Below are 72,089 nucleotides of genomic sequence, written 5' to 3' on the forward strand. Positions count from 1 at the left end.
TCTTCGATCAGAATCGATTTCGGCCCGAAAATCGTCTTCTAGCACAACACGCACACATATACGCGTTCTCGTCTATTGTTTTTACTCACACAAGCAAGCAAATTCTATTTTTAAATTTCTTACGCTCTCAGCGTGAGCGAGCGGAAAGAGAGCAATTTTGGCCGTCACTAAAAAAGACCCCACCTATAACCCACAACAATGAACCCCCGACCAATCTACAACTTTGTAATCCCTTAAGTTAATGACCACCCCCCCCCCCCACCCAAACATTTAATTATTGTCCACATGGACAGATTTTAAATTAATAAATAGATCGTTAAATCAAAAAACTAAAAAAGTGGCTGCATAGTGAAAAACCAATGTATGGCCGTTACGCATCTTGTTATTCTAGTGTCTTTTGTTTTCACAATGAGTGGTCGACTTCGAGAGCAGCACTCATCGTCGAATTTAAGCCACAAACCCCCCTGTATGAACTTTTGAGACGTTTGTATTGTACACCCTACAAAGGTAATTTACGAAAATGTTGTGAAAAATTAGAAGATAAGCCAACTATTATTATTAATAAGTTAGTCTTGGTAAAACACCAAAATAATTCATCAGTTTATACGCAAGCAATGGCAACTACAATAAAGAATACTACTCAACGCCCACATTTCTAAAAAATTGTTGGATAAATTTTCATAATTTTATAAGTCGTTTAAATTTATATCGATTTGCCAAAAAACATTTTGCGACGCCCACTCAAATGCCCTACAGCCGCCAATCAAGAACGTCCACACTTTAGAACAATTTTTTTTTACATTTTATTGCCGAATTATCGAAAAATTGTGAAATTTCGCGCTCGCATTCACACTAGCTAAGTAACGGGTATCTGATAGTCGGGAACTCGACTATAGCATTCTCTCTTGTTTTATTTCTTAGCGTTGTCCTTAGTCAACTGACGGGACATTAGTTGGACACAAACAATTTACTATATGTACATATGTATGTATTATAGTTAGTTACATAATCTACAACAAAACATAATATAACCAATAACATAAAATATAATATATTATATATATACATATGTATAATATAATATAACATATATATAATATAATATATATACATATACATATACATGTATATATGTATATATATATGAAAATGAAAATAAATTGTATTTTCTGCCTTTCAATGCAAAATTAAGGGCTTTTTGTTTACCTTATGGATTTTTTTTAATTTACATTTATTTGTTTATATGTTTATTATCAATATGTAAAAAAATAATAAAACTATTAACAATGAACGCGAAAAACAACTAAATCGTTTGTCATCACTGTAAAAAAATTGCTCCTATTCCGAGGAATTTCGATAATCAAACGGTACATAATCGTCATTTACGCTTTATGCGTTGTATGGGTGGCCGATTTTTATGCATTTGGTTGTGAAATTTGCATTCTTCCAGTTAGTTTTGTGAAATTTACAAATGCCTGGCAAAAGATTGAGTTTTGAAGTAGTTCAACTGATTTTTTATAATCACCATTTGGGAAAATCTGTTAAGGAATTGTCAGAAATAATTTCTGCTTCGCGGAGAACTATTTATAATGTTATTAATCGTGCAATAAACGAGGGCAGATTGGATTCAAAATGTGGAGCAGGACGTAAAAATAAAATTTCCAACCGTTCAGACCGACTTATTATGCGAAAAATTTATGAAAATCCGCAAATATCCTTAAGAACTGTTGCTAAGGAGCTTAAGAAGGAGTGCGATCTGGATGTGTCACACAAAACAGTGCGCCAAGTCATACTCCGACATAAGTACCACTCAAGGGTAGCAAGAAAGAAACCGATGCTGTCGGCAATTAACATCGATAAACAGAAGATTACTGGAAAAACGTAATTTTCTGCGACGAAACCAAGATGATGTTGTATTACAACGATGGGACCCAACAGAGTGTGAGTGTGAGTGTGATGCGCTAACCGCGCTGGAGAACCGCAACATCATACCGACAATCAAATTTGGCCAACTGTCGGTTATGATTTGGGGATTCATATCTTTCGAGTTCATCGATACGCCTCCTCAGAATCCAGATCTGAACCCTATAGAAAATTTGTGGGTTCATTTGAAAAAAAAGTGACAAAAAGGTCACCAAACAACCGAGAAGCACTGAAAGCTGCTATACTAGAAGAGTGGCTAAGATCCCACAACAATATGATCTTGAAAAGTTATTTCTTCAATGAAAAAAACGAATACAATATTTTATTAATGCTAAGGGTATGCATACAAAGAATTAGAATTACCTCAAGTTATTATAATTTGTTATAAACTATAAGTCTAAGATAGCTTAAGTACTATGTGCACACAATTTCTTGACAGTGTTAAATCTGTGCAAACTTGGATTTAGTTGTTTTTCTCGTTCATTGTTAATAGTTTTGTTATTATTTTTTACATATTGATAAAAACATATGAATAGACATTAATAAAAAATATTCATGAATTTTAATAAAAGGCCTTTTTATTTTTGCATTGAAAGTCAAAAATACAATTTATTTTTATATGTATATATAATATATTTATTATTTATTTATTTATTTACTCTTATACAATCAGAACATTTTATATTTTATTTTTGGACCCCAATATAAACAGTTTAAGAAAAGGTTCTTGCAGAAAGCTTGTGCAGAGAATTGTACAGTACAGACGTAGGTAAACTATTCTGTCGGATAAAAGCGAAAAGTGGTTGGTTAGAAGAGTCGCACACGAGACTTTTATTAAGCTCATTGAAAACTTTTCTGCTCTCTTAAAAGCTCCGTCATATCAGCATCTCTCCTTTACTCTTAACAAGAGATGCCGAGAGTGCTTGTCCTGATCCAACGCCACGACTTCGGCATGCCGTTAGTCAGTCCAGCATCTGACTGCCCAGCAACCGGAGTCAGGCTATGTGAACCGCACGAGTTTTGTGAAAGTGACTTTACTGTCAAGCATTGCCGTAATTGTAAAGAATAATAAAGGTGCTCTCCGATCGAAGTGAACCATTCAAAAGTTGAATCACGGATATCTTGACATCATCTGTATGATACTGAAGAATTATTGAAAATATCGATATGTGTAATCAATAAATAAGTAATTAAAAAGTGGCGGTGTATAATTACAGCTTAATTGAAACAACTATATGGAGCACATTTCCAAGCGTAACAAAAAATGAAAGGAAGTTTTGAAGCTACGTATTGTTTAAAGAAATGCGCTTATTAAAGATTCATATATACAAATGAAGAAAAAAGTTTTTTAATAAACGTAAACCAAAATATCTAAAGTGATTTGTTTAAAAATGATGAAATAAGAAACCATTCTTAAAATAAAATCTTAACTACGAAAACTCCAAAGCAAATAATATATTGTAATTCTATAAAATTAAGAATGTATTATAAATCTTTAATACTTAACAATTTAATAGCAGCTTTTAAAGGATAGCTGAGTCCACCTGTGAACGATTGGATAATCTTCTCAATAAAGGTTTTTATAAATATTTAAAAAATTTAAAAATATTATTTTTACAGAAAACGATATGTTTCCATATCCGTTTTGACGAACTAGGGAGTATAAATACGAAATTTGCTAAATGCGCTATCCTCCGACTCTCATGCAGAATATACTAGCGCCTTCGCATTCCGTCATTCCATCCGTATGAACGTGGAGATCTTAGAAACCATGAAGGTTAAGATTAAGCATTCAGACTCTAGATAACAGTTCTACATCGAACTTTCCTACACCCACTCTAACGCCCAAAAACAACAACGCCCTCATTTTTCTGTTTTTTTTTTTTTTAATTGGACTCAATTAAAAATAAGCAACGGTTTTGTAATTTCATAATTTTCTGCGATCTCGAGAGATAAATTTAAAAATGGTTCGAAATGGTTAGAGTGGGTGTGGCAAAAAGTGGCAAGTCGATAGAAATTTAAGAGACTTATAAAATTATGAAAAAATATCTAACAATTTTTCAAACATGTGGGCGTGGCAGTTTTGGGTGGTTTTTGCGAGTGGGCGTGGCAAAAAGGGCTTTGACAAATCAATGCAAATTTACAAGACTAATAAAATTATGAAAAAATATCCAACAATTTTTCAAAAATGTAGGCATTTCAGCTTTTGGTGGTTTTATGGCGTTAAAGTGGGCGTGGCACTATGTTGTTTAGCAAATCGATAGAAATTTACGAGACTAATGAAAATGTCAATACTTTTTTCAAAAGTGTGGGCGTTGCGGTGATGTGCGTCTTTGTCTCTAGATGCGGAATCTCTACCTTCTAGATTTTATAGTTCCTGGCATGGTTAGACTTTTTATAGTCGGATACGATTCCTTCTGCCTGTTATTCTAGTATACTAGAATATATATAAAAATTCTTAGAAATACCACGCCCCCTATAACGCAAAGCAAAGTGGTGAGCGTATAACACTAAAAAAATTTCTCAATTTCGCCGCATTTTATTTCCTTATGATCTTACTTATAAATTATTTTATACTCTTTCACTTATTACACAACATTTCAATCCTTTTTTATCGAATGTTGAAAAACTTTTAAAAACTTTTTTTTTAGGTGCCCGAGACTTTGCTAAGAGAAGGGGGGATGATTAAATTAAGCGAACATTTTTTGATCATACATTTTGAAGAAATGTTGATTCGGAAGAAAGAAACACATTAAAATTGCGTTTATATTGGTATTTGGCATAACCCAAGGAAGCGTGTCTGATCCTATAATATACATATCAATATCAATATACATATATCAGATAGCCGATCTGGCCATGTCCGTCCGTCTGACCTTTTGCCTGACCGTATGACCGCTTTGATCTCTATAAAAGCTTTGATTTTTAAGCTTTGGCATTAAGCTTTGTTTATTCCAACAACGCCTAAGCTGCCAATGTCTTGATTTGTTGAAATGTATGTATGTAAGAGATAGAAGGAAACGTTTCCGACACTATGCGCGCCATCGTCTTTTTTAACAAAATCGATTATTTATTATCATTATTGTTTTCATTCTTCAAAAGGTTTTTCGTATCAAAGTTCGTATCTTGTTCGAAAAAGATTATCTTAGCCTGTTAATTTGCAATAAATTAATGTACATTCAAAAATTTTAAAATTTTCTGTGGCAATCAGACGTCGCAGCTTAAATTTCTTCGTATTGCGTGGACAAATGTAAACTTTTGTATTGAAAATATATAAAATATAAACAAATAAAGTGTTTTCCAGCAACATTTTCAAAATTTAAATATCTCCTTGGACCATTCCTTGGATTTTTCAACAATGCAATGCTCCTATTCAAAATTTTCGAGTAGTAAAGTCTTTTATTTCGAGTCAAAACGTTAGTATCATAACCTGATCATCACATTTTCCAGATCTTAATGTAATTGAAAAACTTTTTTCGGGCTGGCTAACATGGAAGGTATACACAGGAGAAAAGCAATACGAAGATAAGGAAAGATTAGCAGAGCTATATAACATGCTTTGAGCGAAATTTCCTTGAGCTACATATATGTCTTGCACCAGGCTATAAAGGACCGAATTTATGTAGTTATTACTAACAGTACTCATTACTAAAATTACTTTTTTTATTCAAAATAAGTGAAATAGTAATAACAACTCATAATTAAGGTAAGGTCCAAATACTTTTCTTATAAAAATTAAAAAGTCAAAGTGCGTGACCAATAAAAAATCGCCTTATGTTGAGTATTTTGAGAAAATATTAAAAAAAAGGTTCACTTTTTTAAACTTGTATAATCATTTGAATATTATAAATATATCTTTTTGGACATATGATCCGTCCGTATCTTACCGTATGAACGTCAAAATCTTAGGAACTATAAAAGCAGCACAAGTTTGTTTACCCCGCCCATACTTTTGAACAATGTTGCAATTATTTATTATTATATTATTTATTATTCCTAATGTCCTTCGGCTTACTAAAAACATTTTGGCCATGGCCACAAGCCGTACAAAACTGCACGCCCTCACATTAAATTTTTTTTTGATTTTTAACAATTTTTTTATTTCTTTTGCCAGTTTTTTTTGATATGTCAAAAAATAATTTTAAATGTCACCCTTGCACTTCCACTAGGCACTATTTTATAGTCGATGAAATTTCTTTTTCGCAATCCCAATAATGGCTAGTGGGTGCTTACTTTTGGTAAAATCAGATCTTTCTCTTTTTTACATTTTTTCTAGGTGGTTGTATACTCCAAGACACTAAAATACTATTTTGCGACAAGTAAACAATCGAATTGAAAAACCATTTCAGTTACATTATGCGTTACATTTCTAGTTTAAAATCATATTTTAATGTATTTTTATTCCCCAACAGATTTCGTTTATGGACTTACGTATGATAGAAATGAAGCTGAACCTGAAAACAAATTAAGAGCATAAATTCGACAGAGATCGATTTAGACCAACAAAAAGTTCCTCATTAACATAATAAATTGTTAAGGTTAATATTTTGAAATGAATTCAGATATAAAAAATTGTCTCCTAAGCTCGCAGAAAATAAGGAAAACTTAAAACACGTTTTCTAAAAAAAAAGTGGCGTACAATATCAGACCAAGAAGAATAAGTGGTCGAAGATCACTAAACTTGCTGTCATCTGAAGAACCAGCTAGCTGCGCTAGAAGGCTGCGTCTTTGTAATGGAGTCGCGCCTGGCTTGGAAGAGATACACCTCATATCCACAACCCCTTCGTCATCGTGTGGTGCTTATTGGATGGGCTTTAATATGGACTATGTCCCTAAACTCTGTATTCTGTGGAGAAAAATTGGGTAAGACCCCCTAACCATTTTTATCTTAACCATTATTATTGGAGTTGCATTATGCGCACACCACACAGGTACATTTTTCGTATCATTTCTATTTTTCACACCCCTAAAAGTTTAGCTATGTTCAAAACCTTGTGCGCACGCGATAACGGTTTGGATATTTGCTAATGCTATAATTTTTCGACCGATGGATATTCGGAATTGCCGAATTACATAAAAAACTTCGGTGCATAGAACTGTTTTTATGTTGCTGTTATACAGGGCGTTAATGATAAAAATGTTAACATTGCGCTTTAAACTTTTGTTTAACTTTTCTTTAAAGCTCGCCATGTATAACAGCAACATAAAACCTTTATTATAACGTACCTAAAAGTACAAGTGTAAAGACGTAATAAGATATTATTATTAAGATAGTTCTGGATAGTTGTGAAAGTCAATATATAATAATCTACAAGATAAATATAAGTAATATAGATTTTATTAACTCCAATTTGTCAAAGTTTGAATCAGAAGATTGTGACGCGAACTTATACTGTGTACTCGTAGAGTAAAACCGTTGAAAAGTTGTAAGAGGTAGATGGATGGTCTCCCCATTTCAGTACATATATATCATATTGAACAGGTTCATAAGCGAGGATCTTACGGATCACCATCCGTAAGTACGTGAAAATCTCTGGGCTCAACCGAGAGCCCAAGTTTTTGTTTGCACGCTTTTGTAGAGTGAAAGTTACCGGTGCTTCAAGCTAATTGCCTTTCTTTCTGAGTATTCAAAATACTTTGTATTGTACATCAGTAACCTTTGTAATTGATTTCATATTTTTAGTTGTCATACAAATTTTAAGATCGTTGTCAAGAATACTAGCACGGGTTTGAATAAGCATGTCTTTACTCTTCGTAGTAGTTTTAATTGCATTTGGATATTGAGATCTTGTGAATTATAAGAGTTAGAATGTTGGAGCTATGAATGTCAATTTTAGTTAAGCCAACGCTATGGAAGTTTTTACCATATCGTAGAGAAAAAGTGTAAACTAGATTCGTATGGCCAAGTCCGTTTGTCCGTCCGTTTGAATGTCGAATTCTCAGAAACTTTAAAAACTAGAATGTTGAAACATATATTCTACAGAAGTAGACGCAGCCAAAATCCGCGATAAACTGTTAGGCCAATAAATGTTTTATTTATTCCTTTCGCAAGGTTTTTCTATATATATAAAAAATATATTTATATCAGGTGCACATGCTGCCCAACAATTCAATAGAATTTTTTAAGATAAAAATTAAAGCTGTCTAATATAAAATAGTAAAATAAGTAATAAATAGTAAAATGGCATCTTAACTAAAATTCGTTTCCTTACCTCAAAAACTTTTAGAACTATTACCCGAAGAACTATATATCTAATGTAAACAAAGTATATTACGAATTTTTAACAGAAATATAAGGATGAATAAAGATCCTGTTATATTTACGAAAATACCTGAACGAGAAAGCACCAAAAAGAATTTGGCAAAATGTTTGATACTTCATTATGAATTATTACCCATTTGGGGGGTATCATTCCATATTCTTTTTTGGTATTTTATTTTTTTTATTGCATTTAAATACAGCTTTTAAAATTCTTTTTATATTAGGAACAAATTTAACTTTCTAACTATTTAAATATTAATGAAAATAGTTTTTAACTAATTTTAGTTCATATTAACAAGCAATTAATACTGGAAAAACAGAGAAAATTGTCTGGACTTTTTTGTTAAACTTGTATTTGCTTTCCTAATAGTGTCTGAGTAATAAATAGAATGTAATAAGAAGCCAATAGTCCGATATGCAGCTCAATATGTATTTGGACACGCTTATACATATACATACAGCATTGAAAAAGTTCTGCTCTTCGCCCATACTAACTCTCTTTGGCCTGCATCTCAATCTCATTGAATAGAATAGGAGCAAAAGAATAAAATCTAAGAAACGGGATCCCAGTGCGGCGGCAGTCACACTGACCCACATTCACAGTTTCGAATGGTGAAAGGAGCAGCTCTCTTGCGGGAGTCATGCGCTGTCATCCTCACAAAGAGTCGATTTTCTGGACCTCTGTTCGTACTGAGAGAATTTCCTTGTCGCCAGCTTGACGTTGAAGCTGCGCAATGACGCTCGGCTCCAATGGCAACGTCCTGATTCCAACTCCTGACAGAAAATACAGCAGTTCACCGTAAATCTCCCATCGTCTCGGACGCGTGTTGTTAAAGATACTAGATCTGAAATCTACCCGATGGGTACCGCCTGGAAGGCGCTGAACTTTATAAAAACAGAAGCAAACGAATGAATATTTGCACGTGTTTGTTCATAACGAGCTACGAGTTAACGTTTAAGTGTGTATGTGCTTTCGAAACAGTCAATAAGCTAAATATAATAATAATAATATACAATAGGGATTCCAATGAGTGCTGCATTCGTCTCATCCTCCTTTTCCATCGCGAATGAAGGACCAAACTTTAAAATATGGTGTCTAATAGCCGGCAGCCAAAAATTAAGCGCCCCTCGTACCGGCCACACGCAGTTCCTTAAGGGTGTTAATTCCGATTAGTTCCAACGATATGAAACTCAAGTCGGGTTTTCTCGGAACGACAATTTTTAAGAGGCTGTGCATGCTCGAACAGTTATTGACAAATTCATCTAGAATAAGTTCTGAAGAATATAAATCAAGCTGTGATCAAAAAATATTTAGGTTACTGGTCAAATAAAGAAGTATAAATATTCATGTCAAATAAATAAGTAAAAATACTGGGGTTTTCGTCTTAATATACATTTTACAGTTAGTTGTGCCAGCAAACAAATCAGCCGCTCCAGGAGTTGTCAAGGCCACCTTTATATGTTCTTTTGCGAATTAAATAAGCCTTTCATTTACTTGTTTACCTTTGAATAAATTTGACCGCTGTAATTTCAAGAGAAAATTAGCATTTGCCTAATGGAAACTGAGATCAAGAGCAAAAAAATTACGTGTACCTTAAAAAAGCTAATCAATATTTTGCAATTTGGAAATCCCCCTGAAGGTTAATTTTCGGTGGATATTTGGATATTGATTTCAGCTTAGTCTAAAATAATATTTTGTCTCCTTCACCATCTATATTCTGGAATGATGGCTGAGTCGGAAATCTACATATATTACTGTTTAGTTTGACAAAGTTTACAAAATCTTAATTGGTCTTATAGTGGCACCTTGTATGTATTTCCTTGATGGGCTTATAATATGGATCAAATTTATGTTGACTTATAGGTAGCAGTAGAGCACGGATTATAAGTCATCGGCGGAAAGCGATGGAATCTCTCTTAGCCTCAACACCATTAAAAATAATTTGCATTTGAGTCGCAATAAAAAATCATCATCTTTAAAGTTAAGGCCCAAAATAATATATTTGCGCTTAATAATAAATTGAAATAAATAAATTTTTTGCGCTCAATAATAAAATGAAGTGATTGTCGAAACGTTACCGACTTTTACTTTCCTGCAGCTTCACATGGGCTGATACAACAAACCCATGAGTGGCAATTTTAGAAAGTCAACAGGAAGAGCTTGGATTCTAATGCGAGTGACAAACGAGGCCGTCAAAGGCTTTTTCTGCTTCACCGCAAGTCGATTTACTGATTATAAGTGTTTCGCATCTGCCAGAGTATGGATTACTGGAAGGCCAGGGTGTTGCTTCTGTCGTTCATGTGTATCATTAGCACCGCCACGGCAGATGGGGAAATCATTTTTCGCATTGATCCTCTCGGTAAGCAAGGTTAAGCAACTTAATCGATTTATAATTTATTTCTGGATTAACCCTAACCATTTACTTAGTTTTCTGTTTACCAAAATATTTACCGAAATGCAACGGTTTGAGTTATTATTTATTTAAATTCATTTACCCGTTACTATATATATATATATATATTCTTGATCAGGATCAATAGTCCATCTGACCCTGTCCGTCTGTCTGTCCGTCCGTATGAACGTCAAGATCTCTGGAACTATTAATATAATAGTAAATATAAAAGCTAGAAGGTTAAGATTCAGCATACAGATTCTAGAGATAATGACGCAGCCCAAGTTTGTTGACCCATGTTGCCACGGCCACTCTAACGCCCTAAAGCCGCCAAACCGCTCACCCCCACACTGCACACAATTTTTAAATTTGTTCACATTTTATTCCCCAATATCTATCGATATCCCAGAAAAATGATGAAATTTCGAGTTCGAATTGACACTAGCTGAGTAACAGTTATCTGATTGTCGGGGAACTCAACTACAGCATTCGCTCTTGTTTTATTATACCCTTTACTCGTAGAATAAAAAATGTATACTAGATTCGTTGAAAAGTATGTAACAGGCAAGAAGGAAGCGTTTCCGAAAGTATATGTATTCTTGATCAGGATCAAAAGCCGAGTCGATCTAGCCATGCCCGTCCGTATGAACGTCGAGATATCAGGATATTTAGATGCTAGAGAGTTGGGATTAGGCATACCGATTTTAGAGACATAGGCTCATCGCAAGTTTGTTAGCTCATGCTGCCATGACGACACTCACACTCACATTTTTACAAAATGTTTTGATATTTGTTTATATTATTATTACTTTTGTAAATTTCCATCGTTTTACCCACAAATTGTTAGACAAGCCCACAACCCGACCACACCTGCCACGCACATAAGATCATAAGATCCCTGTTTAGTTTTAACATTATATTATAAGGCCTTCTTAATCTCAAAACATGTAAAAATGTAATTGTGGGAATCAGTTAAAAAAAAATAAAGTTAATAACAATCGTAGGGTCCTCATAATATATTTTATTTACTATATTTCTGTTTCCTTCAGATAATTTTAGAATAAGTAAGTTAAAGTAATAAGTTAAGTAATAAGTTAAATAATTTTAAACACAAAGGAAACACAAATTTTCTACCAGAGATAGATAAGGTTGCACCTGGATTATTGCAGTTTGGATACTCTGTATCTAATGTATATGCCAAAGATTTTCGATGGTAAACGATTCGGAGTACACGAATTTGAGTTAGTCTGCACCATACGGCCAAGTCTTTCTCATTTTAGACCCTCTCATAATATAGATAAAATTCTTACTTCATGCATTATATATTTATATATTTATATATTTATATATTTATATATTTATATATTTATATATTTATATATTTATATATTTATATATTTATATATTTATATATTTATATATTTATATATTTATATATTTATATATTTATATATTTATATATTTATATATTTATATATTTATATATTTATATATTTATATATTTATATATTTATATATTTATATATTTATATATTTATATATTTATATATTTATATATTTATATATTTATATATTTATATATTTATATATTTATATATTTATATATTTATATATTTATATATTTATATATTTATATATTTATATATTTATATATTTATATATTTATATATTTATATATTTATATATTTATATATTTATATATTTATATATTTATATATTTATATATTTATATATTTATATATTTATATATTTATATATTTATATATTTATATATTTATATATTTATATATTTATATATTTATATATTTATATATTTATATATTTATATATTTATATATTTATATATTTATATATTTATATATTTATATATTTATATATTTATATATTTATATATTTATATTTATATATTTATATATTTGTTTTGTAGGCTTGTGGTATGTGGCTATTGAATATTTCATTAAATAGTTTTGTTATTCTGTTTTTTGTTGTGTGGGAGCTATTTTTGGACATTTGATAAGAGATTCTATTAAGTCCTGGAGCACATCCTTTTAATGTTTGTAGGGCTGAGCTTAGTTCGAGATAAGTTATGTTTTCTTCTATGGTTTGGTCTATTGAAGAGGGGGTATAGTGATATAGGTTATTTTTATATTTATTGTTTCGGAACTCCTCTGAAAAGTTCCAGTAGCCTGAGAGTTCAGAAAAGTGTTGTGCGAATATGTTAGCAATTTCGTTGCTAGCCAATGTAGTCTCATTGTTTTCTGGGTTTGTGATGGCATGAATTTGTTTTACTGGGTTAAGTCCGCAGAAACGTCTTATATTGGTTGGATGGTTGAGGTTGAGGTGAAAGAGCTGGAAGCTTCTTTTTTCCTCTTTTTTAATTCGAATCTAAATTTTGCGTTTTTGCGTCTATAGTCTATAATGTTGTCTAAAGTAATTGTGCGACTTAATTTTATCCAGGCAAGTTGTTCTTGTTTTTGTAGTTGGTCGAGGTGTTTATTCCACCATGAAACCAAAGACACTAGAATTCTAGAATATTCTAGTGTCTTTGATGAAACCCTGTATGGGTGTGTGTGTGTGTGAGGTTTGTGAGATGGATTAGAGCGGCTTCTTTGTTTACGTTGTGGGAGGTGGGGTATTTCTTGTTGGTTTGGTGGATTGGTTGTTGGGAATAGTGTTGTGATAATAGGGAAATGGTCGCTACCATGAAGATCGTTTAGTATTTTCCACTTGGCTTGGGGGGCTAGGATTGGAGAGCAGAGTGTAAGGTCTATGTGTGTGTATGTATTGTGTGTTGAAAAGTGTGTGGAAGATTTGTCGTTTACAGAATAAGGTGCTTGTGGTCAATGAATCTTCGAGTTATTTTTCCTCGTGCATTTGTTGTTGGGGAGCCCCAGGATGGGTGCCATCCATTAAAATCTCCCGTAATTAGTGAGGGTGTTTGTTGTATATTAAATGTGTTATGGAGTGTCTGGTTAGTAATGTTTTTGGTCGGAGAACTGTATGTGGAAAATATGTTTAATTTAAGTTTAGATTCTATATTTATGTCTATTGCTTCTATATCGATTATTGTGTTAAGGATAGTGTATTGTATTGACTTATGGACTAGTAGTGCTACGCCCCCAAATCTGTTGGTGGCAGTATTTGTTAATAGTTTGGGGTTGGGTTTATTGGGGTTGGAATGTTATTATTGTATTGTATAAATTAACAGACAACAATTTTAGTTATTGTGGTTTATTCTGCGACTATGCGCGTTCAGATGAGTTCTTAAAACTGAAGACAGAAAACTTAAGCTTAATATAAAGTAGCCCGTCTTCTGAAGCAGCTCTCGCGGCAGAACGCTGACATTGCGCTTCACACGCTCCGGGCAGTAGAATGTTGGAATGCAGGAGTCATATTTCGCGACTTAGTTGCAGTCGCGCTGACGTTACTGCGGCCGCGTCCGGTCTTATCGTGGAGTTAGCGATTTTGGCCCTGCGCGTGTTAACTTATATGTGTTTCTTGGAGGGAAATTATGTGAGGAGAGTATTTTTTGATTAGAATTAGGAGTTGGCTGTAGTTGTTTACATATCCTTTTAAATTCCATTGGATTATAGTTAGTGATATTTGTGAGAAAATTAAAGCTTATAACTTAACTTAAAGGTTAACGATTTAGGTTTTGTGTAGAGTTTAAGGTTCTATATTGATTCGCTGTCGCTGTTGTTAGTGTGCTTGTTTTTGTTTGGAGCTTTGGTCTTTAATTTCGATGCTTTAAGGTTTATGGATAGGTTATTGGACTTATCTTTCGGGAAGATTTTTATTTTTAGGTCTTCTGTGAGTTGTGATGAATATGGCGTAGATGGATTTCTGGTAGGTGTGTAGTCGGTATCCATGTCTTCTAGTTCGTCGTAGCTGTGGTGGTGATGGTGTTGGTGTGGTAGGTTGGATAGTAAGGTTGTTTTGGTTGGCCCAGTTGTTGGTGTCTTAGATGAAGTGTTTTGTGCTGCTGATGTGGGTGTGTGGTGCGGGTTTTGGTGTTGTGCTTGGGTTGTATTTGTGTGAATATTAGGTGATAGAGTGCTTGTTGTCCTCTGGGTTGTGCCGTTTGTAAGTGTTTTGGCATAGGTGTTTTTCGTTTGGAAGCCGTGACGTTCGAAATATATGTGTTGAGCAGTTTTATGGTCAACTTTTTGTGTAGTTTTAATGGCTGTTAATTCCTGGGTTTTTAGGAACGTAGGGCATTCGCGGTAAATTGGGCTGTGTTGATGGTCAAGTTCTGGGTTGTTTCGGCTATTTAAGCAGTTCTTTTCGTTTGTGCATTTTTCTCCGTCGTTTGTGTGTTTTGCTTCTGAGCAATTGCATATTGCATAATTTCTACACTTTTGCATATGGGTGTTGGATGACCGAAGCGGAGTCATTTTTTGCATCGAAGTGGGAGTGGGATGTAGTCTCGTACTCGGACTGTTTCGTAACCGATTCGTACTAATTCGGGGAGCTTATGCGATTCAAAGGTTATAATTATTAGTCCAGTTTCAACTAAGGTGATGTTGTTGGTGTCAGAGTTAGAGTTGGGGATTTGCCGTTTCATTATTTTTTTAACTTCAGTTACTTTTTGTTGTTTTAGTTCTTGTAGAATTGTGTTTTCGTCGATGTGTCTAAGGTCGTTACAGTAAATAACGCCCTTAGAGAAATTTAATGTTTTATGTTCACTTGCTGTAACATCCACATCTGCAATTTTTGTTCGTTTTAAGAGTTTTTTGGCTTGTAATTCGTTTTTGGTTTTTATTAGCAGGTTGCCGTCTCTTGTTCGTTTGCATGCCTCGACTTCTCCTCCACAGGCAAAGTCCACCGATTTCTTTATGATGAATGGTGAAATTCTTTCGATAGAGTTATTGTCTTTCCTTTTAATAATTATAAATTTAGGTTCACCTAAGTGTGATTGGTATGTTTTTGAAGTAATTTTGTAAATGTTTGGTGGGTCTGTCATGATTGTTGGTTAAGGGCTTGAGCCCGGGTTAGCAGTATTGTTGTTTTTGTTGTTGGATTTATTTTATTTTCTCTTTGTGGTTGATATTTGTTTATCAAGATTTTGCGTATAAGGGTTTTGGGCTTACGCGAAGCGGGGCTTTAAACTGGGTGGCACGACTTATCTCTTCGAAGGTTGAAGTGGTACTGTAAAGACGAATTTACTTTCTTTATGTGAGACTGGAACATAAACTTTTATTAGAATACCGCTTATTAAGTAAATCTAAAGCCACTAGATAGTTGGCCGACGATATATCCAGCGACTTAATGGCATCCAGTGCTGGTCTTTGCCCAAAGGTTCTCAAGTATTGCAGCTTTTCAATGTTGGATAACTCAGGGTCCATGTCTATAGTTGTATAAAACATCGACATGAGATCCGCATACTCTGTGTATCCTCCGGCAAACGAGGGCAACTTTAGCTCTGGAACACAGAAACGTTTAGACGTGATGTAAGCTGTAGAGTAATTGTGACGCCAGATAGGGCTAGTACCTTGTTCACGCGTTGACTGCGGATTTCATTCAAATCGAGAGCTTTTAGCGAATCTTATTGCCAATTAAATTGACTAAACCAATTTCATCCAAAGTAACATCACTCGCAATAACCCTAAGCCGGTCAAAATAAACCTTGGTTTTGCGTAACCAGAAACCGATTAAAAGGTAGCAATAGATATGTTATTATTGTAAAACTACGTTTCAGCTTTACACAAAATCAATTTCAAATTAATCGGACGCAAACTTCTTCGATAATCTGTATGTGTAAGCGATAAATGCGCTAACTAAACTCTTGTCTGTATGTTTGTCCGATGTTATGCGTGATCAAACGCGAAGAGAAGAGGCAAAGTGCTTACAAAATAACGGAATCACCTGCCTAAAAGTTGTCGGTTTGCAAACCTTTATTCTGTCGGCGATAAGCAAGTTGTTGTTTTTATTGTACTACAGAAAATAGAAAATTCCTTTATTTTTTATTTGATTTGGGAAACGTTATACATTTTATTTCTTGTGAATTGGCGCTTAGAATAGCGGCGCCAACAACAAAGTATCAAAAAACGACGAGTAAGAGAGCATAAAAACGACCGCCGCTGCGGACTGATATGCATATAAAAAACAGGCAATAACATTGTTTAGTATTAAGAACCTACGAAATTCGATTTTGCTGTTAAGAAATCATAACATGTTGGCTGCAGTCGACAACAAATTTAACTTATTTAGGCATTGATTTTAAAAAATTTTGGCAATGTTCCTTTGTGGCTCATTTCGAAGCATTACTTTCATTAGCCACCAAATATTTTCTATAGACTTAGATCTGGACTATTTGATGACCAATCTTACGCCTCAATTTTCAGCCAATTTTTGGTTTTTTAGGCTGTGTGCGATGGCGCTCTGTCCTGCTAAAAAGTGAATTCACCACAATCTGGCATCTTTGGTATTGAAGGCAGAAAACTTTTTTCAAAGTATTAATACACTTTTCAGCATTTCCCGGCCCTTCAATAAAATGCTGTTTTCCACATACTTTGCCACGTATACATCCCCATACCTTAGTGCTTGCAGGAATCTACAGTCCCTTTAAGGCAGTCTTTATAGTATGTTTCTGTCTTTGTAGGCATGACACTTTTTCTCGTATCATTGCCTTTTAGTCCAAGACATCCTTTTCCAAGCCCATTGCAAACGGGAGTCAGATAAGTTATTGGGTTATTAATACATAAATAATAAGAAAACATACTTTATAGAAATTGCATCTTAACTGCAGTCGCGACCATTCTGGCTTGACAGTTTTGCCAATTCGACGATCAGCCTTTACAATTTTAGCAAGTTGCCTTTTTGTCACAGGGTGTTATTGCTGATGTTCGGCCCCTATTTGCAATATTATTATATTATGTTCCCTGTTTTCTTGTAACACCCTATGCACCGACGATTTAAGCAAATTTAATTGTTTGCTTACATCATTAAATTTCTAATAAAAAGAAAGGTTTGAAATGAACCACAAAGGATTTCTGACCTCAAATTAAGTTGACACCACACCTCTTGTGTGGTTGTATTCGATTTCTCAAGAACAATACCTGTTAAAGTAAATGTTAATCTATAAATTATAATCCTAATTAATTTGTTATATTACGCATCTGTTGAAATAATAGTGGTAATTTTTTCTTATATCTTAAGTCTACCTTTTAAATATATAACTCATATTTCTGTTGTCCGTAAAAATAAAACAAAAATCGTAAATCGTAAACAGAATCAAATTTTCTTTTGGACAAAATACATTGGCATACCTGTAGTAGTATTGAAAATGTCGTGTGTTAAACACTGCACACTGCAAAAATCACACGCTGATCGAATTAATAGTGGTTGGGGCTCGTACGAGGAAAATTAAAGAGTTTTGAGTTTTATAATGCTGCAAAGCAGATGAGCAAAATATCTTACATTAAATAACTAGTGGGTTTTATAATTTTCAAATTTTATTTTATTTACTGAACTGAACAAGAGAGAATGCTATAGTCTCCGACAATCTTAAAAATATTTTTCATAAGTGTGGGCATGACTGGTTGGCCGGTTTGTGAGCGTTGGAGTAGCCATGGCAAAAACGTTTTTTGTGCAATACACTAATACAACTATCAAAGAATATCAAAACATTTAGTGTGGTAGTGGCAGTTTTGTCTGGTTTTTGGGAGAGGCAAAAAGTTTTTTGAAAAATCGATAAAAATTTATAAGACCAATACAAAAATCAAAAAACATCAAAAAAATTTTCCTATGTGTAGGCGTGGCAGCTTGGTGGGCTTGTAGGCGAGGGTTAGTGGGCGTGGCACCACGTGTCAACAAACTTGCGCTACGTCTATGTCACTAGAATCTATATGTCAAATCTCAACCTTATAGTTCCTGAGATCTCGACGTTTATACGGACTGACATGACCAGTTCGACTCGGCTATTGATCCTGATCAAGAACAGATAGTATACTTTATACGGTCGGAAACTCTTCATTCTACCTGTTACATACTTTTCAACGAATCTGTTATATCTTTTGGGCATTGGGTATGTCGAAAGCTATTGGCAAGAAAACTATTAAAATCATTAAATTTTTTAAAACTTTTGGACACCTTTTTTCGGTTTGTATGCGTCACAGTGGACGGACGGGCCCTCAATATTTTTGCACATCGAAAGAAACTAGCAAAACAAATAATAAAGACTTTTTCAATTTGTATACCGTTTTACTCTACTAGTAACGGATATAAAAGAGTGCAAATTATGAACCAGTTCTTATGAAAATAACTTAATATTTTGCAATCATAATACTATAGCTATTTCTTTCTCTATTTTTATTAAATTTTCATTCGAAATAGCTTTACTGTCGGCCACCTTGCGGACATATCAAAAAGCGGCATGTGACTCGGATCAAGTGCTTATAGCCTGTCCCCGTGGTACTAGTATTTCAATCGAGTTTGCCCAGTACAATAAGTTTGTTGCGAAAGGTAAGCATCCACTCACATTTATAAATATAAAATTAAATGATAGTATCTCTCACTTATACGCACCCGCTTTACAGACGGCTACAGTATTGAAGAATTATGTCCTGGGTCTGGGGAAATAAGATCGGAAATCCGGGGTAGAACAAAGCACCTTCTTCGCGGATCGATCTTTGGCTCACCACCACTAAAAACACCGTCTAGCAAATACATGACTGCTGGCCACTCCCTTGCAGTCCCAGTACAATCTGTTCCTGAATTCAACAGTAGCAGTGCCACTAGCTCCGAATCAATTTCAAGCGTGTCCCCTTCAGTTGATGATATTCAAAGTACTGATTACAATACTGACAACGCTTCCGAGAACTGCATGTGGCCAAATGCATTACAGGTATTTTCCATTGATATTTTGATATTTTTCTATACAAGTCAACTAGATACCAATTACACCTTTTGCATGTCCAAAATAACATTTGAAACAAGATAGAATGCTATAGTCGAGTTCCCCAACTATCAGATACCCGTTACTTAGCTAGTGGTGTGTGCGAAAGCGAAATTTTTACATTTTTTCTGGGATATCGATAGATATTGGGGACAAAAATGAGAATAAATTTAAAAATTATTCAAAAGTGTGGGCGTGACCTGTTTGTCTTTAGGGCGTTAGATTGGGCGTGGCAAAAAGTTTTTTGGCGAATCGATAGAAATTTACAAGATTAATAAAAATATGAAAAAATTTGTGGGCGTTAGAGTGGGCGTGGCAACATGGGTCATCAAACATGCGCTGCGTCTTTGTCTCTAGAATCTGTATGCTTAATCTCAAACTTTTAGCTCTTATAGTTCCTGAGATCCCGACGTTCATACGGACAGGCGGACATGTCTAGATCGAAAATATATGTTGATATTTTTGTTGAGTCCTAGTCCTTTGTTCTGCTTAAAATCATGTATTTCTTGTGTTACAATCATAAAATACAACAATAAGTTTGTGGTTGCTGAAAAGCACCGAGTAACTGTTAACTCCCTTTGCTGTCAACATGAGCGACAGAGACGACGACCTAACGGCTTTGAAATGGAAGAGAGTAAAATCAAAGCCAAAAAAGAGACCAAGCCAAGCCTCTCTCGATCTGGGAAAAATAAATTTCTTAGTTGTTCTATGAAAAAAGGAGCAATTTTTAAAAGTTCTTTTCATCGATACGTTCACGAACTTCCGACTAGGTAGTGACGCCTACACTACTCAATATTGTTTCAGAACGTTGCCACTCACACCTTAAGTATAGTATACATCAGCATGCATCTGTAACACAAATAATATTTTTTGCATTTTTGTTTATTTATTAATTTTATTATTTTTAAAAATGTGGCCACGGCCACTCTAACGCCCGCAAACTGTCAAATTTTTCAAGCGCTCTGTTTTAAAATATGGTTAAAATTTTTCTTAATGTCTTACCATTTTCTATCGACATACCAAACACACTTTTGAGAAATGTTTATTTGTCCTAAAGCCCAGAAGCACTTCTTCCAGCTGAGTAAGGGGTATCAGATAGTTGAAGAAATCGACTATTGTTTTCTGTATTGTTTTTAAGCAACGAGTAACGCTTATAAATACAAGGTAAAGGAAGAGAAATCATAACTATTAATTTTCGCTGCATGCGTTTTAGCTATTGAAAATAAGTCAAGAGACTAATTCTTGTGGTTGTTCTTCCCATTCTCAGTACTCCTTACTGCAAACTGTCGTCGAGGCCTGCCAAAAAAAGAAGCACTGCAAGTTCCACGGATCCCCAGAGTTCTACGGCCAGGGCTCCAGCGGTGTGGGCGACTCGTCTGGAACCAGCAGCTACCACAGCAGCACAGCCAGCTCCAATGCAATAAGCAACGATCCTTGTCCAAAACGCAAAAAAATTGTCGAAGTCGCTTACAAATGTCGCCCATGTAAGTTTGTCTTATATAATACACAAATTTAATTTGTATAAGCCACGTACAATAGTCAAAAATATTTTATTTACTGTGCATCAATGGGGAGTTAAATCATGTTTATAGTTTCGTATTTTTAAATATTATTAATCAGAATCACTACCCGGAGTCGATCTGGCCCTGCCCGTCCGTCTGTCCGTACTTTACGGTCATAAAAATTAAAAAATTAAAAGAGGAGTAAACGTAGTGAATATTTGTCTCAGAAGATTACCATGGCCACTTAACTGCAAGTCATGATATTCGCCTGCAGGGATAGGGATCGCTAAGTCGGGACTTTCGGGACATGATTTGAGAGTTATTCAACACTAAATACGGCTACGTTGGCTTTGGCCTAGGAATCCGATTGTGTTTTACCGGCGGACAGTATCTCAACGATATACGCTCGACCGTTTTTAAGTACTTGTATGTTGGTCGGTTGCACGAATAGTCAAGCATGATTTAAGCAGGCTTGTAATAGTTGCGACATGTGGCTACGCCCTCCATAAGGATCGACCAAACAAGCAAGGACGATGTTTCAGATCCCGAAAGATCGACCAATTACAAAAACGCGAAAATAAACTGAATACTGGGCAATTTTTCTCTAGAAAATTGTATATAAAAAACAATATCTTATTAAATCTTTTCATATTACATTTGTGTACTAATTTTGATCGAATCAACAAAAATGTGCTGACTGCCGACTATATACGCCTGGCAATTGTTGATTTTGGCTCTCTCTGTAATGTTTTGCTTCAAGTTATATGTAGTGTATATAATAGACGCCTTCGCACACTGTGGTGAACCACACTTATATCCGCATTGTCTAGCTTTGCCTGGCGATCCCTTATAGCAATCCTTGACCTTTTTAAGTTTTGTCAAGTAAAATTTAAAACAATTTAAAGCGACTATCACATACCCGTTACTCAGTTGGAAATGTGAATGAAGAACTTCAATATTTTTTGGAATATTGGTAAAAACTGACAAGATAAACAATCAAGCATGCTCCGCTAATCGAATTTGTAAGAATTTTACGATTAAAAGCTGTATTTTATAAAAACAAAATTTCTGACCCCACCTTAGATTTGACAAACAAAATTACGCCGTCGGCAACAAAAATGTTCGATTTGCTAAGGGGTCGATAAGTTGGTCGCCATAAGTTATTGGGAAGGTTGCTATACTGTTTGTGAAACGAAACAGGCAGATAAAAATACTTATAAAATATAAAATAAATAATTTATTAATTTAAGGGAGGTCCAAAAGTGTTGTCGTAAATAATGCTTTTTAATTAAAATTAATTTTAAAAATGAGAACTATGTGTCTGGAACCAATGTCTGGAAAACAGCTTACACAGCTTTTTATTATTGAATGCAAAGCTCAATTTCTGCCTTCTCCTGGCTTCAAAAGAAGCAATTGTAATAATACATAAATAAGTATAAATGTCATTTTTTCAGGTTGTTTTACTTTATTTATTTCTTGCTGTTTGAGCAGAAAGAAACGTAACACTCCGATAGCAATACGTTAGCAAAAATGTTGGGAAAACTAGAGCACCTAAAAACGAAACAAAAGATTTTAACCAAACCAAATCCGAAAAAATTACGATTACCGGATATGCCTGAATATAACAAAGAAATATCAAAACATTCTCCAATACTGTGTGCGTGTTAGTTTTTACGGATTGTGGGCGTGGAAAAAAGTTTTTTGCCACATCAATAGAAAATTTACAAGACTAATAAAAATATGAAAAATATTAAAAATAAAAATAATAAAAAAAAAATAAAAATATTTAAAAGACGGACGTGTCTTAATCGACTCGGCTATTGACCCTCATCAGGAATATATAATGAAATATTTAGGAATTTGGGGAATCTGGTTGGCAAGGGCTTCCAAAAGTATTTGCGTCGGCTGCAAGGTTGCATCGACTTCTACAATGGCAAATTTGCATTGCAGTTTCCGTGGCATATGAAGAGAGACAAGCTATTAAAAGAAAACAAGAGAGAACGCTGTAGTCAAGTTCCCCTACTACCAGATACCCGTTACCCAGCTAGTGGGACGGTGAACGAGAAAGAATAGAAAAAAATAAAAATAAAAAGAGTCAATAAAAATAAAACAGCGTTAAGCCAATCAGGTATTTGTCTGGAGCAACGCTAAACGCTGACCGGTATTTGAGGCTGATGCGATTATGTATATTAAAAAGGTATACCACATTCGCTGAAAAGTATGTATCAGGCAGAAGGAAGCGTTTTCGACTCCATAAAGTATACATATATGTATATTCTTGATCAGGATCAATACCCGAGTCGATCTGGTCATGTCCGTCTGACCATCAGTACGCATACAGATTCTAGAGATATAGACGCAGCGCAAGTTTGTTGGCCCATGTTGCCACGCCCACTATAACGCCCACAAACCGCAAAAATGTGTTGATATTTTTTCACATATTTATTAGTCTGTAAAATGATTAATTTGCAAAACAAAAAATTTTCCACGCCCACCCTAACGTCCCAAAATTGCCACGCCCACATTTAAAAAAAAATTATGGATATTTTTCATAATTTTATTAGTTTTGTAAATTTCTATCGATTTGCAACGCCCACTCTAACGCCCTTAAGTCACGCCCACTTTATGGAACCCAATTTAAATTTTTTCTCATATTATTCCCCAATACCTATCGATATCCCAGAAAAATCATGTTAATGCGTTCGCATTAACACTAGCTGAGTAATGGATCGGGGATCTCGACTATAGCATTCTCTCTTGTTTCACTTATTGTTTCGTGACTGCGATCTACATCTGCTGTTCTTGTTTTGCTGGTAGTGATATTAAATCAAACTTCTTTATTATTCAGCTAAACTATTAAAGATTTTTAATAAGTTGCTCATAATCGCTGAGTCCTTGTCTGCTTTAATTTTCTGTGCTTTTCCCATGTCATTAAATATTTTAGTTAGGGCTCTTGGCTTTTAACCAATCTCTACTATTTGTTTTTATAAGGGATGCAAATTTTGAGTAGACAATACAGGAGAAATATTGTTCATTGTCAATAGCATAAAAACAAATAAAGTAAAGTTGGATTTAAAAAATTAGTTTTGTTGGTCTATTTTTTGTTTTTGGAAGATTGCAGATTTCGCAATACTTAATGATATTTTGAACTTATTTTTTATTGTGAGTTTCTTTAAAGTCGTTTCAGGGCATAATATGTAGTAATAATAATAATTAATTAAATTCAGCGTAAGAGTTCATGCCCTTTACTTTAATTATACTTTTTAAAATTGCTACAATACAATTTGGGCTAATAGTTTCATGGTATACATTTTGAAGAATGGAAAAGTCACTGTCGTTATATTTGTAAATTACGCTAGTGTGGCTCAGAAAGTGGCTTAGTTTGATAAATAAGTCTTTTGCTCTATAGTGTATAGTGTATTTTATAGTCAGTATAGTTTTAATGAAATATTTTGATATGTCTGCTTGGTTTATGGAATCTTTAATAAATTCTATTTGTCTGTTAAAATGGATTATAGGTTTTTCAGTGATTTGAATATAGTTTTTGTTATTTTGTGACGCACACTCATTTTCCATATATTATTATGCTACATAATTTAGTTGCACTGACTAAGTTTTATTCGACAGCGCCGTAATTATACCCTTTACTCGAAGAGTAAAGAGTTATACTTGATTCGTTGAAAAGTATGTTACAGGTAAAAGAAAACGTTTCCGATTATAAAAACTAGATATTCTTGATCATGATCAATAGATACCTGATATACGGGGAATTCGACTATAGCATTCTTTCTTGTTTTATTTTTTTAAATAATTTTTTTATTGAATAAGAATTTTTTTATATTTTAACATATTCTAGATGAGTTCCGAAGTAAGGTGGCTTGTCACAATGATGTAGCACAACTAGAGTGCAATCCTTACTCCCGTATAGCCGTATATAGTGCCAGCTTTGGAAGAACCGAGTACGAGAGCATTCAGTGTCCCCAACCGCAAGGAGTTCGAGAAGAAAGTAAGTGACATTTCCTTTCCAAAAAAGATCAATATTTGAACTAACTGATTCACTTGCGGTATTTGTCTGACTGGCTGGAAATTTCTTGCCAATCGGACTTACAATCCGACATAGATAGCTTTCAACAACGTTACCATAATTCCAGAATCTAGTCGTCTGCTTATGCCTTTTGCCGTTTTATAGAAATACACTTGACATTCTAATTGGGTGCTCTCTAAACAGAAAAACTATTTTTGATAAAGTTCGTTAATATATCCTAATATTATTATTGGTCTTATCGCTTCCATGATGGCATTTTCCATTCCATTCTCGTAATTCCTTCTCTAACGCCCCAAAACGCACTAAGCTGCCAAGCCCTCACTTCGAAAAATATTTTTTATACCCGTTACTCGTAGAGTAAAAGAGGAAACTAGATTCGCATGTAACAGGCAGAAGGAAGTGTTTCTGACTACATAAAGTATATACATTCTTGATCAGGATCAATATCCGTATCGTTCTAGCCCTGTCCGTCTGTCCGTATGAACTTCTCAGATCTCAGGAAATATGAAAGCTGCAAGGTTAAGATTCAGCATACAGGTTCTAAAGACAAAGACGCAGAACAAGTTTGTTGATAAACCGGACAAAACTGCCACGCCCACACTTTTGAAAAATATATTTATATTTTTTCACATTTTTATAAGTCTTGTAAACAAGCCGCCCGAAACTGCCACATTTTGAACAATTTTTAATTTTTGTATTGTGGACTCCAAATAGGTGATCCATGCTCAATAGTCGGACGGACTAGCGAAATGAATTGGGTTTTGGTCATGTAAGGATCCTTTAACAAAGAAGCAGATCAAGGTGGCTCATCTGCCATTCAGATAATTTAAAGTCCAATTTATAAGATCAACAGGGAATTCTAATAAATCCTTATCCTTACTAGAAGAGAATTATTAACATAGTCAAATGCTTTACAATATGTCAAACAATTTTCCAAAAAGTGCTGACATATTTTCATTTTATTATTTGTTTTTTTTTTTCTAAGTTCTACCTATATGGTAAACCACGCAAAACTGTAACAGTTTTTAAAATTTTTTCTTCTTTCTTTTTCTATTTTATTATTTTTTTGTGTCAATTCCTATCGCTATGCCATTTTGAACTTTCTCGATCACCGTCCCACTAGCTGGGTAACGGGTATCTGGTAGTCGGGTAACTTGACTACAGCGTTCTCTCTTGTTTTCTTTTAATAGCTTGTCTCGCTTCATATGCCACGGAGACTGTAATGCAAATTTGCCATGGTAGACGTCGATGCAACCTTGCAGCCGACGCAAATACTTTTGGAAGCCCTTGCCAACCAAATTCCCGAATGTACTTGAAAGTTGTTTATACGTGCGGTAAGTTGCAAGCGAAAATTTTTAAATTAAAGCACATAGCTTTTAAGACATTGGCCAATTTTACATTAATCTGTAGTGCCAAAGCAAGTCCTAAAAGAAAACAAGGCGTTGGAAGTGGAGGCTGACGAATCTGAAGATTTTGGAGGTGATCTGAATGACCTCTACGACGATGAGCTTATCTATAAGGAGTCCGAGGCAATACCCAAACTGTATAGCAATACAACAACGACAGTACGCCAAAACGGTACCAGATCACTAGGGTTAGGATTCAGCGTTAATTCTGCGAACAATCAGAGCATCACAAACAGTTCGCTGGTCGTCGAAGGCGATAGGAGTGACGTCAATCCTGTCATGACGCACAGTGCCGACTTAAGTCTAGAGGGTAAGAAATCGATTTAACAAAATGCAATCGTAGAGCTATAATAAAAAATAAGTAAAATATGTAAAATCATCACAATTTTTCTTCCAATAGAGGACCAAGAACGTCTTTATTTTTATCTTCTTGCTCTGGTTTCACTCGGAGTGCTTATTTCCATTGTCATATTCGGCACTAGGATAGCGCTTCAAAAACACCATCTGGTAACAGAAACGCTCTCCAGCTCTTTTGCAAAAACGACGAGACGGGTTGAGGAAACAACTATTCCAAGCGGCTTAAATGACACAATTTCCGAAATAGACGCTGAAATCGACCTAAAAACAACACTTCCTTTACCCAACTTGTCCAATAAAGAGGTAAGTACCTCAGTCCAGTAAATACATTTATACCGTTATACATTCTGCCGTACAGAATTACTTGACCTACGCACCAACCAGCAGTCTGTACGCCGATCTCCCCCGTAATCAACTGGTCTCAGCTTGTAGCCAAGGATCTGCCGCCGGGCAAATAGGAAAGCCGCACATCGTTGGCACTCGTCAATCACCCGACCTTATTGGCATAACACAGGGACCTTTTGTGACTACAAGTATGGCGAGTTTAGGCGGTCAGGGTCCGATGGCTGCGATGGTGACGTCGGCTATTGTTATTGGAGATTCTACGCCCAATAGTAGTTCCTTAGGTATGTAACCCGACCGACCTATGTTTTAGTTATCCCAATTTCATTTTCCCTCTAAGGCGCTATGATACCTATCACCCAGTACACAACTGCTCCAACAATCAGAGGCGGGTACGTCATAAGTGCTGATAACATGGGTGTAATTCAGCGGGCGAATAACACGCCCACCCCGTTAAACTTGCTGTCCGGGAGCACGCCAGAACAACCCCCGCAAGCCGGACCGATAATCTCGGCGGCGGGCATGACTGTAACTCCACAGGCCCATGGGGGCGCATCAAATCTGCGGCGTGTAAAGCCACCATTCTTGCAGCCACAGCTTTCATATGATGGCACTGCACCACGGACTCTCTCCACCGGAGTAGCTGTTGGCTCGCAGTTTTATTATGGATGACACAGCACACTGGACTGTGACCCGTTTGTGTACACCACAGCGTTAGGTATGGCACCATCAACATCCAGTACTCAAGAAACAGAGGAGAAATTAGATCGAGCAAGCTTAAAAAATGGTCTTGACACGTCTTAGCCATCGGCATTCCCAAGTTGCCCTAGGTTGTAGCTAGGCAACAAGGCCAGTTCTTTCAAAACCGCCACAAGTGTTTTACAATCCCAGCTACATCCAGACTCTGGAAAGGAGTGAAAAGAATCCTATCAAGCAAGCGAGCACTGTTGTTTTCAACATAAAAGAAATATTGGCACCCGTGTGTATATAATAAACAAATGTTATGTACCCAAAAAAGAAATATTATTTTCAAAATGTCGATAATACTAAATACGGAAAATTAATTTGTTAAATTAATAGGTTGTCTTCCGACAGCCGAGAGGAACCATATACAAATACAAGTTTGTATTTGTATAGTCTTCCGTATTTCGATCAGACATTAATTGCAGAAAATATGAGAATACATTAAGACAATTTGGACAAAAAAGTAGTCTCCGGAGAATAATTTTGTAATGAAAGTTAAAAAATGCACGGAAGGAAAAGTGCACAAGCTTATTTAAATCAAATTGTAGGACTGCGGTTTTTGGATGCTACGGTGCCTCAATGTCCTGAATAAAAACAGTACTCCTTATCGCCCCGCATTAATAAAATTGGCGCCAAAGCATAATTAATTATCATTGTTAAAGCAGAAACTATGCAATTGACAGCAGAAAGGTGGTAAAGTTAGTCTTAGGCTCTGCACATTTGCAAAACCTGTATATTGGGGATAGTAATCCTTTAATAAAAAGTTAGGAACAACGTGAATACCAAAGTGTGCATCAGGATAGTTGCATTCAATCTTCGGTTAAAAAATTTATAAATAAGTTTCATTTAGACGTGGTTTGGGTTGAGGTTTACTTTTTAATGTCAAGTGCCTTCCTCATTACATTTAAATGTAAAGTAGCCGTAAAAATACCAAACCATTGGAACGTACGTTTGCTTACTTGTATAAAATAGTGCAGCAGTCAATATTGTTTGAATAAAAGCAAACCCGAAATTACAGGAACAGTTACCTACAGTTATATCGAAAAAAAAATATAAATGTTTGAAACAACAAATTTCCGGATGTCCAAATCTCAAAAGAACGCCATTAATTACTTGTATTGAGTGTATAATTCTAGCCAGAAAATATAAATATATAATTGGTATTCGTGTATGAAAATGGTGAAGCAAATAAAAAAAATTAACTCATAAGCAATGCGATGTTAATTAATTTAATTCCTTACGCTTAAGAATCATTCAATAATGCAATCTATAAAATAAATAATACATTAAAGAAATCAAAAAATTGTCGGTAGAATAAGTATACATAGTAAGAATATGGTTTCTGTTGTCTCTTTTCCCCCTACAAGTATGAATTCTACATTTTATACGATTCATTTCAAATAAAAAAACTATACATGATTATAAAAAGATTTATTTAATTGGTTTAATTTGCCGTTCCAAAACAAATAAATTATTTTAAAAGAATTTGGAAGCTAATTTTGTCAACAAAAAATTATTCATTTTCATAATATTTGGTGAGTTATACCCTTTTATACCTGTTACTCGTAGAGTAAACTATTTACTAGATTCGTTGAAAAGAAGGAAGCGTATCCGACCATATAAAGTACATATATATATTCTTGTATGAAGGTCGAGAAGGTCTCAGGAACTATAATAGCTAGAAGGTTGAGATTAAGCATAGTTGGTGGCGCAAATACGTCACTATATATATAATCAGGATCACTAAACCAGTCTATCCGGCCTCCCCAGTACTCAATAGTGATAAAATGTAAAATAATAAATATGACTTCATATAGGTATTTTTGTCGCCGCTTAAATTAGGCACCTGTAGGCCGTTGCGATACGTCGGAGAAGCTCTATGTATATTTTAAAATGCAACTTAAGTTGCTTACTTTATAAAAATAGGAAAACTTCATGTTATCCAAAAATATAAATAATGAACTTTGTATTATGTTATATTTACGACCTTAATTTACATATTGTTTGCGTGTTTTTTAATTATCGGTACGTAATTTATATCTGGTGCTCCAAATCTTTAGTGATGACTCTGTCCCAACCAAGGAAGACTCCAACGCCAAATTATGCCAGCAGCTCCAAAAACTAAGCAATTAAAATTTTCGCGCTGTAAGTATCGAACAATGTGTAGTCCCAGATATTATATTACTTAATGTTGGAATATACTATTCAACCTACAAAAATAACGTTAAACAACACTACTTTATATTTGATATGAATGGCCACACCTTTTATGCCATAAAACATATTGTAAGAGAATACCACTCTTTTTATTCTTTCTTTCCTTCTTGTACGTTTTTTGCTGTGAGTAGGTCGTGGTGCTGGTGTTGCAGTTGAAATAACTTAAAATATAAATCATAAAACTCAAACATAAACTTGACTATTTATTTATTTATTAAGAAAGGAAATATAAATTATAAATTACAACAGGTTATGGGCCCAGTCCATGCCTAATAAACAATTAAATTGTGAATTAAAGATTGTGAAAATAAATTGTGAAATAGCATTTTTTCACATTCTTGTGAAATAGCTTTTTTTTTTCACATTCTTGTGAAATTATTTCCTTCTCAGAATTTGAGTGAAAAATGGACAAGGCTAAACGTAATATTAAGCCGTTTGATGGCGAGAAGTACGCGATTTGGAAATTTAGAATTAGGGCTCTTTTAGCCGAGCAAGATGTGCTTAAAGTAGTTGATGGTTTAATGCCTAACGAGGTAGATGACTCCTGGAAAAAGGCAGAGCGTTGTGCAAAAAGTACAATAATAGAGTACCTAAGCGACTCGTTTTTAAATTTCGCAACAAGCGACATTACGGCGCGTCAGATTCTTGAGAATTTGGACGCCGTTTATGAACGAAAAAGTTTGGCGTCGCAACTGGCGCTGCGAAAACGTTTGCTTTCTCTGAAGCTATCGAGTGAGATGTCACTATTAAGCCATTTTCATATTTTTGACGAACTTATAAGTGAATTGTTGGCAGCTGGTGCAAAAATAGAAGAGATGGATAAAATTTCTCATCTACTGATCACATTGCCTTCGTGTTACGATGGAATTATTACAGCGATAGAGACATTATCTGAAGAAAATTTGACATTGGCGTTTGTGAAAAATAGATTGCTGGATCAAGAAATTAAAATTAAAAATGACCACAACGATACAAGCAAGAAAGTTATGAATGCGATCGTGCACAACAATAATAACACTTATAAAAATAATTTGTTTAAAAATCGGGTAACTAAACCAAAGAAAATATTCAAGGGAAATTCAAAGTATAAAGTCAAGTGTCACCACTGTGGCAGAGAAGGCCACATTAAAAAAGATTGTTTCCATTATAAAAGAATATTAAATAATAAAAATAAAGAAAATGAAAAACAAGTTCAAACTGCAACATCACACGGCATTGCGTTTATGGTAAAAGAAGTGAATAATACTTCAGTGATGGACAACTGCGGGTTTGTCCTTGATTCTGGTGCTAGTGACCATCTTATAAATGATGAGTCGCTGTATACCGACAGTGTGGAGGTTGTGCCTCCACTTAAGATTGCAGTGGCCAAGCAAGGCGAATTTATTTATGCCACTAAGCGTGGTATTGTCCGACTACGGAATGACCATGAGATTACACTGGAGGATGTACTCTTTTGTAAGGAAGCTGCTGGTAATTTGATGTCCGTAAAGCGTCTCCAAGAGGCAGGAATGTCGATCGAATTTGACAAAAGCGGTGTAACCATTTCGAAAAATGGGTTAATGGTTGTCAAAAATTCAGGTATGTTAAACAATGTACCTGTGATCAATTTTCAAGCATATTCTATAAATGCTAAGCATAAAAATAATTTTCGTTTATGGCATGAGAGGTTTGGCCATATAAGCGATGGCAAATTATTAGAAATAAAACGAAAGAATATGTTTAGTGATCAAAGTCTTCTAAACAACTTAGAGTTATCATGTGAAATTTGTGAACCCTGTTTAAATGGTAAACAGGCAAGACTTCCTTTTAAACAATTGAAAGATAAGACCCATATTAAAAGACCACTTTTTGTAGTACACTCAGATGTCTGTGGGCCTATTACTCCAGTTACTTTAGATGATAAAAATTATTTTGTGATCTTTGTTGATCAGTTTACACATTATTGTGTAACTTATTTAATTAAATATAAATCTGATGTGTTTAGCATGTTTCAAGATTTTGTAGCCAAGAGTGAAGCTCATTTTAATTTAAAGGTTGTGTACTTATACATTGACAATGGTAGAGAATACTTGTCAAATGAGATGAGACAATTTTGTGTAAGAAAGGAATTTCTTATCACTTAACAATGCCACATACACCTCAGTTAAATGGTGTTTCTGAGAGAATGATAAGAACCATTACGGAAAAAGCTCGAACCATGGTTAGTGGTGCAAAGCTAGATAAAAGCTTTTGGGGCGAAGCAGTATTAACTGCTACTTATTTAATCAACAGAATTCCTAGTAGAGCACTTGTTGATAGTTCAAAGACCCCATATGAGATGTGGCACAATAAGAAGCCATACTTAAAACATTTGAGAGTGTTTGGTGCAACTGTTTATGTGCATATTAAAAACAAACAAGGAAAGTTTGATGATAAATCATTTAAAAGTATTTTTGTGGGCTATGAACCCAATGGTTTTAAGTTGTGGGATGCTGTAAATGAAAAATTTATTGTCGCAAGAGATGTTGTTGTCGATGAAACCAATATGGTTAATTCTAGAGCTGTTAAATTTGAAACAGTGTTCCTGAAAGATAGTAAGGAAAGTGAAAATAAAAATTTTCCGAATGACAGTAGGAAAATAATACAAACAGAGTTCCCGAATGAGAGTAAGGAATGCGACAACATACAATTCCTGAAAGATAGTAAGGAAAGTGAAAATAAAAATTTTCCGAATGACAGTAGGAAAATAATACAAACAGAATTCCCGAATGAGAGTAAGGAATGCGACAACATACAATTCCTGAAAGATAGTAAGGAAAGTAATAAATATTTTCTGAATGAGAGTAAGAAAAGAAAGCGAGATGATCACCTGAATGAAAGTAAGGGATCAGGCAACCCGAATGAGAGTAGGGAAAGTGAAACAGCAGAGCACTTAAAAGAAATTGGAATTGATAATCCAACTAAAAATGATGGCATAGAAATTATTAATAGAAGAAGTGAGAGATTAAAGACTAAGCCTCAGATATCCTATAATGAAGAGGATAATAGTCTAAATAAAGTTGTTCTAAATGCTCACACTATATTTAACGATGTCCCAAATTCATTTGATGAAATTCAATATAGGGATGATAAATCTTCTTGGGAAGAAGCCATCAATACAGAGTTAAATGCTCATAAAATTAATAATACTTGGACAATTACAAAAAGGCCTGAAAACAAAAATATTGTAGATAGCAGATGGGTATTTTCTGTTAAATATAATGAACTTGGAAATCCAATTAGATACAAAGCTAGATTGGTTGCACGAGGATTCACTCAAAAATACCAAATAGACTATGAAGAGACATTTGCTCCTGTAGCTAGAATTTCAAGTTTCCGATTTATATTGTCATTAGTAATACAGTATAACTTGAAAGTCCATCAAATGGATGTAAAAACAGCTTTCTTAAATGGCACGTTAAAAGAGGAAATTTATATGAGACTTCCTCAAGGTATATCGTGTAATAGTGACAATGTGTGTAAATTGAATAAGGCAATTTACGGACTCAAGCAAGCGGCTAGATGCTGGTTTGAAGTATTTGAGCAAGCATTGAAAGAGTGTGAGTTTGTAAACTCTTCAGTTGATCGCTGTATATATATTTTAGACAAAGGTAACATCAATGAAAACATATATGTATTATTATATGTAGATGATGTGGTTATAGCTACAGGAGATATGACAAGAATGAATAACTTCAAAAGGTATTTAATGGAAAAGTTTAGGATGACTGACCTAAATGAAATAAAACATTTTATTGGAATTAGGATAGAGATGCAGGAAGATAAAATCTATTTAAGCCAATCTGCATATGTTAAAAAAATTTTAAGTAAATTTAACATGGAAAATTGTAATGCAGTTAGTACTCCTTTACCTAGTAAAATAAATTATGAATTACTTAATTCAGATGAAGACTGCAATACCCCATGCCGTAGCCTCATAGGATGTTTAATGTACATAATGCTTTGTACACGCCCAGATTTAACTACTGCAGTAAATATCTTGAGCAGATATAGTAGCAAAAATAACTCCGAATTATGGCAGAACTTAAAAAGAGTTCTTAGATATTTGAAGGGCACTATCGATATGAAATTGATTTTTAAAAAGAACTTGGCATTTGAAAATAAAATTATTGGTTATGTGGATTCTGATTGGGCTGGTAGTGAAATTGATAGAAAAAGTACAACAGGGTATTTATTCAAAATGTTTGATTTTAATCTCATTTGTTGGAATACAAAGAGACAGAACTCAGTAGCAGCCTCATCAACTGAAGCTGAGTATATGGCCCTATTTGAAGCCGTGAGAGAAGCTCTATGGCTTAAATTTTTATTAACTAGTATTAACATTAAACTAGAAAACCCCATTAAAATTTACGAAGACAATCAAGGCTGTATTAGCATAGCAAACAATCCCTCATGTCATAAACGAGCTAAACATATTGATATTAAATATCATTTTGCCAGAGAGCAAGTTCAGAATAATGTGATTTGTCTTGAGTATATTCCTACAGAGAATCAACTGGCTGACATATTTACAAAACCGTTGCCTGCTGCGAGATTTGTGGAGTTACGAGACAAATTGGGTTTGCTGCAAGACGACCAATCGAATGCTGAATGAAATTTTTTATATATATTTTTCAAATTTAAATTCCTGTAAACATATTTTGTTACAATGATCTGATCGGGTTTTTCTGGGTTTTCCCCGTATCCTCGCAGCAAATGCTGGATCAGTTAACACTTCCCAGAATGCACACCACCCACATTTGATAGTTACTAATGAATATTATTGTTATGTTTTTAATTATAGACGTTATTTTTGAGGGGGCGTGTTGGAATATACTATTCAACCTACAAAAATAACGTTAAACAACACTACTTTATATTTGATATGAATGGCCACACCTTTTATGCCATAAAACATATTGTAAGAGAATACCACTCTTTTTATTCTTTCTTTCCTTCTTGTACGTTTTTTGCTGTGAGTAGGTCGTGGTGCTGGTGTTGCAGTTGAAATAACTTAAAATATAAATCATAAAACTCAAACATAAACTTGACTATTTATTTATTTATTAAGAAAGGAAATATAAATTATAAATTACAACACTTAATATTATATATTATTATATTAAGTTTTCCGGCTGGTCAGTTGTGGGAGTAGTGTACTCTCTGGATCTCACTAATGCTGGTAAGTAAACAGACTATTTTTCCGGCTAAGGACGTCTTTTACAACATCGTAGGTGTTTTGGAGGTGCCGCGCACCCTTTCAATGGTCGCTAATACATTCTGTAGCTATTGGCTGATAATTTTTACTGAGTTTCTAGAGATTTTCTGTGACCCTCGTCTGTTGTATTTCCAACGATGTAAACGCTCTACTCTACTCCTGGGAAAATAAGTCAGTTTTGTGCGATTTTTATGCTTTAGATTGGACCCAAAAAGTTTTTAGCTTATCGAAAACAAAGCATATGATAATATGAAAAAATATGAACACTGGGATTTGTGGGAAACAATCCTTTGATGCGCCTATGTCTCTGGAATCTGCATGTTATCTCAACTTTATAGTTCTTATAGTTCGTGAGAGCGAGGCGTTCATACCGACATGGTCATATCGCCTCGGATATTGATCCTAATCAAGAATATATATATTTTATAGTGTCGGAAAAGCTTTCATTTACCTGTTACATACATTTCAACGAATATACCATTTTCCTCTACGACTAACGGGTATCGGATAGAAAATCAGTTTTTGTCGTAGAATAGGTAAAAAGTGTGTAATAGGTAGAATGAGTATACAAATAAGTTTAGCTTCACCGCCGCCGCTCATTTATTAATAATTTAATTTATTAAAAATTGAGCGTGCTGCGACAAAAGAATGAGTAATACATAATACAATGAGAATTAGGGTCGCGTTGTGCCATCCTATGATCAGCCGCCTTAGATCATTAACTGAGTTCATTCTAATTTTAATTTTTTTTTTTTTTTTTTTTATCTTAGAATAAAGAAAGACTGGAGCAATTTTTTTCTGTTATAGATATTCAGCAGTTAGAATACTACGATTAAAAAAGTAGAATTCAGATAATCAGAAAATTGTCTTTTTCTTCTTTTTTTGTTTGTACTTAATTCCTTAACTGGGACCCGCCACTTTATAGTTTAATACGATTTTTTTTCAAGCTATCGACTAGACTCCTGGGATTATCACTCTTATTAAATACTCAAAACCATAATCCTTTAATTCCAATCGGAGTAGCTTTATCGTTACGTTAGTCGATGCAAGCTTTCTTTAAGAGGCGCCGGAAAATTCTTTATCTAGTTTTAACAACAAACTGTAAATTTTTTGTTATCCACAACAAGAGATCACGCTAGCCACGCTCTGCACGAGAAGGTTTTTCAAAGGAATTTCCCTAGTAACTTTATTATTAGGCATAGCTTGCGAGCTCTGGACTTGACCTACGCAAATTTTAAAGAAGAAATATATACTTTAATTTAAGTAAGGACAACCACACTCCAGTGGCACAATGTCGAAGATACTGACAGTAATGCCTTAACGAACCATGCATTTGATACCGCGTAAGAGTATGTTCAGAATGAGGTGCCGTAATATACGTTGATTGAAAAAACTTGGTAAATAGATCGGCGGATTCGATGTTACCGTAGTATTCTCTCTAGTATTAGCGAGCAAGGGTGTTTATAACTAAAACCGCCAGTGTAGTACTAGCGTACTACACTGCATCCAGATCATCGTTAGGGTTCTCCCAATAGGCATTTTTTATTTTTTGATAGATATTTGGGTAAATAATGAGAAAAAACGGCGGCTTTAGGGCGTTAGAGTGGGCGTGGCAAAAAGATTTTGGCAAACCGATAGAAATTTACAAGACTAATAATATTATAACAAAATATCCAACAACATTTTCTTAAATGTGGGCGAGGCAGCTTTGGGTGGTTTTAGGGCGTTAGAGTGAGTGTGGCAAAAAATTCAAGAATATATAAACTTTATATGGTCGGAATATGCATCCATATGCTCCATTGCTCCTAGTGTAAACGAAATTACAAAACTGTTTCGGATCCTCTGCGAACTGGAACTTACAATGGCTTAAATAGTTCTTGTAACACTGCTCACTAAGCACGGTCACATTACACAGAGCACTAAAATATTAAATAGAATAGACTGAGAATCGATATTTTTAAATTTTGTATAAAGTCTGGACTTTACATTTCTTAGGTGTATCAACTCCTTATTAAACCAAGGAGGTCTGTTAGAGATTGTCGTATAGTACATCGGAACACAAGAGTTACACAAGATTTTATTGCGGTATAACAAATATTTATGGCATCCGACATTATGTTGCAGAAGTAACGATCGGGCCAATTAAAGCCAGCTATAAAATTATTTAGCCTCAGAAAGTTTGCCTTTCGACTTGACTTAATTTTTCTTTTATTACGGTACCTATGTCGATTGTCAAGTCTTCAGGTTGAGTAAGAGGTGCGGCTCTGGACAGAAACACACTTTCAGGACTTGTTACAAAACATAGATCGATTATAATTAACTTGCGACAACGATAAGCCGTCAAAAAAGTCATGTTGTACTGTGGGATATTCAATTTTCCTTCTGTATATATATATAGGATAGGATAATTTAGATATAATAACCTTATGTAAACAGTTCTATCCTAAAATGACAGCTTTACGTATATAAATAATATTCATTGCGGGACCTCTGAGGTTAGGTTAGAACTAACCGCAATTAAGTCTCCCCCTCCCCGTCTGAAAGGACGATCATGCCTGTATATTGCGTACATACCTGAGAAATCTTCAAAGTTAGGTATATCCGGCTTTAAACAAGTCTCTGTAAACACAATAAGATGGGATTGAAGGGAAAGGCTATCAGAATACAATTTAGTTAGTTCGCCTCTAGCATTTTGATAGGAAATAATAAGTTGGTTTTTTGAAGAAGAGAAAGAAGAAGAAGGATGGTGCAGTGGTCTGGCCATGTGAGGGGAGTTTGATTTCCACGGGCCCGTTTTTCCTATTTTAAATCTTAGCTTTGAACTCTTTTACCACCATACTATCCGGCCAAAAATCACCAGAACATACATATGTTCGAAAATATTTTATTTGGGACAGTTATCTTGAAAGATGAAATGTCTCTAGAGTAAGAATAGTTAAATTTTTGTCTTGTACAATACATCAGATGATAAGCTGTGGAGTCCTGCTGCTCCTTAGGCAGCCAACCACTAACAGCTTTCTTGAGCTTTGGAGATTCCTCTAATATTTTAGCGCGGAAAGAGGATCATCGGCTCGACGAAAACTATCACCTTGGTCGTTCCGATCCACCTTTAGGCACCCTAGGCAAGCATCATAACAGTATTTTAAATTTGCGTCCTTAGCTAGGACCAGGCGGGATTAAAGCAATTCAGCATACAGATTCTAGATTCATGTTGCCACGCCCGCTCGAACGCCCACAAAACGCACAAAACTGCCACGCCCACACTTTTGAAAGAAGAGTTGAAATAAGTTCACATTTTTGTAAATTTGTCTTGTAAATTCCCCAATATCTATCAATATCCCAGAAAAATTATGAAATTTCGCGTTTGCACATCCATTTTTTGACAGGGTATTTGACAGTCGGGGAACTCGACTATAGCATTCTACCAAAGACCCTAGAATAATTATTCTAGTGTCTTTGATTCTACCTTATTTGTATTCGGACCACTGTACAAAAACACAAAACCAAAACTTTCCAGCGAGCTGTTGAAAGTACCGCAAAAGTACCGCTTAGAACTTTAGATTTTTTATGGGAGAGCAAGAAAGTGGCGGCACAGTGCAGTTTATGTGCACAGTATGCACTGCAAACCAAAACAACACCAAAGATCACCGCGGACAACTCACGAAAGAGAGAGTAAACCAAACCATAGAAAGAAATGCAAAAGATTTAAGCTAGTGAACAAATCAAAAGATATTTACTCGCGAAGCGAATGGAAATTTAATAATTATGTTTACAATATAGAATTATACAAGAAATTATTAAAAACATCCGCTGGATTTACAACCCCATAAATAAATTTGGAGCGCATATTAAAAGGTGACCGTTCGTTTTGAATCTAGAAAGTCGATTGTATATACATATAGTGACGTATTCACGCCAACTCATCACGCTCAGTTAATTGAATATTCGCGCCACCCAAACTGGGCCGCTCTTGTAAACGGATTCCCAAGCTCTCCTCAACGTAAACATCCAAGAACATCACATGATTTTACCGTTTAAAGCTATTTTCTGCGTTATCTGCGTGTCGATCGTTATTACTTCACTTCACAACCTTGGGAGATATTCCGTTTTTTTTCCTATTCTTTATTTCTGTAACCCATAGAGGCCCCTCCTCAATTCTCACTCACATTGGTAATCAGTCTTAAGTTGAAAGTTAGACCGTAAAGTTCAATAAGTCTTAAACCGATATTTAATAAAAAACAAAACCGAATTTATTCAGTGTTTAATTTATTTCGGAGTTGATCCTAGTTTAAATACGGATCATTTGTTCGACTTGAAAAATAAAAACTATTTAACTTTCAGCGTTGATCTTAGTTTAAATACGGATCATTTGTTCGGCTCAATTAAAAACTATTTAACTGGCGCAGTCGGTAGGATAACTCAAAGATTGCTTGATGCGAAAATATAAAATTTTTAATTCCTGTAATCTGTGTTATCCGCCAAAGAACTTACGTAGTGTTACTGTGAAAGTGAAGTGTTGACCATTAATACGCCTACACTTAAAAGAACAGTGAGACACATCTGTTTAAACAACAGTGAACTTCCAACATTTACCGGAGCTATAAATCCAGAATTTTTTTTTGGTTACTCCGAACAAGTGAATTGATGGAAAATAAAAAATAAAAAAAAAAGAACCTAAAACTAAATATATTAAGGAATTACCAAATAAGTGAAAAAATTAAAATCTAAGTGAAAGAAAACATAAGGAAGTAAACCCAAATCAATCAGTTAAAAAAAAAATCTTTAATGCGAACTATTAAATAAGTGCATATAAAACAAAACTATATACACTTAAAGAAAATATATATCTAAATAAACTCTATCTAAGCTCAACGGAAAATAACAAAAGAAATAAATCTTAACGTGTTATCAAGAGAGGAGAGTTATAGACTTCAAACGTAACATAAGTGAAAAATCAATAGGAGTGAATAAAATTTAAATTAAGACAAACAAAAAACTGAAGATATAAAGTTTGAATAAATTAAAAATAAACTAAAACTATACAATACAAAAATAAAAATAACAATAATAAAATTATGAAATAACCGCTACTCACGAAACATCAGCAACTATAAACATTTAAAACAAAAAAAAAAGAAACCAACAATTTTGTACTCTAATAAAAAAAAAAAAAAAAAAATGGCAGTAGCAGCACCAAGCCCAATAATACTGTCCGACTCGAACATGATTCAAGTTGAACGACAAATAAATGGAGTCGAACAATTCAACGGGGACCCACAGACCCTGTATACGTTCATCAGCCGCATCGATTTCATCCTGGCACTATATCAAACGACCGACGAACGGCAGAAGCTCACCATCTTCGGACACATTGAGCGCAACATCGCGGGAGAGGTCATCCGCACACTAGGAGTTACGAACCTCACCACCTGGACGGAACTCAGGACTCATCTGATCCTAAACTACAAACCCCAGAGACCAAATCATCTACTATTGGAGGACTTCCGGAATACCCAATTCCGAGGTAACGTTCGTGAATTTTTAGAAGAAGCCGAACGTAGACGGCAGATATTAACAAATAAGTTAGACTTAGAAAGCGACACTGCAGAAACTACCCTGTATAACCAACTAATACGAACCAGTATAGAAACATTAATTCTAAGATTACCAACTCACATACAGTTAAGAATAGTTAAATGCGAAATTCCGAATTTAAGATCATTAATAAATATATTGCAAGAAAAGGGAATTTATGAAATAGCAACTACATACAAGAACAATACAAAGCCAGTCTCAAATCCCATTAAATCACCTAACAATGCAACTCACAGACAAACAACTAACTACTATAATCATACAACACCATTCCAACCATCATACAACGCCATGTATCAACCAATTCGCCAACCAATTTCATATATACCACCTCAATTACCCAGAACTAACCCTAATCCGTTTTCCCAATACCAATACCGTCAACTTCACCCTCAACCTAACGTATCTGTTATAGCTCAACCTAGACCATTGAATCGTCAACATACATTTGACCAGAACCGACCAGGACTTAGTTATTCAAACGCACTAAATACAAGAGAAAATATAACGACCGGTGGACCAGCACTAAAGAGACAACGACCGTCTGACAGTGGACAATCACGTATGAGTTTTGATGAGGCTCATTACCAAGAAGAATTAGACCAAACTCATCAACAGTTCAATCCTTACATGCATTACGGGAATCATCCCCAATATCCTTTCGATCTTTACATGCCTTACGGGCCGCCCCCCAACAACATCCCGATTTATTACATGCCTTACGACCCCCCACAACAACATCCGGTTGGCATACAAGAGATGGCAGAGGCACGAGAAGAGCCAACTGAACCTCCTATGGAATTAATAACAGAAGCTCAAACGGCTGAGAATTTTCGGCCCCAAGCCTCGGAACAAGCCAATTCATAATTATTAAACACAAAGGACTCAATTTAAAATGCTTAATAGACACAGGCTCAACAGTAAATATGGCCACTCAAAATTTTTTCAAATTACCAATCCAAGAGATAGCACAGAAAATAAACTCAAGTAATGGCCAGTTCATTGCACAAAAGAAAGTAACGTTACCCAAAAATAATCTTTTCCCTAAACCATACGATTTTTTGATATATCCTTTTTCAACTAAATACGACTTGATTTTAGGACGACAATTACTTGACGAGGGAACTACATCAGTAAATTACGGACCCCGTACAGTTACAATATACGGACACGTGCACGAAATGATCGATGCCTTCCTTCCTTCAGAAGAAATACATATTCAAGATACACAGAATAATTCCTTTAGGCTAGACCACTTAAATTCCGAAGAAAAAGCAAAATTGATAACCCTCCTAAAAGAATTCCAGGACCTTCAATATAAGAAGGGAGACCAGCTCACATTCACTAATAACGTAAAACACACTATTAGAACATCCCATAATGACCCAGTATACAGAAAGCCTTACGGATACGCACCCGGACTAGATACCGAAGTAGAAAACCAAATAAAAGAAATGTTAGATCAGGGAATAATCCGAGAAAGCAATTCCCCTTATTGTAGCCCCATTGTAGTAGTACCCAAGAAACCAGACATCTCCGGACAGAAGAAATACAGAATAGCCATAGACTACCGTTACCTCAATGAAATAACAATAGCAGACAAATACCCAATACCAAATATGGACGAAATCTTAAGCAAGTTAGGAGGCTGCAACTATTTTACTACAATTGACTTAATCAAAGGGTTTCACCAAATAGAAATGGACCCCGAGTCTATCCCCAAAACAGCCTTCACAACTAAGACAGGGCATTACGAGTATACGCGTATGCCATTTGGACTGAAAAACGCCCCAGCTACCTTCCAACGATGTATGAACGATGTACTTCGTCCACTATTAAATAAAATCTGTATGGTATACTTGGACGACATTATTGTATTTTCAGCTTCCTTAGAGGAACATCTTCAATCCCTTAGAGCAGTCTTTCAAGCATTATCTAATGCTAATCTAAAACTCCAATTAGATAAATGCGAGTTTTTAAAACACGACACATATTTCTTAGGACATATGGTTTCTCCAGAAGGTATAAGACCTAACCCGGAAAAACTACGAGCAATAGAAAATTACCCCCTTCCTACTAAGACGAAGGAAATAAAATCATTTTTAGGACTCACAGGTTTTTATAGAAAGTTCATACCCCATTTCGCACAGATTGCAAAACCCCTAACAACATGTCTTAAAAAGGACAAAAAAGTAGATAGTAAAAACCCGGAATATATTGAGGCATTCAAAAGGTTAAAACTCCTTATTTCAAACGATCCCATACTTCGATCACCAGACTTCAAGAAAAAATTTGTACTCACAACAGACGCTAGTAATGTAGCTCTAGGAGCAGTACTTTCTCAAGATGGTCACCCCATAAGTTATATTAGCAGAACACTTAACGACCATGAAACAAACTACAGTACGATTGAAAAAGAACTACTAGCTATTGTTTGGGCAACGAAAACGTTTAGACACTATTTGCTAGGTCGACATTTTGAAATAGCAAGTGATCACCAACCGTTGTGCTGGTTGCACAAGATGAAGGAGCCCAACGCTAAATTAACAAGGTGGAAATTCAGACTTGCAGAATACGACTTCGATATTAAATACGTCAAAGGCAAAGAAAATCATGTAGCAGATGCCCTATCCAGGATTACTATAGAGGAAGCGTTCTTTACGGAAGCTACACAGCACAGCGCCCAAGAAGACAACCAGAATTTAATTTCCCTAACAGAAAAAGCGGTAAATAATTACAATAGACAAGTCATTTTCACTAAGGGACCAGAAAAAGTAAAACAGGAGAATTATTATAAGAAAAAGATCATTCATATTTCGTACGAAACACTCACTCATAAAAAAGCCAAACAGTATTTGATAGATTACTTCGTAAACAACCACAGCGCTTTATACATAGACAGCGACGCTGATTTTGAAACAATACAGGCAGCCCATAAAGAAATTATCAACCCAAGCACCACAAAGGTAATTAGAAGCCTAACTTTACTAAAAAACATTAAATCATATGCAGAATTTAAGGAATTAATCCTTCAATCCCATGAAAAGTTATTGCACCCAGGAATCCAGAAAACTAAGAAATTATTTAGTGAAAACTACTTTTTTCCAAATAGCCAACTACAAATCCAAAACATTATAAACGAATGTCAAGTTTGTAATCTAGCAAAGTCAGAGCATAGAAATACCAAAGTCCCATTTAAACTCACGCCAAGTATAGAATTCTGTAGAGACAAATTCGTTATAGATATTTATTCAGCCGAAGGCAAACACTATTTGAGCTGCATACACTTATTCAAAATTCGCTACACTAGAGCAGATAAAAACCAAGGACTGGATAGAATGCAAGAACGCCCTGATGCGCATATTTAATCAATTGGGAAAACCGAAGCTATTAAAAGCAGACAGAGATGGTGCATTTTCAAGTCTAGCATTAAAAGAATGGTTAGAAACAGAAGGAGTAGAACTACAGCTAAATACCACAAAAACAGGAGTAGCAGATATAGAACGTTTTCATAAGACCATTAACGAAAAAATAAGAATAATCAATACTATGAAAAATACTGAAACAGACCTGAGTAAAATAGAAACTATACTTTATACTTACAATCACAAAACAAAACATGACACCACGGGACAAACGCCCGCTCACATATTCTTATACGCAGGACAACCTACCTTGAACACGCAGGAACTAAAGAGAACTAAAATAGACAAATTAAACAAAGGTAGAGAAGACCACGATATCGACACAAGATACAGAAAAGGACCATTACAAAAAGGCAAATTGGACAACCCATATAAACCAACCAAAAACGTAGAACAAACAGACCCTGACCATTACAAAATTACTAATAGAAACAGAGCTATGCATTACTACAAAACACAATTCAAAAAACGAAAGAAAATTAATCAAACCCATACCCCGACTCAAATGGCTACCAGTTAGACTACACAGATTCACAATTATATTTTGAAAAAAGAAAACAAAGTGTATAGTAATGAAAATAAAGAAATAAACAATGAATGTGTCACCAATATAATTAAGCACCTAAATCCAATCTGTAATTTTAAGCCAATACCCACAAATGAATTAATGAAATATATAGAATAATGATGTATACAAAACTAAAATTAAGAAAAAACTAAAAAAAAAAAAAAAAATCAGGACATACCACCACAAACTGGAATGGAAGAAGTTCCACTACCCTTACTATATCCATCAGTCCCAGCCCAAGTATAGGCTTATCTTTAAGGGAAGGGAAGTGACGTATTCACGCCAACTCATCACGCTCAGTTAATTGAATATTCGCGCCACCCAAACTGGGCCGCTCTTGTAAACGGATTCCCAAGCTCTCCTCAACGTAAACATCCAAGAACATCACATGATTTTACCGTTTAAAGCTATTTTCTGCGTTATCTGCGTGTCGATCGTTATTACTTCACTTCACAACCTTGGGAGATATTCCGTTTTTTTTCCTATTCTTTATTTCTGTAACCCATAGAGGCCCCTCCTCAATTCTCACTCACATTGGTAATCAGTCTTAAGTTGAAAGTTAGACCGTAAAGTTCAATAAGTCTTAAACCGATATTTAATAAAAAACAAAACCGAATTTATTCAGTGTTTAATTTATTTCGGAGTTGATCCTAGTTTAAATACGGATCATTTGTTCGACTTGAAAAATAAAAACTATTTAACTTTCAGCGTTGATCTTAGTTTAAATACGGATCATTTGTTCGGCTCAATTAAAAACTATTTAACTGGCGCAGTCGGTAGGATAACTCAAAGATTGCTTGATGCGAAAATATAAAATTTTTAATTCCTGTAATCTGTGTTATCCGCCAAAGAACTTACGTAGTGTTACTGTGAAAGTGAAGTGTTGACCATTAATACGCCTACACTTAAAAGAACAGTGAGACACATCTGTTTAAACAACAGTGAACTTCCAACATTTACCGGAGCTATAAATCCAGAATTTTTTTTTGGTTACTCCGAACAAGTGAATTGATGGAAAATAAAAAATAAAAAAAAAAGAACCTAAAACTAAATATATTAAGGAATTACCAAATAAGTGAAAAAATTAAAATCTAAGTGAAAGAAAACATAAGGAAGTAAACCCAAATCAATCAGTTAAAAAAAAAATCTTTAATGCGAACTATTAAATAAGTGCATATAAAACAAAACTATATACACTTAAAGAAAATATATATCTAAATAAACTCTATCTAAGCTCAACGGAAAATAACAAAAGAAATAAATCTTAACGTGTTATCAAGAGAGGAGAGTTATAGACTTCAAACGTAACATAAGTGAAAAATCAATAGGAGTGAATAAAATTTAAATTAAGACAAACAAAAAACTGAAGATATAAAGTTTGAATAAATTAAAAATAAACTAAAACTATACAATACAAAAATAAAAATAACAATAATAAAATTATGAAATAACCGCTACTCACGAAACATCAGCAACTATAAACATTTAAAACAAAAAAAAAAGAAACCAACAATTTTGTACTCTAATAAAAAAAAAAAAAAAAAAATGGCAGTAGCAGCACCAAGCCCAATAATACTGTCCGACTCGAACATGATTCAAGTTGAACGACAAATAAATGGAGTCGAACAATTCAACGGGGACCCACAGACCCTGTATACGTTCATCAGCCGCATCGATTTCATCCTGGCACTATATCAAACGACCGACGAACGGCAGAAGCTCACCATCTTCGGACACATTGAGCGCAACATCGCGGGAGAGGTCATCCGCACACTAGGAGTTACGAACCTCACCACCTGGACGGAACTCAGGACTCATCTGATCCTAAACTACAAACCCCAGAGACCAAATCATCTACTATTGGAGGACTTCCGGAATACCCAATTCCGAGGTAACGTTCGTGAATTTTTAGAAGAAGCCGAACGTAGACGGCAGATATTAACAAATAAGTTAGACTTAGAAAGCGACACTGCAGAAACTACCCTGTATAACCAACTAATACGAACCAGTATAGAAACATTAATTCTAAGATTACCAACTCACATACAGTTAAGAATAGTTAAATGCGAAATTCCGAATTTAAGATCATTAATAAATATATTGCAAGAAAAGGGAATTTATGAAATAGCAACTACATACAAGAACAATACAAAGCCAGTCTCAAATCCCATTAAATCACCTAACAATGCAACTCACAGACAAACAACTAACTACTATAATCATACAACACCATTCCAACCATCATACAACGCCATGTATCAACCAATTCGCCAACCAATTTCATATATACCACCTCAATTACCCAGAACTAACCCTAATCCGTTTTCCCAATACCAATACCGTCAACTTCACCCTCAACCTAACGTATCTGTTATAGCTCAACCTAGACCATTGAATCGTCAACATACATTTGACCAGAACCGACCAGGACTTAGTTATTCAAACGCACTAAATACAAGAGAAAATATAACGACCGGTGGACCAGCACTAAAGAGACAACGACCGTCTGACAGTGGACAATCACGTATGAGTTTTGATGAGGCTCATTACCAAGAAGAATTAGACCAAACTCATCAACAGTTCAATCCTTACATGCATTACGGGAATCATCCCCAATATCCTTTCGATCTTTACATGCCTTACGGGCCGCCCCCCAACAACATCCCGATTTATTACATGCCTTACGACCCCCCACAACAACATCCGGTTGGCATACAAGAGATGGCAGAGGCACGAGAAGAGCCAACTGAACCTCCTATGGAATTAATAACAGAAGCTCAAACGGCTGAGAATTTTCGGCCCCAAGCCTCGGAACAAGCCAATTCATAATTATTAAACACAAAGGACTCAATTTAAAATGCTTAATAGACACAGGCTCAACAGTAAATATGGCCACTCAAAATTTTTTCAAATTACCAATCCAAGAGATAGCACAGAAAATAAACTCAAGTAATGGCCAGTTCATTGCACAAAAGAAAGTAACGTTACCCAAAAATAATCTTTTCCCTAAACCATACGATTTTTTGATATATCCTTTTTCAACTAAATACGACTTGATTTTAGGACGACAATTACTTGACGAGGGAACTACATCAGTAAATTACGGACCCCGTACAGTTACAATATACGGACACGTGCACGAAATGATCGATGCCTTCCTTCCTTCAGAAGAAATACATATTCAAGATACACAGAATAATTCCTTTAGGCTAGACCACTTAAATTCCGAAGAAAAAGCAAAATTGATAACCCTCCTAAAAGAATTCCAGGACCTTCAATATAAGAAGGGAGACCAGCTCACATTCACTAATAACGTAAAACACACTATTAGAACATCCCATAATGACCCAGTATACAGAAAGCCTTACGGATACGCACCCGGACTAGATACCGAAGTAGAAAACCAAATAAAAGAAATGTTAGATCAGGGAATAATCCGAGAAAGCAATTCCCCTTATTGTAGCCCCATTGTAGTAGTACCCAAGAAACCAGACATCTCCGGACAGAAGAAATACAGAATAGCCATAGACTACCGTTACCTCAATGAAATAACAATAGCAGACAAATACCCAATACCAAATATGGACGAAATCTTAAGCAAGTTAGGAGGCTGCAACTATTTTACTACAATTGACTTAATCAAAGGGTTTCACCAAATAGAAATGGACCCCGAGTCTATCCCCAAAACAGCCTTCACAACTAAGACAGGGCATTACGAGTATACGCGTATGCCATTTGGACTGAAAAACGCCCCAGCTACCTTCCAACGATGTATGAACGATGTACTTCGTCCACTATTAAATAAAATCTGTATGGTATACTTGGACGACATTATTGTATTTTCAGCTTCCTTAGAGGAACATCTTCAATCCCTTAGAGCAGTCTTTCAAGCATTATCTAATGCTAATCTAAAACTCCAATTAGATAAATGCGAGTTTTTAAAACACGACACATATTTCTTAGGACATATGGTTTCTCCAGAAGGTATAAGACCTAACCCGGAAAAACTACGAGCAATAGAAAATTACCCCCTTCCTACTAAGACGAAGGAAATAAAATCATTTTTAGGACTCACAGGTTTTTATAGAAAGTTCATACCCCATTTCGCACAGATTGCAAAACCCCTAACAACATGTCTTAAAAAGGACAAAAAAGTAGATAGTAAAAACCCGGAATATATTGAGGCATTCAAAAGGTTAAAACTCCTTATTTCAAACGATCCCATACTTCGATCACCAGACTTCAAGAAAAAATTTGTACTCACAACAGACGCTAGTAATGTAGCTCTAGGAGCAGTACTTTCTCAAGATGGTCACCCCATAAGTTATATTAGCAGAACACTTAACGACCATGAAACAAACTACAGTACGATTGAAAAAGAACTACTAGCTATTGTTTGGGCAACGAAAACGTTTAGACACTATTTGCTAGGTCGACATTTTGAAATAGCAAGTGATCACCAACCGTTGTGCTGGTTGCACAAGATGAAGGAGCCCAACGCTAAATTAACAAGGTGGAAATTCAGACTTGCAGAATACGACTTCGATATTAAATACGTCAAAGGCAAAGAAAATCATGTAGCAGATGCCCTATCCAGGATTACTATAGAGGAAGCGTTCTTTACGGAAGCTACACAGCACAGCGCCCAAGAAGACAACCAGAATTTAATTTCCCTAACAGAAAAAGCGGTAAATAATTACAATAGACAAGTCATTTTCACTAAGGGACCAGAAAAAGTAAAACAGGAGAATTATTATAAGAAAAAGATCATTCATATTTCGTACGAAACACTCACTCATAAAAAAGCCAAACAGTATTTGATAGATTACTTCGTAAACAACCACAGCGCTTTATACATAGACAGCGACGCTGATTTTGAAACAATACAGGCAGCCCATAAAGAAATTATCAACCCAAGCACCACAAAGGTAATTAGAAGCCTAACTTTACTAAAAAACATTAAATCATATGCAGAATTTAAGGAATTAATCCTTCAATCCCATGAAAAGTTATTGCACCCAGGAATCCAGAAAACTAAGAAATTATTTAGTGAAAACTACTTTTTTCCAAATAGCCAACTACAAATCCAAAACATTATAAACGAATGTCAAGTTTGTAATCTAGCAAAGTCAGAGCATAGAAATACCAAAGTCCCATTTAAACTCACGCCAAGTATAGAATTCTGTAGAGACAAATTCGTTATAGATATTTATTCAGCCGAAGGCAAACACTATTTGAGCTGCATACACTTATTCAAAATTCGCTACACTAGAGCAGATAAAAACCAAGGACTGGATAGAATGCAAGAACGCCCTGATGCGCATATTTAATCAATTGGGAAAACCGAAGCTATTAAAAGCAGACAGAGATGGTGCATTTTCAAGTCTAGCATTAAAAGAATGGTTAGAAACAGAAGGAGTAGAACTACAGCTAAATACCACAAAAACAGGAGTAGCAGATATAGAACGTTTTCATAAGACCATTAACGAAAAAATAAGAATAATCAATACTATGAAAAATACTGAAACAGACCTGAGTAAAATAGAAACTATACTTTATACTTACAATCACAAAACAAAACATGACACCACGGGACAAACGCCCGCTCACATATTCTTATACGCAGGACAACCTACCTTGAACACGCAGGAACTAAAGAGAACTAAAATAGACAAATTAAACAAAGGTAGAGAAGACCACGATATCGACACAAGATACAGAAAAGGACCATTACAAAAAGGCAAATTGGACAACCCATATAAACCAACCAAAAACGTAGAACAAACAGACCCTGACCATTACAAAATTACTAATAGAAACAGAGCTATGCATTACTACAAAACACAATTCAAAAAACGAAAGAAAATTAATCAAACCCATACCCCGACTCAAATGGCTACCAGTTAGACTACACAGATTCACAATTATATTTTGAAAAAAGAAAACAAAGTGTATAGTAATGAAAATAAAGAAATAAACAATGAATGTGTCACCAATATAATTAAGCACCTAAATCCAATCTGTAATTTTAAGCCAATACCCACAAATGAATTAATGAAATATATAGAATAATGATGTATACAAAACTAAAATTAAGAAAAAACTAAAAAAAAAAAAAAAAATCAGGACATACCACCACAAACTGGAATGGAAGAAGTTCCACTACCCTTACTATATCCATCAGTCCCAGCCCAAGTATAGGCTTATCTTTAAGGGAAGGGAAGTGACGTATTCACGCCAACTCATCACGCTCAGTTAATTGAATATTCGCGCCACCCAAACTGGGCCGCTCTTGTAAACGGATTCCCAAGCTCTCCTCAACGTAAACATCCAAGAACATCACATGATTTTACCGTTTAAAGCTATTTTCTGCGTTATCTGCGTGTCGATCGTTATTACTTCACTTCACAACCTTGGGAGATATTCCGTTTTTTTTCCTATTCTTTATTTCTGTAACCCATAGAGGCCCCTCCTCAATTCTCACTCACATTGGTAATCAGTCTTAAGTTGAAAGTTAGACCGTAAAGTTCAATAAGTCTTAAACCGATATTTAATAAAAAACAAAACCGAATTTATTCAGTGTTTAATTTATTTCGGAGTTGATCCTAGTTTAAATACGGATCATTTGTTCGACTTGAAAAATAAAAACTATTTAACTTTCAGCGTTGATCTTAGTTTAAATACGGATCATTTGTTCGGCTCAATTAAAAACTATTTAACTATATATCTATATATAAATAATATAAATATTTGAAAGTGCTTCTTAAAGAAAATAAACAAAAACGTAGAATTTTAAATCATAAACAATTTAATTGTAAATAATTTGTTACATAATTTATTTATTGATCTTGCTGCAACTTGCGGCCGTATAATAAGGGCCAAAATAAGGGACGCAAAATTAAACGAGTTCAGTTTTTACTGGCTCTTAAAGTAGTATGCACAAACAAGATTGTATTTTTATGTATATTTCTCACTTATCGCCACTTTGATAAGCAGTAACATTGCACAGCCCATTCGTACTTCCACGCCGACACTTAAAATCTTGTTTACTCTTTGTTTCCCGTTGGGATGTCTGACGTGGTTCAAAGACCCCAAAAAAGCTTTGTTTAACTGGAAATATGTAGGAATTGCAGTTATTACGCCAGTGCAGACAGCTTGACTCTTCCGTGTTCATTTACTTTAATAATGGTAAGTGTAGGTGAAAGGTAAAAGGCCGTTTCAAATGCAAGGCAAACCGGACGAGTCTACGACTTTTGGCATCTGGTAACCAACAGAGGGTTTTCTTCGTGAGCTCATTGAATTGTACATATACCGAAAAAAACCGACATGCCCACACTTTTGTTTAGAAAAGTTTAGATTTTATCTCTTTATTAATTGCCTTGCGAACTTTTATTGGTATAGCAAAAACACTTTTGATTTTTTTTTAAATTTTTTTATTGTATAATTGTTTTGTTTTCCAATTTCCATCGATAAAATTTTGTAATTTTTTCGCAATACCACTAGGAGAGTAACGGGTATCTGAAAATTGAAGAATTCGCGAATAGTGATCTTCTTGATTTTTAATATTTTCCTTGGAATTTACCCGAATTACAATATTAATAGCTTTACAGCATTATGTTCAGTTGCTGTCCATATATAAGGTGCTCCGGAGGCCGCTTTTGTTAATTCAGTTGTCTGGCCATAAACTGGACCCTGGACTGGTTTCCAAACTGGCCCTAGCGCCTCACTTTTCCTTTCGCAAGGGAGTGAAGGTCAGATAATTACGACTAAAGCGGTTTCTAGCTGGGAGAGTTGTATAATATCATCGACAAACTCAAAACTGGTTTTAATGTGGACCACTCACAGCGAAGCTAATGGAGTTGTTAGGAAAAGAAATCATTTATTTTCAATATTTATATTATACTATTGGCTGTTTAAAAAGCGGTGACACTACGACACTACGTTCTACTTCCGGACAGGTATGCATTTGGCGACATTGGATGCGGACCGGTCGATCTATTCGTTTGTGGGTGAACGGACTATTTCAGCTGGAGGAATTTATTGTATTTTCAACACCCAATCCGATTTTCAAGATTTATGTAAAATTATTAGTATTTGCCTTTTAAGCTTACCCCAGGGTCAATAATATTGTAATACTTTTTTTTTTATATTGTAAAAGGCTTAATCAGCAAAGGATACGTTATGCACTAAACGTAGCGTCCTTATTCTTACGAATTAATTGAAGAATATGCTTATGGCGCATTTACTTCCATTACTTAGAGGTTAAATCTCTAAGTAGTGGAAGTATTGTAAATGCGCCATATGCTCACGGCAACGCACTACTACATTAAACTACTGAATAGCCTACTAAGGCGAGGTTCCATAAACCATTATGTGTGATTTGTTACTGATATTTTCTAAATACCCGGTAAATTTGACCTTAAAAACAACGGAGAATGCTATAGTCGAGTTTGGGCTAGTGGAAGTGTGAACGAGAAACATATAAAATAAAAAAACTCAAACTTGTCTGTGTGCGTGACAGTTTTGAGCTGTTTGTGAGCGTCTACGTGGCAAAAAGATTTTAGACTAATAAGAAAAACAAAAGAGTATGATATAGTCGAGTTCCCCGACTATCAGATACCCATTACTCAGCTGGAAGTGTGGACGAGATATTCAAATAATTATTGAAATGTCAGTAGAATTTGGGAAATAAATAATAATATGAAAAAAATAATAATTGATTAAAAGTGGGTGAGTTGCAGCTTTGGGCGGCTTGTGGGCGTGGCAACGTTTAGATACAAACTTGAGCTGCGTCTATATCTCTGGAAGCTGCATGCTTATTCTCAACATTCTAGATTTTATACTTCCTGAGATTGAGTCGTTCATACGGACAGACGGACATAGCCAGTTCCATTCGGCTATTGATTCTGAACAAGAATATACATATACATTATTTAGTCGGAATCGCTTTCCTTTACCTTTAACCTACTGTGACCGTAACAGTTTTGGGTGGTATGTTGATGTACCAACATCTGTAAACCAATTTGGGCCGAATCTTTGTCTTTGGTTAATCTCAACTTTGACGATTGAACAGTTTCTGAATTAATACAGAGTTGGCCGTAAGAAGCCTTAACGAAAAATGTACGCGTTTCATATTTTTAATTTTTCTAGAATTGGGAGCAAGTCGGTAATGCCTCCTATTTTATGTGAACTCAAAATGTTTAGGGAAAAGAGAGTTTCTTAGGCCAATTTTGCGCAATTATTTTTATAAGAGTATTTTCTTAAGTAATGTAACACGACAGAGAATGCTATAGTCGAATGTGAACGCGAAATTTCATCATTTTTCTGGGGTATCGATAGATATTGGGGAATAAAATCACAAAAAACTGGCGTATTTAGGGCGTTAGAGTGGGCTGTGCAAAAATTGATAGAAATTTACAAGACTAATAAAATTATGAAAAAATATCCAACATTTTTTTTTTTAAATGTGGGCGTTGCAGTTTTGGGCGTTTTGTGGGTATTAGAGGGGGCGTAGAATGTGTATGCTTATTCTCAACTTTCTAGCTTTTATAGTTCCTGAGATCTCGACGTTCATACAGGCGGACATGGTCACATGGACCATTGATCCTGATCAAGAATATACTTTATACTTTATATATACTTTATATGGTCGGAAACGCTTCCTTCTGCTTGTTACATAATCTAGCATACCCTTTTACTCTAGCAACGGCTATACATTAAGGGAATACTGCACCTTTGGCAACTATATTGTGCTGTGGGGCGATTTCGGCGTAGATGAAATGTTTTTATGTTCACTAAATTGTAAAATATAAACATTTTTCAATAGTGTCATCACGGATCGAACGGATTGTGATAAAATACAGTTTCACCGCGTCTTCGACAGCTGAAGCCAATCATTTTTGCTTAAAATTTCAGCATTTAAATCCATATATCAAATTTATTTTATAATTTTTTTGTTCTGTAAATACAAACAAATGGAAGTTTCATAATTCACAAAAGCATGAACATAAAATAACTTCTATTTATGTATACATATTTACTTGCGTAAAAGTTTGAAAGCATTTGTAAGCGAAACATTTTATTATTTATATGCTACTATTTATTTATTTATTACTACGAGTAATATTTTGCTAATCGCACAAGATAAACCTACATATATAACCCAATTCTTTACAGTTGACAAATAACTCGTTCTGATTGGAAAAACACAGGCGCTATTAATATTACTTCCATTTAATATAAGATTACCGGACTTAGGACCAAGCCATGTTCACGTGGCGTATGCGCGACTTACCAACTTTACTAGGGTACGATGGGCAAACTCAACAGTGCTGAAGTTTTTACGTTAAGAGCGCAGCTGGCTCCCTAAGAGCACCTACGTTTTCGTTTTATCGAACTAAGAGTTGGTAACCACCTGTGCACGCTCTTGGCTTGTCTGCGTGCTACCGGTACCGGGAGTTGGACAGACTCTTTGACATTAACGATCGCTGTGGATCGGGCTGTCGGCGGAGGGGCGGCGGAGCAACGACAGGGCGTCGCGGGCTATAAAAGAAGCACATTTAGTGCGCGCTGCTTTTTGAGGTAGACTCAGTGTTATTTAAACAGCGTACCTGTGCCTGTTCGAGACGCCAGCAACAACCAGCTTGACAGCGACAACCCAGTACTGCAGACCAGCGAATTAGGCAAATCAAGTGAGTCCGGGTCGAGAGAAGAAACTGGAAAGTTGAGATTCGCGCAATATGCTGCTTTCAAAAAGACTTAACAGCTGCGCGTAGCATTGTTGACCATTAGACATTTGCAAGCCAAATTTCAGTTCTGAGAGACTGGTACTTTAGTGCGGTTTTGTCGATGCCAGCGCAGCAAACTTTAATGGAATTAAATTGAATAACAAACCAGCTCAAAACTCGAATCAGCAGCCAAAACTCGGTTGTGCGTCTTACGTAAAATACCTGTTTGTACCTCATGCATTTTTATTTAAGCTGCCCTACACAGGAGTGTTCGAATAAATAGTGATCTTTGCTTCAAAGAGTATATACAGCTGTGTAACCATATAAAATGAGCTGCATACGCCGGCAGCATAAGCATATCTGGTGTGTTTTCCCCACAGTGAAAACCATATAAACTTTGTTATATCTTGTGGGAGAACGGGTTAAGTTTTCGAGCGATATATGTATTAGCCGAACTGCGTATTCAATACCGCAGATGCACACAAGCAGTACAAGTTTATACAATATACAATATATTATACAATATATAGTCTGTTTTTCTTTATGGGCGAAAACTTACGAGGTGATAACAAGTTGCCTGTTATGAATTTGTAGATATTATTTCCGCGAATTGACTTGATAAAGTAGTTTACGTTCTCTTCGGCAATATTGTTGATGGCAAAATTCTTGTTTGTATCAGGGTAGTTATTTATTTACAGAGACTTACAGGCCCTTTGTATACCGCCACTTACAGGGAAAATAGGTATAAATGATTCATACATAATTTCATTTTAACTATGAAAGTAAATAAAAAGTGTCTTTGTTCAAACTGTAACAAATTACACGATGTTTGAAAACTCAAGTCACGCAATATAATTCAAACGGTATTATATAGAAAAGGATAGAGCGTTATGGTGTACTTTCTCGACCGAGCTAGTGGAAGTTAAGATATTTAATAATAGAAAATGCTATAGTCGAGTTCCCAGACTATCAGATAGCCGTTACTCAGCTAGTATGAATGCGAACGCTTAATTTCATAATTTTTCTAGGATATCGAAATTGTTGAAAAGTGTAGGTGTGATTGGTTTGGCGTATTTAGGGCGTTGGAGTGGTCGGTGCAAAAAATATCCAACAAATTTTCAAAAATGTGGGCGTACCTGTTCTGGGCGGTTTGTGGGTGTTGGTGTGGGCTTGGAAAAAAATTTTTGGAAAATCGGTAGAAATTTACAAGACTAGTTAAATTATGAAAAAATATCCAAAAATTGTTAAAAAATTTAGTTGTTGGAGTTTTTGCCGGCTTTAGGACGTTAGAGTGGGCGTGACAAAAAGTTTTTTTTTTCCAAATTGATAGAAATATACAAGACTAATAAAAATTTGAAAAAATATCAACACATTTTTCAAAAGTGTGGTCGTGGCAGTTTTGGGCGGTTTGCAGGTTCAAGAGTGGGCGTGGTAACATGGGTCAACAAATATGCGCTGCGTCTTTGTCAATAGAATATGTTTGCTTAATCTCAACATTCTAGCTTTTATAGTTCCTGAGATCTCGACGTTTATACGGCATACGTATATATCCTACGTATATATCCTGTAATTATTCTCTTGCGTGAAAAGTAATAGAAATAATAGAAATTAACAACCATTCACCGTAGGCATGGTTTTAGTAATTATAATAACTTTTGAAAGACATCGGCATTAATGATTAGTAAAACAGAAAAAATGCTTACTTCGGCATTGTATAATCATACATCTTTTATACCCGAAATCGCAGAATTAAGTGATACAATATATATATTGTTAACCAGTATAAATAGTAAAGTTGATCTGGACGTGCGCGTCTGTCTGTCTGTGTATCTGTCTGTCTAACAACAATATATATATATATATATATATGTGTGTATATTCCTATATATGTATATTCTAAAAGCTAGATTAAGATTAAGAAAACAAAAACTTTGCCCAAAACTTTTGGCCGCGCCCAAAAACTCTATCTATCGATATCCCAGAAAAATATTGAAATTTCGCGTTCGCATTTTCACAAGCTGATTACTGAGTATCATATAGTCGGAAAACTCGACTATAGCATTCTTGTTTTCAATTTGAGTTCAAGATAAAATTCGTGGAGACTTGCCTTGGGGAGAGACTTGACTTGGGAAGTAAACATTTCAATATTATAAGTAACAAAATTATTATTTTTCAAATATATGTTTTTAAACGGTTTATATTATTTACAGATATTTACTAACATCTTTAATTACAAATATCTATAAAAATGTGTGGTAAGTACTAAAGCAAAAATATTTTTTTCCGACTTAGCAGTAAAAGTTTGAGACAAATTTGGAACATCTGTTTTTCTCCTCAAGTTATTGAATAATTGTCTTCTTTTAAAGTTTGATTCCGACGGCGCACAGAGACATTTATAAACTTTAATATGCCGGCATATGGGGCACGTCCTATTAAGGTTTATATTAAATCTCGCGCAATCAACATACACGATTCATTGTAATTTTAATTATTATATTAGAGTGCTTTACATGTATATTAATTCTTTATAACACTTTATAACAATAGGAATATTTGCATATCTAAATTATCTGACACCCAAGTCCCGCCAGGAGGTGCTGGACCTTCTGGTCACGGGCTTGAAGAGATTGGAATACCGCGGCTACGACTCTACTGGAGTGGCAATTGACTCTCCGGATAATAAAAACATCGTGATGGTCAAGCGAACGGGCAAGGTCAAAGTGCTTGAAGAAGCAATTCAAGAGCGTAAGTTCTGTAGAAAATTGTAGACAAAAGTAAACATTTTTCCACAGACTTCAGCGGAAGAGAATACAGCGAACCCGTCCTGACCCACGTTGGCATTGCTCACACCCGCTGGGCCACCCATGGTGTTCCTTGCGAGAAGAACTCCCACCCACACCGTTCGGACGACGAAAATGGTTTCGTCGTAGTTCATAACGGCATCATCACCAACTACAATGATGTAAAGACTTTTCTTTCGAAGCGAGGTTATGAGTTTGAGTCGGATACTGATACAGAGGTATTTGCCAAGCTAGTACACCACCTGTGGAAAACCCACCCCACCTACTCCTTCCGCGAGCTGGTCGAGCAAGCCATCCTTCAAGTGGAGGGCGCCTTTGCTATTGCCGTAAAGTCAAAATACTTTCCCGGAGAGTGTGTGGCGTCGCGGCGTAGTTCGCCCTTGCTAGTGGGAATCAAGACAAAAACACGCCTAGCCACAGACCACATTCCAATTCTGTACGGAAAAGGTAAGCACAGCAATGGTTTATCGGCTTTAGCAGTCTCTCCACAGTCAGTTTCTTCACCAGCCATTCCTTTCTCTTCTTACTTTTTGTAATTAACTGTCTATGTGTCGTGGTTGACCGATTGTTTTCTATAACAACCGCCATTGTCCTGTTGCCACTCCACTTTGACGGCCCTTCTACTTCTGCCCGCCGCAACTGTGTTAAACTCGGCGCCGATGTCGTACCGTAGATGACAAGAAGCTCTGCACCGATCAAGGTAGTCACCTGACTAACCCATTTGCTTTTTGAATCGATAACACGTGGCGGGGGCTTTGTGCACACTAACTGAAAATGTAAAATAATTCTTTCACCTCTCTTCTACCAATATATTAAAAGCTTGCGTCTAAACATGGATTGAACAATAATTAACCTAAAACTTACACTTTTTTTCATCCGCAAACATTTTTTTAGATGCCGACTCTGGAAAACCTCAAGGTAATTACAAGTTGATTAAGTTATTAAATCAATTTAAAATAATGCTTGCTTGGTTTTGGACGGCTTATCGTACAAGGCACCTACCATCTTACACTTGTAATTCTAATTCGGTTTATATAAAACAATACTTCGATTTCATTCTACAAAATTTATCTCGTCAGACTGTATGACAGTAGAAAATTCACTTTTATACAATATCAGAAAACCAATATCTGTCGACGTTCGGAAAAAAAAATGCGCACAAATTTTAAAAATCATATAATATCCATAATATAATGATTATTTTATTATATTTTTATATCATATTATATAATAATAAGTAAGTTTATTAAAAAATAAAAACCATTTGGCATATAGTCTCATATTAATAAACAGAGATTCAACATTTTACACATTGTTCGCCGAGAAATCTTTTTAGATCAATTGATAGAAAAGAATTCACATAAATTTAAAACGAATCGACACCTGCTTCTATAGTTTTCAAGATTCCAGTGCGCTAACGAATAGACGATTCTAATTTCTAGCTTTATATATCTACAATTGAATATTTAGTAACATATCATAGTAAAATATTTTTTCAACGTATTTATTTTTATTTCATATCCCTTTGTGCATTATTGCACTCGATACCCATTAACACCCCACTCTTAATTACGCACCTGCTATCGCTTACAACGGATGACATTGTACTGTCCTTTCTGTTTCTATCGCTACGAAACTACGAATGGGCACGCAATGCTATCAATGCCACCTTAAATCGACCCTCTATTTTCAACTGTACATTCAACGAATCATGAATGCCGCACAAACAAAATACAAAATTAACGAGCTAGATATTCGCCCACATGGACAATCTCGTGAACTGCCAGTGCTTCCCCGTTCGGAAAGCACTTCTGAGTTTATGCCCTTGGAAGAGAAGGAAGTTGAGTACTTTTTCGCATCGGACGCCTCAGCCGTCATAGAGCACACTAACCGGGTCATCTATTTGGAGGTAATATAGTTGATTCTTTCTATTATCAAGCAAAAACACATGTTGATGAGGTTAAAAAACAATTGAAAAAATAACTATATAAAATGTACACATTCACCCAAAAAACTAGAAAAATTATTTAAACTTTAGAATAAATCGTTCGTAGTCATAATCCAAAATGTTAAAAAAGATTTTTATTAGAATTATGACAAAGCATTAAAAAATGTCCGTCAAACGACATACGTCTCTATCTTGACAGGTTCAGAGGCTATGGGGGTATATAAAATTGAGCTATTCCTAGAGGATTTTAAAAAAATTTCTTATGTTGGCAAGACCTTAGCATAGCATTTGTGAGAGCGAATTCAACATATTTTGATGAAAAACGGTGAGCTTTTCCAAATTGGGCTAAAAGGTGTATTTTTATACCCGTTAAGAAGAGTTAAGTAGAGTAAAGGGATATACTAGATTCAATGAAAAGTAAATACAGGATCACTTGCCGAGTCAATCTGGCCATTCCCTTCTGTCCGTATCTCTACGTCAAGAAAATTAAGCCGAAAGATTTCAGCAACATAGACCTTTAAAAACTGTAATATTGAAGTTTCTCGTTCACACTTCCAGTAAATAATGGTTATCTGACAGTCGGGGAACTCGACTATACAATTTTCTCGTTTTGTATGCAAATTGCCTTCGATTTTCTAAACAAATTTTGCCAGTTTTTGAGGAACTTGATTAGTTCTAAATGCGTTGTAAATGCACATTTACAGTTTACAAAAAAAATTCTGGGAATTTACAAGACAGGAGAAAACGCTGTAGTCGATTTACTCGACCATCAGATAGATGCTCGTTACTCAGCGAGTAGCAAACTACAAGGTTCAACATTCTGTTCGGCATATCGCTAGAAACTTGCAAGAAAAAAATAAAATCCAAAAAATCAAAAACATTTTTAAAAGTATGGGATTTTTGAATGGTTGTATGGCCGAATTTTTACTAGCATATCGATAATAAAATAAAAAAATGGCGATGCTATGTTACATATCCTTTCACTCTTATTTTCTGGTAGGACGACGATGTTGCTGCTGTTCGGGATGGAACTTTGAGTATACATCGCCTAAAGAAGAGCCTGGATGATCCGCACGCTCGCGAAATCACTACCCTAAAAATGGAAATTCAACAGATCATGAAGGGAAACTATGACTATTTTATGCAAAAGGAGATTTTCGAGCAGCCCGACTCCGTGGTGAACACAATGCGCGGTCGCGTCCGCTTCGATGGTAACGCCATAGTGCTCGGCGGGATCAAAGACTACATTCCTGAAATCAAACGCTGTCGACGCCTGATGTTGATTGGATGTGGCACATCTTACCACAGCGCTGTAGCCACTAGGCAGCTGCTCGAAGAACTCACAGAGCTTCCCGTGATGGTTGAGCTGGCTTCCGACTTTTTAGACCGAAACACTCCTATTTTTCGAGACGACGTCTGCTTTTTTATATCGCAGTCCGGAGAGACTGCCGACACCCTGATGGCCTTACGTTACTGTAAGCAGCGAGGAGCCCTGATTGTGGGCATTACGAATACCGTAGGCAGCAGCATATGTCGGGAATCGCATTGTGGAGTGCACATTAATGCCGGACCAGAGATAGGCGTGGCCTCGACCAAGGCATACACCTCCCAATTCATTTCCCTGGTGATGTTCGCTCTAGTTATGTCCGAAGATCGACTGTCACTGCAACAGCGACGGCTTGAGATTCTGCAGGCGTTGTCCAAGCTCGCGGATCAAATCCGAGACGTTCTGCAGCTGGACTCCAAAGTTAAAGAACTGGCCAAAGACCTATACCAACACAAGTCGCTTCTGATAATGGGTAGGGGCTACAACTTTGCCACTTGCCTAGAAGGTGCATTGGTAAGATACTTTTTTGGAATTATTTCCCCATGCTTAAGTCCTCTTTTTACGCCTTTCAGAAAGTCAAAGAGTTGACTTACATGCACAGCGAGGGCATCATGGCCGGTGAATTGAAGCACGGCCCACTGGCTCTCGTAGACGACTCCATGCCCGTGCTGATGATTGTTTTGCGGGACCCCGTTTACGTAAAGTGCATGAACGCTCTACAGCAGGTCACATCCCGCAAAGGATGCCCGATTATTATCTGCGAGGAGGGAGACGAGGAGACCAAGGCTTTCTCCTCCCGCCATCTAGAGATTCCTCGCACCGTCGACTGCCTGCAAGGAATTCTCACCGTTATCCCAATGCAACTACTGTCTTATCATATTGCCGTGCTTCGCGGATGCGACGTTGACTGTCCTAGAAACTTAGCAAAGTCTGTGACAGTTGAGTAAACACCTATTTAATTGGAACTCCGACTTTGTACCTCTACATGATAATCTCCACATTTTGTTGTGAAAACTTCCAAACAAGACACATCTACAAAATACCATTATTATAAAATATCTCCATATTTTCGGATAAACCGTACTCAATTTTATTGAATAAAAATATTATTTCGTTCAGAAAAGTAGTAAAGGTTAAAAGACTAAGTAGTTTTCTTTTAGAGTAAAAGTGGTATACAAAGTTCGCTAAAAAATTGTTAACATGTAAAGTAAATATATATTCTTTATCAGGATCACTAGCCGTGTCTATCTGGGTTGTGCAGATTTCCCATTTGTACTCGGAACTTTCGGAATGCTTCTACGACTAACAGGATCTCCAACTCGAGATCGAGGTTTCTGTGTAATCAAAGTCTAATAAATGACTGAAAGGTACTGGGTAAACCTTCGAAAGTATCCAACCAGACCCAGGAAGCTTTACAGTTGCTTTTGATGTGTCTGGAATGGTAACATTAAACGTCTTTTTATCAGAGAGAAACTCTAGAATCTCAATTTTTTCTTTTTAAGATCATTACTTTACCCATCACATTGCTTGGACACATTGAATCGCAATATCAGAGACATTGGCAAGCCCTTTAACTCGCGGGGGTTATGGGTTACAAAAGTTTTTAGACGCCCTCTTTACCAGGACGACTTGGCTGCGGTACTGCGACAACTCATCGATGCTATTGTTTGGCATTGTTATATTTATGATGTGTTGATTTCTAAGTGTTGATTTTCATATTTTCAGGACTTTTTTTTAAATTCCGTCTTTGTTAAATACTTACGCACAAAATAAAAATTTAATGATATAACTAGACCATTTTTAGCAAACACTTGATTGCCGATTCATCTGTAAATTAACCGAAAGATATTACACCGAGACTTAAACTTAATAATGAAGATCATTCTTTAATTTTCAAGAGATCAGTCAATTTTCCACTAGCATTTTATTGACTGAGCACAGCTCTCTTCTTTTTTGAATTTTTTGACTAATGCTCTCGGTGAGTAAAATGGTATACTAGATTCGAATATAAGTAAATACCATATAAATTATATATATTCTTCATAAGGAACAATAGCCGACGACCACTCTAACGCCCATAAACCGCCACGCCCACACTTCTGAAAATGTTTTGATATTTTTTCATATATTTATTAGTCTTGTGAATTTCTATCGATATGCTAAAGAACTTTTTTGCAACGCCTACTTTAACGCCAAACAAAATATTTTCATATCTTTCATGTAATTATTAGTTTTGTAAAATACTCTTCTCAAAAAAAACTTTTTGGCACAATTAAAAAAAATATTTTGATATTTTTTCAATATTTTATTAGGTTAGTACATTTCTATCAAGAAATTTATTAAATTTTGCGTTCTAACTTGCACTTCCTCACCACTACTACTACTACTACTAGCATTCTCTCATGTTTTGTGTCTTCTCCTTTTCTGGGTTTCTGCGTACATACCGGAAATTTAAAGAAATTTTGAAGTTTCCTTCAACTTTGACACTTTGGGCATGACAACATTTGGAAACAAACCTACCCTGCGTCTGTCTCGGGAAGCTGCAAATTAAAATTGTTACTTTATATTTATAAAAAAAAATAATGTTATTTTATTATTTTTTTTAAGATTTATTCGGTAATAGACTTTTTTACTTATATTATTACAAGACACTTTTCATTGCTTATCTTTGATTTGAAACTGTTCACGATCTCGTCCCGGCTCAGACTGATCTTAATCTTAATCAACTCAACCTCGGCCAGAAGCTTTTCATTAGGATTTCCTTAAATTTTCTTTTTCTTAAGCATTGTGAAATTTAAATTTGCTGACTTTGTGTTTACTTTAAGTTCGGTTATTTATCGGGTGGCTAAGTGCTGGCGACAAAAACGAACACTGGAAATGGTGCTGAGATTGGAGCTTGAAATTTGTTTATTAACTGGGACAGAGTGCTATATTTATGGGTAGGATTACTCCCCGCTTCATTATGAATTTCGGTTAAAGGCTCTTTTAATTCTGTTAAAAATTCTTTCTTAGTATTTGATTTTTCTACTTCTGGTTGGTTTTGTTTGGTTACAAATATAATATATCTGAATTGAATATAATGTAAAATAACTCTAGTAAATATTAGTGTTAACAGGATCTAATTATGTACTAAACAAGTTAAAATTGATTACTTTAAGAGCGGAAGAGAGTCAAGATTACAGATAATAGGATAAAGTCTATTATAGTCAGAACATAATACTCTGTAAGGGTCATGCAACTCATAGTTAGATCTACAATGATTTAAGATGAGGGGTATATAGTTACTAGTGAATCTACTTGGAACTGAGAAGTTAAGCCGACTAATCAAGTCGGGACTCTCAACATCCCCACGAATAAGCTTACAAATAAAGACTGTTTCAAGCATAATTCTACGGTTAGCTAGGGACGGTAAATTAATTAAAAGTAGTCTACTGGAATAAGGAGGTAATATACGGTTTGTATCCCAATTTAGCCGCCGCAAGGCAAAAAGTAAGAAGTTTTTTTGGACCGATTCAATGCGGTCCGAGTGGACTGCGTATTGTGGACTCCAAACAGGTGGAGGAGGAGGCATAAGTTAAAATCGCCTGCGTAAATAAGTACACGCGAATGTTTTATTACTAAGAGAAGGTCGTTAATAAATAAGGTAAAAAGAAGCGGACCAAGGTGGCACCCTTATGGGACACCGGATGTGTCTCGGATACAAGATAGAGAATTTTTAAAGAGGACTTGTTGCGTCCTGCCCTTCAGATAGCTTGAAATCCAAGATCAACAGGGAAACCTAAAAGATCAAGTTTTCTTACTAGAAGGTAATGATTAACAGAGTCAAATGCTTTACTAAAGTCAGTGATGACATATGTTTGAAGATTATTTTTAAAATTCTGTATTACGAAAGAAGTTAGCTCCAAGAGGTTAGTGGTTGTTGATCTGCGTTTCACAAAACCGTGCTGACACGGTGATTGTGATGAGGAGTGATAACAATTACAAAAAGTTTTGGGATTGCCGACAATTTAGAGATTCCTCTGTAATTGCATGCATCCAGTTTGCTACCTTTTTTATGAAGAGGAATCACAAAGGAATCCTTCCATATATGAGGGAACTGTGAAGATTTCAGAGATAAGGTAAACAGGTTCAGTAGCGGCTTGCACAAGGCTTCCGCACAGAATAGACAGGATTAACACGCTGAAGATCGTTAAGCAGTGAGATTTCGTTTATAGTGGGGCAAAATATTAGATTAGACGTATTATAGATACCGCATACAGGTAAAGTTGAATATGTTGTTTGAAAAAACTTGGCAAATAGATCGGCTATTGCCTGCTCCAATGTAACCGCAAAGTTTTCAAAAATTAGCAAAGAACTAAAATTAATTTTAGTTATTAATTTAAGATTAATTGATATTTAAATTAATTGATATTTTCCAATTGTAAATTTGAATAAATGGGCTTAAAATATTATTGTTGTCAAGAGTAAGTTCTGAATTTTTGGATTTTATATAATCTGATGTTTCCAGATTTTTAAAGTGGTTAGTGGTTATGTACTCAAGTATGTATTTTGTTTTCTGATAGTACCACTTCAACCTCCGAAGAGATAAGTCGTGCCACTCAGTTTAAAGCCTCGCTTCGCGTAAGCCCAAAACCCGTATAATCAAAATCTTGATAAACAAATATCGACCACAAAGAGAAAATAAAAAACATAACAACAAGACAAGGCTCAAGCCCTTAACCAACAATCATGACACCCACCAAACGTTTACAAAATTACCCCAAAATCATACTAATCCCAATTAGGCGAACCTAAATGTATTATTATTAAAAGGAAAGACAACGACTCTTTCAAAAGAACATCACCATTTATCATAAAAAAATCGGTGGACTTTGCCTGTGGAGGAGAAGTTGAGGGATGCAAACGAACAAGACACGGCAACCTGTTAATAAAAACCAAAAATGAATTAGAAGCCAGAAAACTCTTAAAACTCTTAAATTTCTCTAAGGGAGTTATTTACTGTAACGACCTTAGACACATCGACGAAAACACAATTCTACAAGAACTAAAACAACAAAAAGTAACTGAAGTTAAAAAAATAATGAAACGGCAAAACCCCAACTCTAACTCTGACACCAACAACATCACCTTAGTTGAAACTGGACTAATAATTATAACCTTTGAATCGCATAAGCTCCCCGAATTAGTACGAATCGGTTACGAAACAGTCCGAGTACGAGACTACATCCCACTCCCACTTCGATGCAAAAAATGACTCCGCTTCGGTCATCCAACACCCATATGCAAAAGTGTAGAAATTATGCAATATGCAATTGCTCAGAAGCAAAACACACAAACGACGGAGAAAAATGCACAAACGAAAAGAACTGCTTAAATAGCCGAAACAACCCAGAACTTGACCATCAACACAGCCCAATTTACCGCGAATGCCCTACGTTCCTAAAAACCCAGGAATTAACAGCCATTAAAACTACACAAAAAGTTGACCATAAAACTGCTCAACACATATATTTCGAACGTCACGGCTTCCAAACGAAAAACACCTATGCCAAAACACTTACAAACGGCACAACCCAGAGGACAACAAGCACTCTATCACCTAATATATTCACACAAATACAACCCAAGCACAACACCAAAACCCGCACCACACACCCACATCAGCAGCACAAAACACTTCATCTAAGACACCAACAACTGGGCCAACCAAAACAACCTTACTATCCAACCTACCACACCAACACCATCACCACCACAGCTACGACGAACTAGAAGACATGGATACCGACTACACACCTACCAGAAATCCATCTACGCCATATTCATCACAACTCACAGAAGACCTAAAAATAAAAATCTTCCCGAAAGATAAGTCCAATAACCTATCCATAAACCTTAAAGCATCGAAATTAAAGACCAAAGCTCCAAACAAAAACAAGCACACTAACAACAGCGACAGCGAATCAATATAGAACCTTAAACTCTACACAAAACCTAAATCGTTAACCTTTAAGTTAAGTTATAAGCTTTAATTTTCTCACAAATATCACTAACTATAATCCAATGGAATTTAAAAGGATATGTAAACAACTACAGCCAACTCCTAATTCTAATCAAAAAATACTCTCCTCACATAATTTCCCTCCAAGAAACACATATACAATACAATAATAACATTCCAACCCCAATAAACTACAAACTATTAACAAATACTGCCACCAACAGATTTGGGGGCGTAGCACTACTAGTCCATAAGTCAATACAATACACTATCCTTAACACAATAATCGATATAGAAGCAATAGACATAAATATAGAATCTAAACTTAAATTAAACATATTTTCCACATACAGTTCTCCGGCCAAAAACATTACTAACCAGACACTCCATAACACATTTAATATACAACAAACACCCTCACTAATTACGGGAGATTTTAATGGATGGCACCCATCCTGGGGCTCCCCAACAACAAATGCACGAGGAAAAATAACTCGAAGATTCATTGACCACAAGCACCTTATTCTGTAAACGACAAATCTTCCACACACTTTTCAACACACAATACATACACACACATAGACCTTACACTCTGCTCTCCAATCCTAGCCCCCCAAGCCAAGTGGAAAATACTAAACGATCTTCATGGTAGCGACCATTTCCCTATTATCACAACACTATTCCCAACAACCAATCCACCAAACCAACAAGAAATACCCCACCTCCCACAACGTAAACAAAGAAGCCGCTCTAATCCATCTCACAAACCTCACACACACACACACCCATACAGGGTTTCATCAAAGACACTAGAATATTCTTTGGTTTCATGGTGGAATAAACACCTCGACCAACTACAAAAACAAGAACAACTTGCCTGGATAAAATTAAGCCGCACAATTACTTTAGACAACATTATAGACTATAGACGCAAAAACGCAAAATTTAGATTCGAATTAAAAAAGAGGAAAAAAGAAGCTTCCAGCTCTTTCACCTCAACCTCAACCATCCAACCAATATAAGACGTTTCTGCGGACTTAACCCAGTAAAACAAATTCATGCCATCACAAACCCAGAAAACAATGAGACTACATTGGCTAGCAACGAAATTGCTAACATATTCGCACAACACTTTTCTGAACTCTCAGGCTACAGGAACTTTTCAGTGGAGTTACGAAACAATAAATATAAAAATAACCTATATCACTATACCCCCTCTTCAATAGCCCAAACCATAGAAGAAAACATAAGTTATCTCGAACTAAGCTCAGCCCTACAAACATTAAAAGGATGTGCTCCAGGACTTAATAGAATTTCTTATTACTAAGAGTTCCTTATGTAGTACAATTTTGAATACAGAGATATCCATTAGATCTGCAATAATTACAGGTTCTTGTTGGTAATTTAATATTTCTTTAATGTCTTCATTATTTAACATTTTTGTATTAAATACACCAATTTTTGCCAGTGTAATGTTATAAATTATGTTTTGCTAGTAGAATGTTAACAATCATAAACGATCTTTTCGTAACGGCAATTCTTGATCAATAAAATGATCGGAAAGTGATTTTATCTCGTTAAACAATTTGGAATTAATTATAAATTGTTGGTTATTGTTTTCAATTAGGTCATTATTTTATTCTGTATTTTAATGAAATCATCGTGATCCAGAGTTCCAGCTAACCATTTCCAAACAGTGCCTAAATAATTTATTCCCCTTTTTGATCTAGTTGATATAAGCTGTGACACAATTAATTCGATTAATTGCAGCTCGTAAGTTATTTCCCATTGTGACCTTTTGTTTGTATCCTTTTTTATATATCCTGCTTCTAGATCTAATATTTCTTAATAAAAACATAAATTAGTTACGTGGAATAACCTATTTATAAGTAAGAACATTCTTTTTGTCTTTGAACAGGAAAAATTCGTGATTGGAGTAATCAATTATTTCTAAATTAATCAATTATATTTATTGCACAGTCACCGACTATCTCTCTTCGAGTGCGGACGTCTATGTCTTTCCAATTGTGTGCGCTTTGCATATCGCGTAATTACCATCGCCCAGCTTATCGCCGTTACATTGATCTTTATCATCTTATCTTCTTGATTTTATCAACGCGTAAGTGCAAATCCAAAAACATTCAATATCCATAAATTTATTAACCATGGCTCCCGGACCACTCAATTTGGGGGAAAATCGCTTTACCAGTCTCAGCGTTAGCCCCTAAGCTAAGAAAAAAAGACCCTTTCAGAAATTACAAGTTGATTTCCCAGACCTCCCTGAAACGCAGTGCAAAAATCCGAAATATTTGGTGGTCCCATCAAAAAACACTCTCCGAAAACCATATCCGACTATAACTGCTTTGCAGTCCATAGAGCCATTAAGTATATCAGCAAAGACATCACATCCATCTCAAATTTTCGCGATGGTAACCTTCTCTTGCTGGTTAACTCCAGGGAAGTAAGTGACAAATTTATCAAAGTGACCTCTTTACCTGGCTTATGCGATATCGAATGCAAACTCCACAACACTCTTAACTTTGTCAAAGGCACCATTAACGCTCCCTGTCTTAATAACATTCCAGAAAACGAAATTGTTGAGGAACTAAAATCTCAAAATGTACACAGCGTGTGTATCATGCAATCTCACCCCCACCTCTCCGTGCCATGCACTCGCATTTTCTGTGCAAACTGCATCGGCGAACACCCAGCCTCTTTACCCGAATGCCAACAATATCAAACATAAAAACAACTTCTTCACATCAAAACAAGCAAAAAAATGCAGTTTCCGTGAAGCTCGCATTATACTAAAACAACAACAAAACACAACAAATAACCCCACGCTTACCTACTCGACCGTCGCAAACCAAAGCACAGCATCCGTTATGCTTGTCGAAAAATCCCGAAACCCAGACACGATTACAAACACTGATTTGCCCACCAGCTCGACAAGAACAACAAGTAAACTGAAAACATGTATTGAACGATCTCGCTCCCGCAGGTCGGAAGCAAATGCTTTATAAGGACAATCCTACAACGACGACAACAATACATTAATGACCTCAAGATCCAACTCAGACGAATCAATTGCTTCACAAACCTTAAACCCACAAACAAAAATCAACACAACAGACTCAGATGACACTATGGATGATCCCGACTCCTAGTTCTGATCCTCACCCTTACTTATGCACTATATGCACAAACCCTTACACATACACCACAAATTAATAAGTCAAAAAAAAAAAATTTTAATCATGACAATTACTATATTACAATCCACGGTATTTTTAATAATTACAACGAACTGACACTACTACTTATAAAAGACCAAACCAACCTTCTATGTAATTCTACAAATTTTATTTGCCCCAAAGAATATAGTTGTTATTTTCACAATTTTTCTTATAACACCTCAGCCAAACAAGGTATTGGTGTTCCTATTAAAAGGAATGTCCCTCATACATACCGTAACATTAACTCCAGCATACTATGCTCCGCAGAGTGCAGCTTAAATTTGAACAGGTCATTAATATTGTTAATGCGTACATCCCACCAAGTCAAAGCTTTTCATCCTCTGACATAAATGAAATTCTACAAAATCTTAATGGATCCACAATACTCCTGTGTGACCTAAACTCATGGAGTCCTTTATGGGGTTCGCCAAGCACAAATACAAGGGGTAAAAAAATTGAAAGCGTAATTCTTGAAAAGAGCCTAATTGTTCTTAACGACGGTTGTCCGACTCACCTTTCAACTCACAACACGTTCACTCACATCGATATCTCACTGATATCTCCACAGATAGCCCATATGTGCAGCTGGTCTATATCAGATAATCTCCATGGAAGTGACCACTTTCCTATAACCATCCACATAAACACACCTACCCGTCCCGATAATACTTTACCCCTGCCTAAATACAAGACAGACCAAGAAAACTGGAAACGCTTTAATGAAAGTTGCGAAAAATCAGCAGCATATTGGACGGTCGGTTGCCTAAATCAGCAAGTCGCACAAATGACGAATTCCCCAAACGAAAAGAGTGATCCACAAAGCCAAAGTGCCATGGTGAAACGCTAACCTTCAACAGCTTAGGGACCAAAAGCAACGCTTGTTCTCGTCCTACAAAGCCAATATGAATGATACAAACCTTATCAGATATAAAAAAAAGCAAACGCCCTTTTCAAAAGAGCTGTACCAAGCGTAACTCCCTTGAAAAATTTACTTCCAAAATCTCCCCAGTATCCTCCACAAAAAAGTCTGGTCCGATATAAAACGCCTAGCCGGCATCCCTCCCACACCTCAATATATTTCAAATATATTAAATCCAACTCAGGTACTCTAACTGGATCATTTGATATCGCCGAAGAG

At 35.5% G+C, this 72,089-nt stretch overlaps 2 protein-coding genes and 1 long non-coding RNA gene across 13 annotated transcripts; 2 read left to right on the forward strand and 1 right to left on the reverse strand.

Annotated features, from left to right (window-relative positions):
* Nucleotides 1-2,905: 2,905 nt before the first annotated feature.
* CG42402 (uncharacterized protein) lies at nt 2,906-29,293 on the forward strand. Of its 3 annotated transcripts, NM_001276243.1 has the most exons (12): nt 2,906-3,499; nt 6,336-6,786; nt 10,285-10,545; nt 18,913-19,041; nt 19,116-19,423; nt 20,742-20,958; nt 24,833-24,982; nt 26,212-26,355; nt 26,432-26,737; nt 26,828-27,087; nt 27,143-27,410; nt 27,467-29,293. In NM_001276243.1, exons 3-12 carry the CDS (start codon nt 10,446-10,448, stop codon nt 27,796-27,798), a joined length of 2,214 nt encoding a protein of 737 aa, NP_001263172.1. In that variant the 5' UTR covers nt 2,906-3,499; nt 6,336-6,786; nt 10,285-10,445; the 3' UTR covers nt 27,799-29,293. The 3 variants fall into 3 exon arrangements, with proteins under 3 accessions (NP_001263172.1, NP_001287642.1, NP_001137538.2); NM_001300713.1 differs by lacking the exon at nt 10,285-10,545; NM_001144066.3 differs by lacking the exons at nt 2,906-3,499; nt 6,336-6,786 and adding an exon at nt 9,003-9,148.
* A 22,115-nt stretch (nt 29,294-51,408) lies between these two features.
* On the forward strand, nt 51,409-62,849 carry Gfat1 (Glutamine:fructose-6-phosphate aminotransferase 1). Of its 9 annotated transcripts, NM_001201439.2 has the most exons (10): nt 55,488-55,602; nt 57,849-57,893; nt 58,005-58,116; nt 58,186-58,383; nt 58,431-58,886; nt 59,113-59,139; nt 59,334-59,357; nt 60,191-60,348; nt 61,388-62,227; nt 62,287-62,849. In NM_001201439.2, the coding sequence occupies exons 4-10, from the start codon at nt 58,332-58,334 to the stop codon at nt 62,659-62,661; spliced, it is 1,932 nt and encodes a 643-aa protein (NP_001188368.1). In that variant the 5' UTR covers nt 55,488-55,602; nt 57,849-57,893; nt 58,005-58,116; nt 58,186-58,331; the 3' UTR covers nt 62,662-62,849. The 9 variants fall into 9 exon arrangements, with proteins under 9 accessions (NP_001188369.1, NP_001104465.1, NP_001188368.1 ...); NM_001201440.1 differs by lacking the exons at nt 55,488-55,602; nt 58,005-58,116 and adding an exon at nt 51,409-51,725; NM_001015157.4 differs by lacking the exon at nt 58,005-58,116.
* Nucleotides 62,850-62,860: 11 nt separating this feature from the next.
* lncRNA:CR41601 (long non-coding RNA:CR41601) lies at nt 62,861-63,619 on the reverse strand. Its single transcript, NR_004368.1, has 3 exons — nt 63,477-63,619; nt 63,230-63,413; nt 62,861-63,147 (listed from the first exon to the last, which is right to left on the reverse strand). It is a non-coding gene; the product is annotated as a long non-coding RNA:CR41601 (long non-coding RNA).
* Between the last annotated feature and the right edge of the window lie 8,470 nt (nt 63,620-72,089).

Source organism: Drosophila melanogaster, chromosome 3R (genome assembly GCF_000001215.4).
Source record: "Drosophila melanogaster chromosome 3R".
NCBI classification, from domain to species: Eukaryota; Metazoa; Arthropoda; class Insecta; order Diptera; family Drosophilidae; genus Drosophila; species Drosophila melanogaster.

What these genes read in the sequence shown, in the direction of transcription:
- CG42402 (NM_001300713.1), top strand. Translation starts at nt 6,657, where the DNA reads ATGGAGTCGCGCCTGGCTTGGAAGAGATACACCTCATATCCACAACCC. An exon ending in ATTCTGTGGAGAAAAATTGG is followed by an intron (nt 6,787 to 18,912) that starts GTAAGACCCCCT and finishes CATTCGAAATAG; the next exon opens with CTTTACTGTCGGCCACCTTG. An exon ending in GCAAGGAGTTCGAGAAGAAA is followed by an intron (nt 24,983 to 26,211) that starts GTAAGTGACATT and finishes TTCTTTTAATAG; the next exon opens with CTTGTCTCGCTTCATATGCC.
- Gfat1 (NM_001201440.1), top strand. An exon ending in GAAGCTCTGCACCGATCAAG is followed by an intron (nt 59,140 to 59,333) that starts GTAGTCACCTGA and finishes ACATTTTTTTAG; the next exon opens with ATGCCGACTCTGGAAAACCT. An exon ending in ACCGGGTCATCTATTTGGAG is followed by an intron (nt 60,349 to 61,387) that starts GTAATATAGTTG and finishes ATTTTCTGGTAG; the next exon opens with GACGACGATGTTGCTGCTGT.